Below are 72,089 nucleotides of genomic sequence, written 5' to 3'. Positions count from 1 at the left end.
TGTGTATTACTTCATTTCTAGTGAGACAGATATTTGTAAATGTCTTAAGACTACACAGTTTCATCAAATGGATTTTCAAAGCAAAAAGCTATTTTACATAATATAATTCGGCTTTATATTACTTGGACAGTGTTGAAGACAATACCGGTATATTTCACCACAGGAATTTTAAAATCAGACATTGTGTAATCATATGTGACTGATTTTCTTTTTAAATATACTGGGCGAAAATTGAGAGGGCCAACACCCTACAGAAGATCGATGGTTCCTTTTGATGTGTTATTTGATAGTATCCCTTTGAGATGTAAACTGAATATGCTGATATATTCTTTATTTAATCAGAACAAAACTTATGTGCAATCAATTACACTGTGCTAATAACTAACCAATGGCCAGTCAGAAACCATTTCATTTTATATAAATAAAATGATTAATTTTCCAAGCAAAGGAAAAAAGGTGAAATGGTGACATGGAGATGAAAAGATTGAAAACAATGTAATCTAATACCATTTGCTGGTTTTAGGCCGTAAAAAATGACGGTCTCTGCAACGACTCTATTCAGAGGAATAATAGAAATGATAATAAACAAATAAAAATAAACCTCCTGCTCTGTCAAAAAATGAAAATAAAAGTAATAATTATAATGATGATGAAGAAGATAATGATGCGATGATGATGATGATGCTGATAATAATAATAATTTTAATTCCTCGGTATGCCAAGTTCGGCTCCATTACCGGTTTTGTTGTCTTTTCGTTGTAAATGGCCACAAATAATTGGCAATAAAGGATACATGCCTCTCACCATTTTTTACAATATTCATGACAACTTTCAAAATATTCCATGGTGCACAGTATAGAATAGATAAAGGAAACTTGACATAAGGTATCATTACCTCAGATCCCCTTTCAAAATTCTATTCTATTTTGTTCCGCCCATTGTTTTCTCGTTTAGGGCACACGCATTTTTTTACTTGGGGACCATATGCCGCTTTTCATGGAGTAGCACTTACATGTCACATTGAAGGTTCCATGATAACCGCCATATGAACACATCTGCGGATATTTCAAAATTCTAAATTTTACCAGTTCAAGTTAAATGTTGAATTCTGCTTAAGGTGACAACAGACACTTTCCGTGGTACTTACATAAATGTCATTTAAACAAAGTTATTTTAGTAATAATTGTTATTTATTTAATCTTTGTGCATTAAATGTCGTTGATCATCATAAAAAATAACATATTTGAAAAAAATGCCTTTGTAAATGATTGATTTTGAATAAAAATCCTAAAATTTTAAATCGTCATATCAAAGTCATTTTTTAATTTTTTGTCATCAAACTTTTTGAAAATAACCATACTTATAGTATCTAGGGAACCGTGTCTCAAATTTTTTCTATCTTTTCTCAAAAAAATATTACGTAACGTCAAACATTTTATGCGACTTTTTTCACCGTACATAATACGTAATTAAAGATAATTAAGTCGCCTATTGAGCAAACAAAAATCCCTGACACGGTTCCCTCCGTAAATGAATTTCCTTTCATGTGCTTTAAACCGCATGTTAATTGCTTGATTATTAAAAAAGTTATGCCGATTCAAAGTTAGTCCGACCCGCATCAAACGAAGTGTCATAAATCGGCTGTTCTCTCTCGGACCCCTACGTTTCACGCTAAATAATTGCATAATACACAAATATCGCACCAAAGAGGGTCACAAGTTGCGGTAACATACTCTAACAACATTTTATGACCCAGTGACATCTGACCAATTAAAAAGCTGCTGATTAATATCAGTTTATAGCTGAAATTTCTTCAATTCTTAACGTGATTTACTGATCGTCTGGTATCTGTCTCACATGTCACGTGACTATCGGTAAAATTTGAGGCACTCAGTGGGGGGAAATGGACCGCATTTGCGCACCGCTAGCGGGGTATTTAATTGTTTCCTTTTTGAAGTTTATTATTATTATCATTAGCATTATTATTGTATTATACCAGTATCACTCTGCCTGTGTATTCGTGTATGAAATTCCGTTAAAATATAAAATAAAATAACAAAAAACTAAGCTTCTGACAGTCTTTTAAAGTCCATGGTAGATGTACAAATAAGCACGGGATATTATATATTTTTTCCACCAAATTGATAATGCTTCACATATTTTAAGAGAAATAAAAGGTATTGCTAGATCATTATGATCTGGCCTTCTTGACTTCTATTATGAATATCATCTATGCACGGCATAGAGATCCAGTTTCTACCGGGATAGTCTTTTAGACAATAAATTTCATACTTTGTCCCAGATTTATTAGTACTGTGTCCGATTTACTGGCGAACAATTTATTTTCACTGAAAATATATTTTAATATCTTTTTTTTTATTTAAAGAGAAATAATCATCCTTAGACAATCTAAAATGGTTTAGAAATTTGTCAGGGACACCTTTCCACAAGTCACATAGGCGTTCATATATAAAAATGTTGTCTGTTTTTGTTGTTGTTTTGCTTGACATTGTTAGAAAACGAGGTTGAATGTAAAGTAAGCCCTTGAATCCGTACAAAAGTCTATCAACTCAACGTAATATCTATCAGATTAACGGGACAGACACATTATTTTCACACATTATGGATATTTTAGCAACTACATTTTTAATCAACCCCGAGGTCGTGCGATTTGCCGCTATGCTTAATTATTTATGTTTCATACATTATGTTACGTACATTGGCCGACAATTTCTTAATTTATAAAAAAGGCTAAATGTTGAGATATTCATAAAAGATGTACGTTAGTTGTGCGATACATGTATTACGAGAAGTATGGACCAGTATGGACCTGTAATTCACGGATATATGGAACTACCGATTTCCCTCATTGATGCCTCAACAGGGGGCGGAGCGTTATCGATAATCGACAGGTTACGCGAATAGCAGATACAAATAGTATAGGTTACGTTTTAAAACGTTTAAAAACACATTTTTTGGACTAACTGCTTCCAAAATTAAATCACAAATGTGTTCAGAAAAGGTTGATAAATCTACTTAGCAAAAAATCTCATTTTAGGTATTTTCAGTGATAATTGACTCCGTTGTCACCTTAAGCCAGTGCTAGGGGGCGTGGACGGTAACTTGCACTTTCCAGTACCGTCTATGAACAGGCTCAATCAAACCGAGCCTGCAACATTTTCAATTTTGCCGCGTTGGGCTTTCTTTAGGGGTTCTTATTTCACTCTATTTTACCGACTTTGATATCAGATGAAGAACTTTTTGAACATTCTTTGTTATCATCCTTTTTCAAGCAAATCATGACTAAGATATTAATAGAGGATGGTCATACATGATTAAATTGTAACAAGCTTGATAACGATTCATAGAAATGTTCAATTAGAGAAATTGAAAAATTAAATGAGTCTTACAAAAGCTTGAGGTTTTCTTGTACCACTTTGAAGTCCGCATGAAATATATAACAAAGCATGATATGCCTTCATCACGATTCGTTCTGACTATTCCTTGGTTGAGAACAAAGCTTTTTTAAGCCACGGTTTCCTTTCAGAATTTTATTACACTTATATAATAGCATTACAGCCAGATCTTTACATGATATGTTTTTTTTCTTCAACATTTCTAAAGTGGAACATCCAAGGAAGTGAGATTAAGATTTTTACGTTAGATATGAAATGCAGTTATTTCAGGCGGGTGATTTTAGACTTGTTTGTTGGGCTTTGATATACGGCTTGGTCATAAGTTTAATTGGAGCTAAGTATAAACAATATTATTTCCATATCTACATTCTACCTTCCCCAGTTATTACATTATTTTACGTCTGCACTGATCCGGAATAGAGTATTGAATGTGTTCTCCAGTCTTGGTGTCTTTTTTAAACATGGCCACAAAAAGTACAATGATGGGTCTTTTCTCTCGTTTCATTTTTCTTCTCATAGCAACCAGATAATTCTACATGAGACATCTTTTAATAGTTCAAAATTTAACCATCCAAATCTATTCAAATAATAATTTGATGATATCGCCGAAGTGGTGCAATTAGACCTTTTTTCATGTAAACTTATTAATTGGAAAACGGACGAAGGACAGTGAATACACATAAGAGGAGAATGGGCTCTGAATGAATTAAACAAAGAATAAATGAACTAATTAAACATAAACATACGGTTAATCTGTGTATGTTTATAAACTTAATACGTGTAGTTTAAAGTTTATATCTGAATAAAATTATGAAAATATATTCTTATCCATGCTGACTATGTTAATGTATTTACCTAAAGAAAAATAGTAAAATATCATTAATTTAAAATTTGAATATTAGTTTAAACCTTATGTTTTGATTTTGACAAACCTTTTTTTTATATCTTATTTGAACCGATCTAGAATTGGCCTCATGGAACAAACCAATACTGGTGTCATATGAGGAAACATGGTCGTCACACTAGTATGATTCAAACGCGGTTGAATGGTAGAGAAAAAACAACAAACTTTATTTTTTGTTTTCCACACACACGCATATTTTATTTCCATATTCTAATTATTAAGTAGAGAATCTATATTTCAATATTCCTCGACAAAAAGGTCTATTCTTAATAACTGTTGCTTTATGCTATTAAATAAACTATGAAAAGAAAAAGTGAACTCAAAATTGAAAACTTAAAGATAAAATATTACGATTATAAATGCAATTTCAAGCAACATATATCTTAATATTGTATATGTTCGAAGTATTCTTATGTCATGAATTAAAATTTCTATCATGCCTTTACCTCAATATTAGGATAAAAACCACAACAACAGATATTCTAAAATAGCATAATTGACTACCGATATATATAAAAAAAAACTTGTAGAGTGATTATATGTTGTTGCTTTTTATATGTTGTAAACAATCTTTTCTGATTAATATACAATATGAATTTCAACTAACAAGCATTTACTGTCAACGTAAAGTAACTGCAAATGTCTTACCGAAACTTATTTGTTGTGTAAATTGGAAAAAAATTCTTGTACAAACCAGACCAAACAGAAAGTGTTAGATCCCACTCATTTGTAATCAGATATGATTTATTTCCTGGTTTAAACAAGACCACATATACAGGTAATATAAACAATACAATCAAGAAATGTGAGAAATAAATAGCATGTTTTAATGCATGTCTTTGAATGCAAATTACATGTGTTAATATCCATAATCATTTATCTTCCTACATAAATGTTTGACCGACTGCACGTTTACATGATATTTCAATTTCTATGATTGTAAAGTAAGCTGTAGAAAATAGATAGAAATATTGTCCATTGCATTGAACAAAAGATAACATATATCATGGTAAAAATGCAGATAAAGGCATTCTTCAAATAAATTCAAAACAATTACTTCTCGAATTTAACATTACTTTTGTAATATTTTATCAGGTTTTTGTTTTTACGAACCTAAAATAAATTCACAATACTACAGATAAACAAAATAAAAACCATTCACATATCATTTTAGACGGTACATACTCTTAAAAATGTGCATGTATCATTTGTAGAAAATGGAAGAAAAGTAACCAGCAAATTTAAAAATATAATTTCTTTCTCGTCAAAATCAAATATTATAGACTTTCTTTAAAATAAGAGAGATAATCGAGTCATGTGATCAACAAGATTCCTGATTTATTAGGTTGATGCACAAACAACACAATTAAGACAAGTGCTGATCACAAATCGCCCATACAAAAAAACAACAACAAAAACATTCCAATTTCAATTACTATTCTAACTTAAATCTCCTATTCAATCAAACCAATTTACAACGGAAAGTAATTACTAATGTTATATTATAACAAACTATATTTTAGGCTAGCATTCTAACTAAAGCGCAATTTTACAACCATAAATCAAAAATATACATGTATTATATTGATTTAAATCCAATTTTACAAGCATCAATATGCATGACAACAGTTAATTACAATTAGAAATTAAAATTTGGTAAGTTTTGTCATGTTATAATTGATGCACACACGCATTTTGAAACTTAATTATAATTCTAATAATGTTTACATAATTAAAAAGTAAAGTAATTTCCGTCACTTTTACTTCGTCAATCTATTAATCAATAAGTACTATTAGACAGTATATATGCAGAAATTCATGATATATATATTCAAAGATAATTTGTAACCAATAAAATAACAAAAAAAAAAAAAAAAAAAAAAAAAAAAAAACATAAATGTAACACAAAAGCTAAATCACGCCCGAAAAAACTTACAATCCACTTAAGAAATGTGGTGTCCTGAGAAACAAGTATTTCTAAATTAGAGCGAAAGACCGATTTAATCGGCTAATTGTAGGTAACGTTTATGCTTTTGTCTTTTTATTTATTTAAATTATATTCTCAATAATTCCGTGTAGACTTGTTGAAGGTTTCCAATAATCTTAGCCGTTTCGAAAAGAAAATTAAATTAAACAATGTGATGTTTAGCGTTAGTTTGCCGGCGTGTAAAATTATGTACCATAATTCTTAATATACTTTATACATAAATATTACATTGATTTAACATTTTTTTCTCAGTAGCTTAATAACTATCTCGCGTAAAGGAAAATTGGATGCTAACTTATTAGTATATAAGATAATAATCTAAATAAAATTATTATTTTCAGTCTTCAAATCAAAATGAATACCCCTTTATTCAACAATGCTAATTAAATGCGACGCTTCCTCAAATACTAGTAATATTACTTACAGAAAGTAAAATATAATTATTTTTATGTGTATTGTCTTTGCCAGAAGTTTTTCTATGTTTGTAATTGACCAAATCAAAATATTTTGGTGATTGCAAATAAACTTCAACTTAAAATATTGATCATCTTTATCATAATTAGCATCGCCGACATCACGCCAAATTTGATAAGCTATCAGTATTAATGTAAATGTATAAATTTATTTTACAATTATTGTAATATTTAACGATGAAAAGAAAATTATGATGTTCATCCCATTAATGTGTTTCATTGTCGTATCACGCAAACATATCAATGCACATCAAAGTAAGGTGCCGCATATGAAATGTAATTTCCGTTTAAAAGCTTTTAAATTAGCAATTGTCTGTAGTTTTATGTTTTTTGTGAAAGTCTTGTTTCACTATTTCCGCAGGTCACGTTGAAATGCTAATAGATCATTTTCAAATCAGAAAATGAAACTGATTTATGAGCATATCAGCAAAAAACTAGAGTAAATAGAGGATATTAAATTTTATGAAATACACGATTTATTTTCATCGAGTGGCATGAAAATAAACAATTAAAGAGTGGTGGAAGCTACGAGTGAATTATAATTATTTTCATGCCAAAAGATGAAAATAAATCATGTATTAATAGAAAACCTTGAATTTTCTGTTTATTCTATACATTTTACCCTTTATTACATTACAATTTGAAAGACATTGTGTAGTAGCAGAACTTTTTGTTTTACGAATCTATAGTAAATTCACAATATTACAGATAAACAAAATTAAAACCATCCACATATCATTTTAGAAGGTACATACGCTTAAAAATGTGCATGTATCACTTGTAGAAAAGGGAAGAAAGGTAACCAGCAAATTTAAAAATATAATTTTTTTCTCGTAAAAATCAAATATTATAGACTTTCTTTAAAATAAGAGAGATAATCGAGTCATGTGATCAACAAGATTCCTGATTAATTAGGTTGATTCACAAACAACACACCACAAAAGTGTCAATCACTAATCGCTCATACAAACAGAAGAAAGAACATTTCAATTTAAATCACCATTTAAACTTAAATCAACTGTTCAGTCAAACCAATATAAAACGGAAAATAATGAATAATTCTATATTATAATAAAATACATTCTAGGAAAGCATTCTAATAAAAGTGCAAGTTAACAATCATACATAAAAAATAAACATGTATGATATTGATTTGAACCCAGTTTAACAAACATTAATATGCATGATACCAGTTAATTACAATAAAAAAATAAATTTATTCAAAATTTAAATCCAGTTCCAAAGTCATATATTTATCTATATAAATAATAAAGTTTGCTGTTCTTTGCATAAATAACGTGTCGTTCATATTAAATCTGTTTAAGTACAAAACAATCATCATAATCATTCCAAATGGTTACATAACTTATCGGTATCGGCCGAATTACCGGAATCGACAATAATGTATCTGAATTTCCATAAAACATCATCTTTATTTATATAAAGAAACGTTTGCAGTATTTCTACCATTCGTTAAATACACAGCAACCTCTTTTGCAGATGCAACTTATTCATAATGCACAGTAAAGGTTTGCAAAACAACATACAGAAATGTCACCAAAACCCCACAAAAGGTGTATCGGTCGTTTAAGTATATTAAATAATTATATAGAACAAAACATATACCAGATGAAAAATCCTAGTAGAGGGTAAAATTCTTTAGAAAGTTAGTATATAAATTTGTAAGCCTAATGTTACAGTCATATATTACAGCAGAATATGATATAACCGTAGTAAGCAAAACCTTTAAATAAATGCCAAAGAATTTAATTTGAAACTGAAATCAATTTTATTTATCATACAATTGCTGCTTTCATATAATATATAAATGACATCTACAAAAACTACACAAATTTTAAATCTAAAAAGTAATAGGCCCTGCGTGATCAACAAAAGAAGAAACAAAACACAAAAGAATAAATAACGCAGTAAATAAACTTTCTATTTGACATTCCTTAGGTACAATATTTAGGAAAAATACATGTAGCTTTTGTTGGTGCGTTCTTCTATCAATTTCTCTTGTTAAAAAGTCCATTAAGAAAGTATCATTTAACTCTCCCCTTTCTGTCTCGTCAAATAAAATAATGACCTTTAAAAGTAATCTAACTTGAAAAATAGATTCAAGCAGAATAAATTGTGTCATCTCCATTTTTACCAAGGATCTGGTAACAAATTTCCTCGACAGATGCACAAACTCGTCTAGGGTATTCTATAAAATGTTTTTTTTTTTTAGTTTTTTTTTAATTTTTGTATTAACCACTTCGAATATTTAGAAGAGGCACGCATATCAGACGTTGGTACTACATGCATATCCTTATCAAGAACCCGTCAATTTGCAATTTTTTATGTGTTCTTATCTGCATATTCCGTTTGACAGAATATCTCTCTCTCGCTAAAATAAATGTTAAAACCTAGTCAATGTGACCATACCACGTGACTTTTCGGGTACGGAACACGCCGATTTTTCACCCGATTCAGGTATGTTTTTTCTTCATAACTTATTTATTACTCAACCGATTTTGATCAGATAAGGCGCAGAGTACCCGTAATTATATAAGTTATCCACAGTATATCAAAATTCTGAAAACTCCTGAATGGTTTTTGAGAACATTCGAGTACAGTTTTCTTTTCATAGCCTTGGCCGAGGGGAACGGTACACACTCATTTGGCATAACATGCGATTTCTAGCAAGTCATATGTTTTTTGACACTATTTCATAGAAAGATACATGTTAAATCTGATATATTTACTATGTCCAATGTATCGAGTGAATGCAGTGATGTTTTAGCATATTTTCATAAAGTTATGTTGAAATGATACGGAACACACTGTTATTTCAAAAGATACGGTACACACACAATTTCTGTCTTTGAAACAATTCTAAAATAAAATGTATATAAAAAATAATTTCAATTATAAAGTGAATGATTTTTGGCTGTAAAATGTTAAAATTTTAGGGAGGGATACGGAAGACATTCAAAATTTTGTTTTGTTTTGATTTTCATTTGAAACAATTAGGTATATTCTTTTGGATTATAAAACGAATTATGAAATTCATGGACATCTGTTATGTGCGATTATTATTTTATATAATTTGTTTGTTCGAATATATAAATGACTGTCTAAACGTAGTATGAATATATAAACAAACAAGAAGTTAGGAGTAAGTTGGAAATATATGTTCCTTGCAAAATATTGTTTAATTTGGAGAAAAAACGCGGGTTTTGATGTAAGTGGATTTTTTAAATCACGGAAAGTTTAAAGTTTTTTCGGCCACATGATATTTGGTATGAATCATCTGCCAGGGTCCCAATCTAACTGCATGTATCTAAATTATCAAATTATTTACATATGGACAAATATATTTCGCAGTTACACGTGCAATCAAAATTAATAATTTGAAGAACCCATATGGGAACAAGGCCTGTTATATAACAAGGTAACCTTTACATATACATGTAAGGTATGCATGTTAGGAAATTTGGTAAAATTATGCTTATCTTGGATTTTCATTTCAAGATGCATTTAACACTTGAGTTCTTGGATATGTGTGCTTGCGTGTTTGTGTTAAAAATAAAATGATATTTTAATAATACCCATTTTGTCAATCAAATGCTATTGATTTTGGAGGCTGATTTCTGTTTTATATACTACATGAAGTAGGTACGAGACCACAAGTGACTTCGATGTTTCGATTTTTTATGTGAGAAAGTTTTCTTACTACCGTACAGAATGTCGGTCGTTTTACTCAGGTGCCCGTTCTTTCCTTTATTTAAACCCAAAGGGGCACTTGTAAAACACGAAAGTCGCCACATGATAATGTCAGTTTTATGAGCCGTGAATCCTAACCAAAAATGACCTAATTACATGAATTAAAAGTTATTTTTGAAGCTTCGTGCCTATGAACATTAAAAAATTAAGCAATGGCGACTACATTTTTATTTGTTTGGGTCGTCAGACCAAACAAATAATGGTAGCGAAATTTCAGGCTCTGATATGTTTATTTGCAAAATAAGAAAGTAGTCCGAACCCCTGGAAGCGGTTACTTAAAAAATAAGGGGCGATCACTGTGTAAAGATTGTCAAATGACGGCAGCATTAATTTTCAAGCCTTCTCGGGAAAAGAAAAGGTAGTTCCGATTGGTCAAAGATTTCAAATATTGTGTAATTCTTTACAGACATACATGTAATATTAAGCTCCATGATTATTTACATCAGTGTCAAACGAAATTAATAAGGGTTACAAACCCTAATTTAGAATGATATGGTTTTCTTCAGGCTGTTATCTTATAACTTCCCCGTGGTCGAGGGGTTACATGCTCGTTTATGAAGAGAGATGTCCTGAGTTCAAATCCAAGTTAAGGCAACTCCTGTTTTTTTTGGGGGTTTTTTGGGTTTTTTTTTTTAATTGTTTAAGCCAAATAAACAATGAATTACATATCAGTGTTGCACTAAGCCTTCTAGCCAATTTACTACAGTTATGACAATAGAAACAACATTGGTGGCACTATACAAAAACAAATTGGTTTACAATCTCACAGCCTTCACCTTTCTGACATTCTGAGACCCAAACAAATTCAGCGCCTTCTATGATTTGATTTAATTAAACATGACTATGATATTGCAAAATTGTACCTAATGACTTGCTTATTATTAACAAAATATAAATATATGTAAATTGTTATCAAGTATAATGATACTTTCCAGCGATTTAGGTCATGTCCTTGTTTAATTTTCAGGATGAAGCAAAAAGACATATCACTTAAACTAAAAGAAATAAAAAAAAACAACAATAAAGAACAATAAACAGAGCATTATATAACAACATTTTTTTCTATAGAGCGCAACTACCTGATTTTTTGAAGGTCGAAGTGTTTAACATACCCTAGGTGATTTTAAATACATGTAGGACAATTACATGGAGGTTGTAAATGTTAAGCGTGATCTCTTGAAATATAGAGTACAAATACATATAAACATTAAAAGTAAGCACTATGATACATTGCAAAACAGGTCCCTGGGTTCTCGTTTAGATTAATAAAATGTATAACTGTGAAAAAAATCACTCACATTATAAATGAAATTGAATTTTAATATATTTTATTTTAGAATTATTACATAGACAGAAATTGTGTGTGTACCGTATCTTTTGAAATAACAGTGTGTTCCGTATCATTTCAACATAACTTTATGAAAATATGCTAAATCATCACTGCGTTCACTCGATACATTGGACATAGTTAATATATCAGATTTAACATGTATTTTTCTATTAAAAAGTGTCAAAAAACATATGACTTGCTAGAAATTGCTTGTTATGACAAATGAGTGTGTACCGTTCCCCTCGGCCCAGGCTATGAAAAGAAAACTGTACTCGAATGTTCTCAAAAACCATTCAGGGGTTTTCAGAATTTTGATATACCGTGGATAGCTGATATAATTACGGGTACTCTGCGCCTTATCTGATCAAAATCGGTTGAGTAATAAATAAGTTATGAATAAAAAACATACCTGAATCGGGTGAAAAATCGGCGTGTTCCGTACCCGAAAAGTCACGTGGTATGGCCACATTGCTAGTTAAGATTAAGAATGTTGAAGAATACTTTTAACATTTGGTGGTGTGGACGTTGTTGTTTACTGTAGGATGAAGAAGATTCTTCATGTTTCTGGGTTTTAGCTTATGAATTCGATAGCGTATCCTTTAAAATTATGAGTGATACAGTCGTTTTGCTAGACCATACTATTGTTTGTCTCTTATTTATATGCAAATGCAAGAATATAATTATTGCTCATCAGATCAGCAAAATTTGAGCTGTCATGTTTTTCACCGTCTTTCTTTTTTGTTGTCTTTGATGCTTGGGAACGATCAGATGATTTCATAAAGGACTGGAATTTAATTTATCTATGCATGCTTTGATTTGCGGTTGAAGCTTCGCGTAAGACCGTTTTTTGCATCTCAGGCACGAAATTGTCAACACTTGTAAACAATGTGTTTAGCAAGTTGGATTACTAAATTGTTATTGTCCTAGAACTCAAAAGCCTCTAGCCATTTAAATTACAAATAAAGTAGCTTACTGGTAGCAATCTACCACAAAAAAAACATAAATTCTTAAAATCGTCATTTTCGGTATTAAATCCGCTGAAGAAACGGAAGAAGTAACATAGATTTATTAGTTTTTCAACATATTTTCTTGCATGTTTAAAACGTTAAGCGATATTTTTTTATTCACAATAAAGTAAAGCTTTAAAGTTCCTATATTCTGTAAATGCATATCAGTGACTGAAAATAAATTGGACAGGTACTAATATACCCTTGTATTAAATATCAGGGAAAGGTGATCCCTCGAAAGCATTGAAAACAGAAACATACATGGACATTACAAATTTGGTTTAACTGAGAAATTACATGAGGGATAACGAAAAGGTTCAACATTCCTCACTCCCCTTACCACCTGCTTGAACGGTACTCAATTAATAACGGACTAAATTATCCAAAAATCTAGAAAAAATATAAGAATCTTGAAATAAAGTACGTGCAACTTTTTACAAATTATATTGTCTTGCTCGCGTAAAGATAAGGATAATAGCTCTGCCAAGAAACGATAAAATAACTTTATTATCATGTTCAACTATTTATATTTTGCGTCATAAAATTTATGTAATTTCGTGAGTATTTTCTTTCAAATGCTTTTTTTATAATAGAAGCTATTTATGCAGAATATATTTTATGTAGACTCTCTTTTGCCTCTAATTTCGTTATACTGTTCCATGTTGAGGGGATTCCTTTGATCTTATAATTATAGAGCTTTTTAAGATCTTCTTTGTATGTCACTACAAACCACATCCAATATTTAGATGAATCATGCATATTAGACGTTGGAGCAATGTCCCAATTCGGAAGGTATGTTTTGAAGTCCCTATAAAAATGAGTTTTGCCACATTCTTTTCGTTTTTCATTATTGCAAATATAATTGAAAACAGAGCACGTATGTGTTGTGTTTGATTGAACATCAAACTCACATGATTCCAAGCATGCTATTTTCGAATACCTGTCACGAACCCCCCTGCAGCATGATGGACGATGTTGTATACAGTAGTGTGTAGACCCGTCATGAGCCTGATCCTTAGCACATGGTTCTCCGCAAAAAACACACTTCTCGGTACATCCCCATATCTTTTTTATAATACGTGATATAGGATTAAAACCTACCCATGTTATTGTGTGACTCTTCTGTGATTTAAACTTAGATTTAAGTTTCTTTTCAGAACCTTCCAAATGTTGTAAAATTTTAGTTGTAAAGTGTTCCACATTTTGTTTACCATGTATACCAGATGATGCTTCCTTTTTTATGTTCCGAAAACTTTCAGATGGAATACGAAAATCAGACGATGTCATTGAGTTTTGGAAAGATTCTATCCACGTTTGCATTGATGGCGGTGATGTCCTTTCAAATTTTTTCTTGACATCATTAACACATTTGCGAACACTTATGTACAATTTCTGTAGCAAAGATGACGAAGTACTTTCTAAGACATTAAACTCTGATTCATCTAGATATTGGTTAGCCTTTTTAGTAATCCATAAAGTAGCATACGCATGTGGATCAACTATGTAATTCACAAAATTATCAAAATCGCCTTCCTCTAAAAGGTCTGTGCATATTTCAATAATAACTCTGTTTTTAACTTTCGGAAGGAGAGAATGTAGGCTATCAGTTACATTATTCGGGAGACTTTGTAATGTCCATTCTTCAGCAAAACTTTCTATGATATTTGAAAATAGTTCTGCGACTAAATCTTCAAAAAGTCTGCAACGTAAATGAGACTCAAAACTTATCTTCAGTTGAGCTCTGTATTTTGCAAGAAGAGCAGCAGTGCCATAACTTTCAAAATACTTTTCATTATGACTTTCGAATATTGGATGAGCATGCCTGCTTACATGTACATACACTTTTACATAAAACGGCACTTTAAAAGTGTATTGACAGTCTCCCGATAAAATAGCTCGTACACTACACGACATTTCTGTTACTTCATCATTAATTTGGCAAAGTTCTTTTATTTTTACGTCAACTGATTTGAATATTTGTTTTACTCTGGTTCCGACATATTTCAGTGTATAAGAGAACCCAAACAATGCCTCCCTCCTTTGTATCATGGCAAAGCTTATGTCTGTTTCATTGATTCCCGTTTCACTAAACGAACTGGCTAACTTTTTAACATTTGATAATGGTGTCAAGTAATTGGACTCCTTCAAAGCTTGCTTAAGCAAAGCGTTATTATTTTTCAAAAGGTTCTCAAGGCACGTTGTAAAAATATTTCGCATGCTCCTTCTGTGTTTTTCCATGCTTGTAGAAGAAGTATCAAGCTGGTGAAGGAATTCTTTCCAAATGTCGTCAAAAAGCTGATTTATCTTCTCGTTAGATAGATTATGACCTTTGTGGTCATTTGCAACTGCCAAAGATCTTTCTCTTAGTTCTTCTTCGTGATTCCCTTGACATGCCACGGTTTGAATTTCTAATGATCTTTTCACTTGGCTTTTTTCGACATGTTCGTTGATAATTTGTTGTAGTTTTTCAAATAATAAGTTCACACGGATTGTCTGGGTACTTTTCCATTGAATAATGATATCTTTATATTTATTTCCGTCAAAATATGTTTGAATATTTTCTTCAGTTTTGATTTTTTCACTTGAAAGGAGGTCGTGAAGCCAGCTTGTCAGTTTGTGTGATACATTCCGTAAATCATCCTTTTGATCACACGTAGCAAAGTTGATTTGCGATTCTTGTATTAATTTGTCACGAATGATGCTTTCAAGTCGCCAAAGTTCAGCTTGCACAACACACTCCATTTGCATGTAAGCTTTAATTTCAAGACTATTTCTAAAAGAGAAAACAAAATCTTCATTAAGGACGCCTTTCCATAAATCATGCGCTTGTTCAATCATATCAGTCAATGTTTTGTATGATTTGTCTTTCATATACAAAGCCTTCTTCAATATATTGTATTTTATATCCACTACACTGTCACTGTATTCATTATTCACTCTAGCCATTGGTGGATTCCCTTGCCATAAATTCTTTAGATACCACACTTGAGAATTTATGTCAAATTCAATGACTTGGTTAAATGTTGTGATGTCAAGAATTCCCTCACTTCTCGCGGACTCTTTTGTCATTTTATCTAAAGTCTGCAATAACTTGCTTAAACCACCTATCATTTTTTCACTTGCGGACGTATCAGGTACATTTTGATGAATAAATGCACAACATTTCCTTATATCTAATTTTTCATTTGTCATTTTCAGTCGTAGAAAGGCATGCACAATAACTTGAAGAACATCCCTTATTTAGCTTGTATTTTCTCCCATTATAGTAAGCATTGTTATGTCACCTAAACCAGTTATAATGGTAGCCAATTCATTATCATGCTCATGATGCAGATGACTTAACTGGGGTGACCTCAAACCTTCTGTATCAACTATAAGAACATAGCTAAACGATAAAGTGGTTTCGGCCAAATTGGTACTTTTTATAGGGATCAGCTGGACATGTATTCCCCTAGTACACCTTCCGGTTCTAGAAGGAAATCGGGATCCAAACATGGTATTTAAAAGAGTTGACTTTCCAGAACTCTGCAAACCTAAAACGCCGAGTGTCATAACTTTACTAGATTCAATACATGAATCAACATTGTTGAGGACAGCTTTATTCCATTGGTAAGTCATGTAAAAGCTTTCACCATCAATCAGCTCGAAATGGTGTCCATCAACAACAAGACGGCTGACAATATTCGACATGTGGTGTAAAGTTGGTAATCCTAATTCGGTTGTATCTTCTTTGAGTTCTAAAATTGCTTCATTTATATGACCAATTTCACGAAAGAAATGTTGAATTGTAAATGACTCTTTGTCAAGCTGTTCTTCCAAATCTGAAATGGCAGTTTCTTGTTTTTCTATAATCTCGTCTTTGACCTTTTCTTCAGCGCATTTCAATGATTTTAGTTTTTCCCAAGCAATTCGTATTGCATGCACCAAACAGGGAAATATTTGGCGTTTTTCCCTTTCAATTTGAAAATGTAACCAGCAAAGAAAATAATTAAGAATCAAAGGGTGATCGCGGTTTTTAATAAGAACGTGAATGAAACTTTTAACATACTTGGTTATCGATTTAATTTGTTGTCTTCTAACTGTCATGATTTTTACGTCTATGTTTCCTCCTTCTACAAAATCTCTTTCTCTTTCCCTTTCTTTTAATAACTTTCCTAACTGCTTTGAAAAGTTACTATGAACGGGTGTCAAATGTTGTTTCCAACCACTTGGTTCTCCTTCAGCTTTCATTTGTTCCATAAGTTTCGAAGCTTCTATCTTGCATTGTTGACAGACGTCGTCCTCTTCGTCTGTTTTTATTGTTGCTAAATTTGCTTGCGATAATCGTTCTTCGAGAGACATTGTTTTATTTTTTTCAAGCAGATCTAATATATTTTTAGTTATGCGTGATAGCATATCTACGACATTCTGCTCGACAGTGCGTATATGTGTACTCAAAATTCGTAAACTTATGTTTGGCTTTAATAAAATTACGCCACTATGAAAACTCTTAACTAAATTAACTGCATCTTTGTTTAAATGGTCCGGAATTATCAAAATAACTGAGGAAAATTGAAGAAGAACATCTTCAACAATCTTACTTTGGTTTAAAACTATGTCTAATTCTACGACCATAACAATTGAATCTATGAAATTTGCTATGAAGTACAAAATATCTGGACTAAAGTGTTTGCCAAGATCACCCCTTAAGTTTAAAAATGTCATTGCATGATTAAATATATCTTTACTTTTATCGATGGTTGGTAACCAAAACATCTCAATCTGTCCATTACTTATATGTCTTGAAAACATGCCAGAGGGACAGTCTCTATTAAAAAATGTGTTACAGCCCTGACTTAAGAGAAAACTATTTATCAGTTTCGATTTTGAAAAGCGAGAATGACCTAACCTTCCAAATGCTAATACTTTTGTTGGCAGTTCAAGAACATCACACTCTCTATCCTGTTTTTGATGTATATTAGTAGGTGTTTGCTTATTTTCTATGACCAGGAACCGCAACGGCCAAATAGAGAGTGTTGGAGACTGTTTTGTATTATTTTCCCAATGTTGATATAAGAAGGGTACAGCAAGTTTACACAGATACAATTTTTGGACAATAACCTGCTTCAAAACAGGATCACAACATTGAAAAACAACAGTGAATATATCTAACGGGCTGATGTTTTGATTTTCTCCTGGTACTTCCGAACAAAAGGAGAGTGAATGTTCTAAATCCAAAGCATGTTCATCGCTTTCTGACACTGTTATATCTCTCGATTCGCTATGAACGCACATCAAGCGCTTTAGAAGTAACCAAGGAATATCGGGTAAGTTTATTGTGCTATTTTTCAGGACATTTGATTCATCAAAATCAATTGCTATGACATCCCTCAAAGAAATTTTACCAGGGAATGTTGCTGTTAATTCAAGCCTTTGCAATAGTTGATAAAATTCATCACCTCCAGTTTCAGTTGAGGCTGCAAATAATTAGAGAATCGATGGGTTAATCATTTATTTTTTAGTTTTGAAGCACATTTCTAATTTTAAAAGGATAATAAATTGAGTAGACAAATCAAAGAAATACTATCATAAACATTTACAGAAATTATACCTGACAGTTATCAAAAACAGCACATCAAAATTGATATAAAACAAAATTACTTTTAAAATGCCTTCAAAAAGTAAAAAAGGTACAAGAACCTTTAATGTACGATTTGCTGAGATTCACATCACATTTGTTTTATATTTATTACGATCTAAATATTTGAAATATCGCTCAAACTTTCTGTTGCCTTTAAAAAATCTCTATTCAACAAATAATGCAAGAAATTACTTTATTTTATTAGATGGTGTCCTGTAAATTTTGACCCCTTTGAAAAAATGGCCCTCCCCGTTGTTTTTATGGCCCATTCATGCAAATCAACTATAATAGGCATGCCCTATTTAAACATTGTTAAGTGATCAAATTATTTTTGCGAAATATGCCGATGGTTATACATGTGAAACTGAAGAATTTCTGTTTTCCATTCAGATTTTTCAGAGGACAATCATTATTTTATTCAAGTGGAGCAGAAGCATATAACATTCGTTTGTACATTGGCAATAACTGGTCGGAGTATTAAATGTTATTTATGTAGTAAACTATTATATTATAAGCATATAGTCTTTTCTTTCATACAAAATTTTGCTTTCACAGCGCTTCAGAATTCACGATGGCGTCCGAAATGGCCGCCGTTTTCATGCAAAACGGGTATACATCATATCATGGTAAATTTTACAACAAAGAGTATGCCATTTTGTGTCAATCCACAGACGAAAAAATACCTTTAGATACTCAAACAGATATTTTATATAATAACCATATTCCGTGATTTTCAAGATATTTTACTTGTGATCCATATGGTGACATATACGCCCATTTGAACAAGCGTGTTTGATTTTTTCCAACCAATTTGACTTTCTTTTTTTATACCTTTTAAATCATGTCACTATAATTAATGAATACTTTTTTTACTAAGTTTGTATTATACATTAATACTGTACCTTTCTACTTAATTACACATTTGATATCCTAGATTAAACTTATATATAGTATGATTTCTTAAAACCCACTGAAGGCTTTAAGTTGTGTTCATTGTCAAGGCCAACAACATCATGTGTATATAACTATACATACTCTGTTAATGAAGGGCTTAAAATAACAAATATTATTTTATATTTTATGTTTGAGATATGTGAAGGAGAAAATGTTACCCAGCTATAGATATTATAACATGTCCAGTTTTATTTATCAATCTGCTTCTTTTGATTTATGTAATGCATATTTTAGACTGTTTTTACATGTTGAAACAGAACATTAGCAGTGATAATTTGTCAGTATCAGGCCAATGAGTTTAATGGTCATTTGTCTGACACCGCTAAATAAAAAAAATAGCATCCGGTCATTTTCGGTCATCAATGGTTAGAATTCTAGGAAAACATTTTACTTGGATCGAGATATGACCACCGGCATTGTACTGTTACCAACATACTGTCATGTTTTTAGCTGATCATTCTCAGAGGAAACGCGCTGGCCATAACGAAAAAACCGTAGTTGTCAGACAAATTTGTGTCGTTCTGCCTTAAAGTACTTTACCCTTTAAACTGGACGAAAATATGTATATATCTCAGCAATGCAATGCATATAACCAACGTTGTCGCTGTACTTACTAAAGGTTAAATCGTAAAGGTCACATCTGAAGGTCAGATATTAGACAATTTTGTGTGTGCTTTGACAATAATGTAACCCCTTTTAGGATAAGTTCAATCATAGCTCAAATGTTAACATCAATAAGATGATGTAGCACCTCTGCCACCACAGTACTGCCTTAAGGTCAAGTGCACTCTTGAAGGTCAAATATCAGACAATTTGATGTCAAACCCTAATCCTGGTAAGAGTTTCTTCAAATATGGCTCAAATATTCTTCCGCTGTGCCGCTCATTTATTTTGTTTTCTTAAACCGGGCTTAAAAGTTATAAATGCATTGATATCATATCGTACGTGAAAGATACATGGTATACAGCTTTAGTTAGTCAAAAAATTACTGATTTATGCTCTGCATGTTTTTGGAACATGATTTTATCAAATGTTATGTGTGTCATTAATCTATTCATGTGTTTGGAATATTGAAATTTGTCTATCTAAAAGTTTTAGCTTGTGACAGTGATATATAATGTTTGACCTTCACATTTCTCTATCTGATACTATTTTTTTGTTATCACTTCAGCTTTATACCATTCATATGATATTTTTTACTCGGATTTGAATATGCTTATAAGAACGAATACTGGCCTTAGACTGTAGGCTTGTTTCAATTACCGTTTGCTTATGTTATCGTACAACATTATAAAAAAATATATCTGTTTACCGTTAACTAATGCACCATTCAACCAAAATAAATTGGATATAATTAGGAAGATTATATCAAAGTTATTGCAATATTATGGACCAACTGCTATTATTTGTCTTTAAATATTGTCTGTCCATAAAAATATTACAGTTCATGCTTTCATGCAGTTGTGTCATCAATGGCATCATATATAAGGCTGCTCAAGGTTGTTAAAATAAAGGAAAGTTAAACTTTTTCTGTACGAGTATGATGTGTTTTTGCATTTTAACTTTCTTTAAAACTGCTTTATTTAGTGCTTTACCTTTTAAAGATTGCTTCAGTTGTCATTCCCCAACTAAACAAGTGCGGTTAATAGGGTCGTTTGTCTGTACATATGTCTGAACGTCCCATACGTTTATCTTCAATCTTGTTCTAGCAAAAAGTTGATAAATGAATATGCCAAGCCGTGGTTAGATCCGAAGATGACATTTTCAAATCTTGGGGTCAGAAGTAAAGGCACAAAAATACTCGAAAATTTCGAGGTTGGGTGGAGGCTTAGTTCATTGAGCGCTGCCTTTCCTTGTTGATCTTGTTTATCATATTTTACATTATATTTACTTATATATTCCTATTTTTACGACAACATAATAAAGTTTGGGTTAAAAATTGGTATTTCTTGTTAGCTTTAAGTATTTCGATACACATATTCTTTTCTGTCTTTTAATTTTATCCAGAACACCATACTCGAAATACTCGAGAACAATAAAGTGCATATAAATGAAAATTAATGCGTAAACACATTTTCTGCAATTTGATTGGATTATAAACAATAAAAACACATGCATGCATGCATACATGTTGAAAAAAATAATCTGGAAACAAAGTGATCCTTCGGAAGCACCAATCACAACAAAATTACAAGAGAATTGCAGACTCGGTTTGATTGAGTCTGCACATGAGGATTATGAATACGTGCAACATCCCTCATGCCCCCTAGCACCGGCTTGAGTGGTACTCAATTCTCAACACTTTATAGTGCTGACATCAATGCTCCCGAAGGACCAGAAAATAAAACAACACTGAAGTGAAGTATGAGGCAACTTTTTCCAGCTGCCACACAGCACTTGACACTTGCTGTTGTGAAGTATAAAAATCTGGAAACAAAGTGATCCCTCGGAAAAATCAATCACAACAATATTACAAGAGAATTGCAGACTCGGTTTGATCGAGTCTGTACATAAGGGATAATAAATACGTTCAACATCCAAAAACCAAGTTTGAAAAAAGAGCTTATCCGGAAATATATATTTTAACGTAACAAAATATACCTTTATTTAAAAAAAGTTAATATCATTTCCATTGCTATGAACAACTTATACATTTTTATTATAACAACTTAAGAGAATTTAAGTATATTTCAATACTTCCAGTAGCTTTCGATAATTCGATACACCTAACTGTGGGTCACAATATGCGCATTTTTTCTATTTAACCCCACCCACCGAAACATAATAAAAAAATACTTGAAAACAATAAAAATACATGAAAATAGATAATCATTGCATGAAATTATAAATAAAGTAAAATAAAATTTTGTTTTTCTCTTATTTTGGGGTGAAGTTACCCCACTTTAACAAAGTATATAACTTATAAAGTATGCAAATACGTATACTTGTATTCATTTATTATAACATCTTAAAACACACATAGTATGTATGAAAAACAAAACAATTTAAGAATTTTAGTAGCTACTTGGAATATTGTTGTTATTTTTAGTTAACCTTATCAGAAACATTTAAGACATAATCCTAAAAAGTAATATATTTCATTGTTATTTAATTTTAACATGATCATTCCTAAACTGTTTGTTCACCTTTTTTTTAATTGAAAACGGCATAATCTTTGCTGTAAAACTTACCACAATCACATATACAATAAGGTATACCCATTTTGCATAAAAGCAGCGTCCATATTGGACGCCATCTTGGATTCTGAAGCGTTGTGAATGTAAACTTGTGTACGATTTGGCTTTTTGAAAAAAAGAGACTAGATACTTGCTCTGGTGTAAGTTTCAGATTTGGACAAATCATTTGATTAAATTTGGACCTTGGCGTTTACGCAATATGTTTTTGCCGCTATCACAGGGCATTGTCTCATCGTATCAAAGTTACTGTCACCTACTGTCATTAATATTTTAAAGATATGACACTAGTAGAACTCAATCTACCCCTCTTGGAAAGCATATTAGTTTAGGAAACTACTACAGCTGTGTTATATTTCAATTTCTTTGCAGAACTGACTGAGTTGTTCATTCAAATGATTTCATACGATTTATGTAGCATCTTGACACGGGGTCACTCGTGGAGTGGACTTCAAAAACGGTTGTATATACGGTCTCTTACGATCTTGTACAGTCGCTTATATGATCATAATAGGGCTTGCATCCGTATCAGTTTTTTAAGTTTAAAAAAATCATACACTGCTTACACAGATACACTCAAATGGCACGAGCATAACTCAGATAATGCCACAGTTGGTTCGGTTGTATGTACCATTTGCAGGGTAAGCCATGTGTTTTGTGTTAGGAGGGCTTAAACCAATGCTAAAAAATTTTACCAACCAGTTGTAAAATACGGATCCAGAAAGAAGGACGGACATGCAGTGCTTTTTTAATCAAGCCCTTCAAATTTAAAGTTTAAATATAGATTTTCATTTCTCAGTATTTATTTAAACAATTCAAATGATGCTTTTCCGAGTAATTTTAACTGTATGTTTTGATAAAGTACAATGAATTTCAATACGATAAATGAACAGTGAAGATAGTGCAGTTCAATACGATAAATGAACAGTGAAGATAGTGGAGTTCATTATGATAAATGAACAGTGAAGATAGTGCAGTTCAATACGATAAATGAACAGTGAAGATAGTGCAGTTCAATACGATAAATGAACAGTGAAGATAGTACAGAAATACAAAAAAACTTCGACGATATACACAATTAGAATTGGAACTGATCATTCCTGTAAAGTTTTGAAAAAACAGAGACTGTAGATTTTTGAGGACTGGTTTGCACACGTTTTGAAACGAACGGAAAATGACCAGACGGATGGGCAATGGGAATGTGATCCGTATATAGCCGTTTCTTTCCGCTAGGCAATATAAAAGCGTGATAGTTTTTAACTCCTGTTACATGAAAAAAAAATGTGAAAGTCATTTGAGTTCCGAAAACTTCCTTGATGATTCTGTGGACTCGACAAGGCAGAATTTTATGTAAATCTTTAGGTTTTTATTCAAAAATGGCAACACCATGTCATTTTTATTTTGCTGGATGTAAATGTGACAGGTTGTTTTACTTAAGAATATAATTAAGTTTGTAAGTAATATCATGCTCCAAGGTTCAGGTAAAGTCGTTTAAATCAATTTTACTTCAAAATTTGTCAAAGGCTGAGTTTCAGGAAACAATTAGGATGAGGGATTTAAGAAAGCAAAAGACAGATCATAATTGTAAAATGTAAGAAGTAAAATTGGAAGCTGGTGAATATGATAATGAAATGATCAGTATGTTAAATATCTAGACCTTAAGATTTCAAGCCCCAATCACTCAAATTGTGAAATGATTTTCGCCATAGCTAATTATTTTTAAAGCTCTTAATTCATAATTAGTTCTGAAAGCTGTATCAAATAATAATATTTGGATTTAAAACAAGTTCAAGTGATTTGTTTTTCTTTGTATTTCTCCTAATGAAACAAACTTCAAATAACTAACCTGCTTGTCGTGAAGAATCGGATTCTTTTGTATTATTTTTCGCGGGATTCTTTCTTGTAACTTTACTTGTGACTGTCTCTGTTCAGAAAATAAAAAGAGATTATTGGTATATTTAACAAGATGCAAAGTGTTTTTTACTCTTGCTAATAGCAAAATAGAGCCTTAACCCCGGTTCTTAGAAGCTATGTGTTTTGAACGGACAAGACTCTGGAGGCAAACACCGTATCGTGTGTTTAATCGCCGATTTTTTTCCTCTCAAATTTGCGAAAGTAATAATTCGCGAAACCTAAAATCGAGCAAATGAAGTAAATACAGTTTTCGACATTTTCCTTTATTTTGGTTGAAATAGTCTGCTAAAGGATATGCTTGTGATAAAATCAAGTGCTAGAATATCAGTAGTCTTGTTCTCTGACATACCAAAATTGCTTCGGTCGAATTAAAAAAGTTTCATAAATCATCGAACATTTATCCTAAACCAAGCAATTTAAAATATTTAAGTACGTCCAGTCAATTTTTACTTGGAATTAATAGGTTAACAGTTTTTTATACACTCGGCATATATGAACATAGGTTTGGGCTTCCTGAGATCAACATTTGCACAACCCAGTGGACTACATGATTTTTATAGACTAACATAGGAAAACAAATTTAAGTTTCATTAGGTTCAGGTGTCAGTTAGTAAATAAAGTTTTGTATTGGAAAACCATTGAAGTCCAATAATAGTGAAACTAGAATGTCTAGTGTTTAGAAATTTGGCATGTCGAATAGCTTTGTTGACCTGTACAAGATTGGTATTAATTATATTCATTATGTCGTAATTGTTCGCTCTAGTGGCCACTTTAATATAGTCTTTTACACTTTAAAGTCATATTTTGTGAATCTTCAATGCTGAGAGCTGATATGTATAACATAAATCATTACATTTTAAACCTCATCTGATATTAATGATGCCCCTGTGGTTAATAGTGGTGCGCCTCAGCGTCACTTGACATATATGAATCAGTTAAAAAATGTCCAATGCCACCCTTATGTAGGCAAATGTATAGGAAAAACATCTTTTTATGGATAAATATAATGCCTCTATATTTGGCATATAACGTTGCCTTGTAGATCTCTAAAAATGGTTTGATTCGAATGATACAATGGCTAAGATAAATTAAAAAAAAACTTTAAACACAAAATAATGTTGTACTTATAACAGCAAGTGTCAGATTTGTACTCTATTTTAGTGTTGTATGATGTGTATAATATAGTGTTGTGTTGTATGATATAATGGCTAAGATAAATTTAAAAAACTTACAACAAAAAAAAATATTTTTGTTACTTATCATTCCGCTTCAACCAAGTACTAATTTGTTAGCTTAATTGACATCACTTTAACAGTTGTTTATTTTATATATGGAAATGAATATGGTGTGAGTCATGATGAACACTATTTATCAGTAGTTATATATCTATTCATTGAATACAAGTGAGCATTTTAGGATATTAATAAAATCCTTTTTTATGCGTTTATTTTTGCAATGCTCTATAACTGCTTATTATCTTGTATCTGTGGATGAAAGCGATTTGATATAAGTTCTTAGTATGATGATGTTTGTGTTGTTAGAGCTTAGGATGAAATAATGGTGATAAAAGCTGATTCGGTTGATCTAGCTGCTAATGTTGACACTCCTGTTGATATTATTGCTCATGATGACCATGATATTGAAGTTAAAGCGTAACAACAATTATGTTGACATAAGAGCTGTGGCTGACAATACTACTAATAACATTGTTTAGGATGACAATGTTGGTTAAATGAGACTGGTGGTGTTGTAAGTGCTAAATATGACAATGTTGGTATATGAAGGCTAATGCTGACATAACTTTTGATATATGTTTTGAAAATGACAAAACTGGTGAAAATGTGCTTAAATTGATAACTAATTCTAAAGTCATACACATCGGAGGAAGAATTTTGTAGTAGAAAATACTCCTAAAAATGAAATATTTTAAGTAAAAAAAACATTCATATTTGATCTTGATGGACCAGTTCATTTAAAAGTCAAGGAAACATTTGAATGAATCATCAAGTCCAGTAATAAGTGTTTTTTCTTGATATGAATAAACTTCAAATGAAATTCATAGCAAAGATATGAAATTTTATGCACTTCTCAATAATTTGACATTTACGCTTGAAGTCAATAATTTGTCAATGTCATATTGTTTTTTGTCCAATAAATAAATAATTATTTACAATCCAAACTAAATTCAACAATTTTACCTGAAAAAGTCAAGGTCATGTTTAAATTACATTTAATACGAGTTTTGTTATCAGTGTTCTTAAGTCATAGTATAAATCAAATCCATTAATAAATTAGAAAGTGACGGCCAATTTACCAAATTCACACACTTGACAAGTGTCATTGTAAAATTAAGGTCAATATCAAGTTCTTTTTAATCAACTTTAATGTCCTGTATCACAATTTTTTATACGTGCCCAAGTATGAAAACAATCAAATTATTACTTACAAAGCTATAGCTAATAATGGGGGAAAAACTGTGATATTACAACAAATTGACATTCTTAATAATGGTCATTTTTGAGTCAAATTTCAAATTGTGTTCAATCTCCTTTCAAATATTATCTCTAGTAGTAGCCAGGTCTAAAGAGAACTCATATATAAATAGCAAAATTTATGTATAGCGAATTATAGCAAATACATGTATTAAATACTGTTCAATAATTTGATGTTAATTGTCAGGGTCATTGATTAGTGAAAGTCATAGTCAATATGATCTACTTTGATATATTGTTCTAAGGACTGTTGTATTCAAGCATTTAGACAATCGACATATTAATAAAAATAGTACAGCAAACATATTCAAACATTAAGGTCAAAGTCATTTATGAGTGAAGATCAGATTCAGTCTGATCAGTATGAAGGTTTTGTCGGAAAAGTTGGCAAGTAGGGCAATTCAATCAAATTTAAAACATATGACCATTAGCAACACGTCTGTAGAAAAAGCTATTTCTTTCTTCGAAAATAACTTGTAAAAAAACAACAGAAAAACGCTCTAACGATTTTTAAGTGACAGAGTAATTATTGTGATGTTAGAGCTTTGATAAAATTGTTGATTTAAGTGTTGAATTTGACAATACTGGCAAATAATTGGATACAATAATACAGTTAATTGTAATCCTTAAACGTTTGTGTCGTTCCATGAAAAAAGCATGTGTTCTTAACAAGAAATTAGCGTTTTAAACCATGCATAGTACAACATTAAGATTAAGACACTGGTTCGTTAAGTTCATTTGGACAGACATATAGTGAATGCTGGAAAAAGAGATTCCATTTTTAGCCTTTGTTATATAACAAAACTTCTATTTGTATATATTTATTCAGAAGTGGTAGTCAAGTCTTGATTTGCTTAATATATAAATAATATAAAACTTGAAATGATTTGCGGGGTGTTACTATTTTTATTAATTTAGAAGCAGTAATTTGATCAGCATGACAGGAAACTTGTATAAAAGCAAACTTTTGCCTGGCTAGAATTTTCAATAGTTCAATCTAAGATGTTTATTACTGGTAATGAACTATCCTGGTATATATTTTCCATAGTCGTTCGACATAACTGATTATACTCAAATATTTGCGGTTAAAATCTTATACACAAAATAGGGATTTATTGATGATTAAAATAAATTAAGGAGAATATAGCTCAAATCGTTTAAAGTAGGTTCACAGCGTGAAAGAGTGTACATTTGCTTAAAAATGGACGATAATTTGCAGAAACCATATTATATTAAAAGCCTTTTTCATGCACCTAACATAATCGCACAAAATAGCCAAATGAAGTAATGCATTTATAATTAAAAACTATTACTCTGAATAACCACCATCGCTAGAGCTAACAAATAAATTATATTAACCTGAAACTAGCTTCTTTGCTGAAGAAAAGAATGACGCAAGACGTTTTCTTACTCCCCCTTCTGTAGTTTTACGTTCAGTCTGTGATGTTGCTCCAGCTGAAATAAAATAGAATATATATTAAATTTCGACAAGATATGACGACCGACACGAAACCTAACTTTATTGTTTTTGTTAGTTATCAGGATATTTGCATTAAATAAAAATGATTTAAAGTAGTTCTGCAAAATGTATTTAAGGAAATAATACAAAATTCTTCTTAAAAATTAAGCAAGCAAAGCCATGAACACTTCATGAACAACAAACCAGTTTCTGATTCATTTGCATATTCAAAATCGGAGCCACAACGTTGATCGATGGTTTCATCTCCGAGGCTTTCACCATCATTACCGATTTGTGGACTTTCATTGTCATTTTGAGAGGCTTCAGCGACTGAAATTTTAATTAACATGCAAATCATACACAGAGTATAAGTTGTTTAAAAAAATATACGAGGGGCATATTTTAAGTGGCAACTACTCTATTTAACATTTCGCATGATTTGTTTGTGCAAAAACTAGCAGATCATTAAGACATGCGTTCCTTTATACTGGTTGTAAACATGGCTGAGTTACATTTTGATTTGAGAGAGGAGCAAAGAGCTGATTACAAAATTCATGGGATATTGGATAAACGCGCGGCAGAAATCAAAACGGGTCTAGATTAAGTTTATTGGGAAAATGCCCTTCCATATCGTACAATTGTCAGGTGTGAGAAGGTAAAACTAGTGATATGATGATCCCGCCCTTGGCGGCCAATTTCCGCTACTTCTGAAAAAGACATCAGCACTATCAAAGCATTAAATGATGAAGATGCAAGATATACCGTGGAGGGGATAAATAACATATTGGGCCTTAGTATGTTATATATGCCTTCCATCTTGAAAGAAAAGTTAAAGTTAAGGAAAGTGTGCATCCGTTTTACCGCTCGCAAAAAAGTGCATTTTCTTAAAATAGGTAATAAATTACAGAAAGCACATGCAATAAAGCGCATTTCTATATCAAACATATGTTTTTTATTTATCATAAAATCTTACGTGTCACGTGCGGGCTACTTTCCATGAAACTATTAACAAAACTTTACAAGTTAGAAAAGTTATATCAAACTACCAAGAATACATTATTCCCACAATGATAATGCCAAAACGCCTTTATAAAGTCCAAACAGTATCAGTACTATTCATAATACAAACATATTTTCATGAAAAAAAAATGTTTGATTTTTAACATTGGGCCATGTTGATATACGTCATAGATGTGTTGCTAAATATATGACCTTTTTCAAGTCTCTCATATCTGTGCAATAACTGATTCATAAGTGCACAATCAAATGCATTTAACTTTGATTATAGAAAGTAACTATTTTGCTTCAATATCATATTTTCCATGAAAATCAGGTTGTATAAATAGTATCTGCTGTCAAATCAAGCATTTAAGCTTGTTTTTAGATTTTGCCAGAAGCTGCATTCTCTATTACAGAACAAAAAGTTGTTCCTTTATTTAAAACATGCTAGGTTTTTAAAAGGCACAGTATATTCAAATAGTATGCAGAATTTAAAACAACATATCAATTTTATGTGAAGTTAAAGCACGCTTTTTTCATATTTACAAAGACACTGTGTAACAATTATAATTTTTTTCTTATTTTGCGCATATTATATTTTTAAATAAAATCCATGAAATTATAAATAATCATACCAGCGCTTAAAAGCTTCGCATGTTCATCGTCATAATCAAACTGTTGATCGGTTGTTTCATCTCCTTGGGCATCGTACGCATAATCGATTTGTGCACCTATACTGTCATGTACTTTTTCAAATAAAATGTTAATCAACATTTCATTCATACAATGGGTATCAAGTGATAAAATGGTATACATCTTATGATTTTCTTTTAGATTGAATATAAGAAACTTTAATTGTTTTCTTTGAAAGTTAACGTATATTAACAATAACCTTAACAAAGTATAAATACAGTCAATTACACCAGAAAATAATCTATGCAAGCCTATAAATGCCCTCTCCTTATTAAAACATTTGTTTTATTACTTTTTTATCCGTTAATATGAATTTTACAAAACATAAAAGTTTAACAGATTTAAATAAAAGAGGAAGACAAAGAGTTGTGATCAATTCTAAATATCCATGTTGCTTATAATATAAATTACGATGAATTCTTTTGAAAAGCAGATTTGGTATCCGTCAGCAGTTAGTTATACAATGTATTTATCTTATTTCCTACGTAAAACATTTTGCCGTTTTAAAAGAAACACTGACGAAATGTAAATTAAAAGTAATTGCATTTGTTTCATCTAATAGAGTTAGAGAATACTGAATTTGTGTAAACATATATTAATATATCATTAAATAATCGTGTTCTAAGACGAGAATACCCCTGACATGTACGTTAGTAGTTGTGAATTGTTTCTACGTCAACACAGTTACAATTTTTCGAGTACAAAGCATAAAAAAGAAATATAAATTTAGCGGAAATTCTTGCTTGAAATATTTATATTCTTGTCCATGTTAGAAGTTGAGTGGCTACATTGAAACATCATTATTTACTCGCCGCTAAAACATAGTATGAAAGAAAAAAGGAAGGTATAATATGGATTGTCGCTGCTACATACTATCGTCAGCTATGTCAAATGTCTTGTAGTATAATATCTTTTTCAGCTTTAATATTTCGTTAATTTGTATGATCAATTTCCAAAGAAAAAGGCCTATCACTTTTTGAATGTTTAGTAAAGATGTCGTCAACAATGAACTTTGAACAATATTTTTCTCTTTACAACAACCTTTTAAAACTCACCAAGGTTATCTACTTCAACTTCTATTCCATCAATTTTTAACGGTTTGTTGTCCAATATTCTATTTACAGCTGAAAAGAAAATTATGCATCAATGCAACAAGTATAAAGTAAAGGACATGTTATTTAAAAACAACAAATCGAATACGGCAATAATAATTTTGTCATTTACTTTACAAGTCATTAATTAAAACGCAAAATTTATTTATACAACGACTTCATCACTTAGTTCTTCAAATATTTACACTAGTTAGAGGTGTGAGGTTTATGGGTCAAACATTTGTTTAGTAAAATCGTTCTGGAACAACAAATTAGAAAACATGAAGAACAACACTTTATCGATGCGAATGTATATGCATTTTGAAACTATGTAGGCAAGATAATTGATAATATTTCCTATTGACAAGCACGAAATTTGAAAATGTCAACGTGTGTATGAATATAGGGAGACTGGCAGGGGAAACAACCGTTGTCACAACAAGCTTTCTAAACACTAGGCATTTTTTCACTAGGCATAAAGTGAAAATGTATTAAAATGTGTGATACTATAGAACAATATATTAAAAAAACAAATTGTGCAATTATGTTCATGTGAAACAGAAGTGGGACAGCTACTGACCTATTATCAGAAAATTGTGGGTCACTATGTAACTGCTCTTATCCTATGGAAATTCGAGATGATAATTGGAGCTCAGATAAAGTTTATTAATTAAAATAGCACTTGGAGCAAACTAGAAATTTTTATTTATTTCTTCCTTTCTTGTATTGTTGACACCAGGAGCATGATTAATCTTAATTTTTCAGACATTTAAAAGGTAATGCTTCATGCTGATTATCTAAGCTATAAATAATTGGCACTTATAATAATAAGTGATCCCAGGGGTGAGCCAACATTTACCCAAGGGGCATGACTTATACCAGTTTTTGATGAGGCCAACGAGGCAATGCTATTTGTCAAATATCTAGTTTCACAAAAATAAGGCTTAAATGTGTTTTCCTACACACAACTATATTAACAAAGTGACCCCCTCCCCGGGTGGTGTCAATTTGATCGAAGCGGTTTGACTTATACCAGTTATTTTGTGATGGACTAAGTGATGTTACATTGCAATTACCTATTTAAGCTGAGAATTTTAATTTTATTGGTTTCAGAAGTGTTTTTTTTTCTATACATGTCTACATAAATTAAGAGACCCTGGGATGTAGTCAATATAGAACCAAAGGGCATGATTCATATCAGTTTTGTAAAGGTCTAATTGCTAAATATCTAAGACATTGTAGTTTTACACAGTGACACTTATATGTGATTATCTATATAAGTCAGTATAAATTAAGCAATCCCGGGGTCGGGCTTATTTCATCTCAGGAAGCCCGAACGTCTGTTCTGCACACTGTTTCATTATATATAATAATTCTGGCAAACAAATTTTGATTTCTTTCTTTCTTAAGGTACAGAACTGAAACAACAATTTTGAAATTAATACACAAGTGGGACACTGACCTGCAAAAGGTCAAACCTGTGCTCTGAACTTCTTAACATGTTAACCATGGTTAACATTTCCGCAATGTAGTTTTTATTTCATTTCACTGGTTCAAAAAATGTAGACCGGACATTACAACTGATAAAAGACGGACGGACAACCAGTTGCATAACAATATACACCAAAGAATATGCAATGCTTGAATTTATTTGACAATCGGTTATACGTTGAAGAAAAGCTTATAGGTAAAAAATCTCAGCTATCGTCTCTTACAGAAATATCAAGTTTTTTTATGTCATTTCTTATTCCTATTGGTACCTGCATTAGAATATAACAATTATAGCAAATTTGTACATATGTTTAGGACAAATTTTGAATTGTTAGATTTACTATTTACCTTTTTTTAATTTATCAGTATCTCAGATCAGCAACCTGTTTAACTACCAATAATATAACCAAGTAAATGGTCATTTGAATGATATCATATTAAATTATACTAAATGATTCTCACCTGAATTGTTTTCAAACTCGATGATGGCACTTTGGGTTTTGTTGTCAAATTTAATATTTTTAACTTGTCCGCCGCAATTCTGTTCGTTTTCGAAAAATGATTTAAGCACCTCTTTATTGATAGTTTTCTTTAACTGAGAAATTTTAATACGTGATGTCTTTGCGGAAGTAACATTTATTCTTTCTGAAAAATCAATAAATATATGGTAGTTATTATAAATTTTCAAACAATTTTTTGCATTCGTAAAACCAGACTTACTTATATATTGATGAGCAAGTAACGAAGTTATTAACGAAACACATGGGTTTACAATAGCATAACAATATCAAGCACTTATTGTACAAATGATATGTCTTGATTATTATTATTATTATTAAATAAATCAGACATAACAACATAAGGAAGTCATATGTATCCATTCATGTACTCATTATTAATTCACAATTAAAAATTCCACTAGATTTTACAAAGTACGCTAGATTTGAGCAACTAAGTTTCACACATGGTGTTTTTGTATATATTTAGTATGTTAAATGAAAGACTCTAAAGCTAACTATGATACATGATTTGAATTGGCTATTCACATTTTGTAAAAGATAGCGTAAAAATAAGTTTTAAGTGTTGAAAATTGAGTACCGCTCAAGCCGATGCTAGGGGGAGTGAGAGATGTTGCACTTATCTATTATCCCTCATGTACAGACTCAATCAAACCGAGTCTGCAATTCTTATGTAATTTTGTTGTGATTTATGCTTCCGAGGGATCACTTTCTTTCCAGATTTTTATACTTCACAACAGCAGGTGTCAAGTGTGGTGTGGCAGCTGTAAAAAGTTGCCCCGTACTTCACTTCAGTGTTGTTATATTTTTCTGGTTCTTCGGGATCATTGATGCCAGCACTATTAAGTGTTGAGAATTGAGTACCGCTCAAGCCGGTGCTAGGGGGCGTGAGGGATGTTGCACTTATTCATTATCCCTCATGTACAGACTCAATCAAACCGAGTCTGCAATTCTTATGTAATTTTGTTGTGATTAATGCTTCCGAGGGATCACTTTCTTTCCAGATTTTTATACTTCACAACAGCAGGTGTCAAGTGTTGTGTGGCAGCTGTAAAAAGTTGCCCCGTACTTCACTTCAGTGTTGTTATATTTTTCTGGTTCTTCGGGATCATTGATGCATGCCAGCACTATTAAGTGTTGAGAATTGAGTACCGCTCAAGCATGTGCTGGGGGCGTAAGGGATGTTACACTTATTCATTATCCCTCATGTACAGACTCAATCAAACCGAGTCTGCAATATTTATGGTATTTTGTTGTGATTAATGCTTCCGAGGGATCACTTTCATTCCAGATTTTTATACTTCACAACAGCAGGTGTCAAGTGCTGTGTAGCAGCTGTAAAAAGTGTCCCCGTACTTCACTTAAGTGTTGTTATATTTTTCTGGTTCTTCGGGATCATTGATGCCAGAACTATTAAGTGTTGAGAATTGAGTACAGCTCAAGCCGGTGCTAGGGGGCGTGAGGGATGTTGCACTTATCTATTATCCCTCATGTACAGACTCAATCAAACCGGGTCTGCACTTCTTATGTAATTTTGTTGTGATTAATGCTTCCGAGGGATTACTTTGTCTCCAGATTTTTATACTTCACAACAGCAGGTGTTAAGTGTTGTGTGGCAGCTGTAAAATGTTGCGCCGTACTTCACTTCAGTGTTTTTATATTTTTTCTGGTCCTTCGGGATCATTGATGCCAGAACTATTAAGTGTTGAGAATTTAGTACAGCTCAATCTGGTGCTAGGGGGCGTGAGGGATGTTGCACTTATTCATTATCATTAATGCTTCCGAGGGATTAATGCTTCCGAGGGATCACTTTGTTTACAGATTTTTATATGGGCAAATCCGGCATTATTACAGAAAGAGATGTTGGTTGTTAAAGACACTTTGGATACATTTATGACAGTAATTCTGTTCAAATAAATTGTAACGTTTCCAGGTTTTGGATTTTGAATGAAAGAAAAATAAATTCAACAGAAAACGATTGTTAAACAGGTATTTTACTTACACTTGGATTTGAATGAATGAATACTGTAATTTTTATATTCTTGTTGTTTTAACATTGCGTGATATGACAAGTAGTTTTTTTTTTGGTATAATCATGTTTGTAGTATCAAATAGACGTCCATAGCATTGGCTGCACGTCTTCTGAGTACTTTTAAGCGGCATGAACGCTCATGCAGCGTTCTTATGGATGGTTTATTAAATGGAATTTTACACAATTATTCCAAGCAATTGTTATTAAGTTCAAATCAACATAATTTTAAACAGAGACAGAATAAAACAGAGCCTGCAATTTTCATATAACTTGACATAATAAAGATTTAACGATTTAAACGGTAGATATAGTGGATCTTCATATATGTCAAGTTGTCGAAACTCTGTTACGTATCTTTAAGTGTATTGCATTTAAATGAATGATTCAAACTATCTTTGCCACATAATAGAATGATACATTACGTAACTTGCAGACATTCTTAACCATTTGAAAAATGCCCATTGATGCAGTTAAATAAACAATACAAGTTAATGTCAGATAGTTTGTACTTTCGGTTTCATTAAGTATTGAAATTATGTACTATTTTTCTTTATAGCTCTTAATTTACTTATTTTTGGTTGATTTTACTATATATTGGAACAAAAATAGTAAACAAAACTGCAAGCATTAAGTCATCTATTTATATAATGTTTATTTTCTTAGCGTCGGTTAGACCGAAATTCCATATCTTAACCTTGAAGATTGACGGAAAGGACCGAAAAGTTGCGATTGCATTAAACATCTACTTTAAAAATCTTTGAATCTTCATATATGTGTAGTTGGCTAAACGGTGCAACGTATCCTTAAATGAACTGCAGATGATTTCTACAATTGAATCCAGTAAAATTTACATTGTCCATCAAAGCATCGTATGGTTTTAATTGTACTTGATTGATATTTTTTACATTTTGATGCATCAATTGACCGTGATTATAGATGATTTAATATGTGCATTTAAGTAATACAGTTATCTGGACATTTCATTTTGACTAAATATATTTAGACAATAGAAAAAGAACAAAAACTATATTGAGTATAATTTCCGGCTCATGGTACAAAAATAAAACAGATTTGTAAAATACTTTAAATAAAATAGATAATAAAGTTGTCATTCTTCAAGGTATTAACAGAACGGTCATTACGGGAAGACTCTTAGAAATTGACCGTTTAAAATATTGAATAAATCATTTGTAAAAACACAAATCTTAAAGTGTTAATTTGTTTGTTTATCGACAACTACATAAAATGTATCAAAATTACGTTCACATGGCAGACGTTATCACATATTTATCTAACATCAATTACACGCCCGGCAAACTGTCGCTCCACTTCAAAATTGTGGTGTACGGTAAAACGAGCGAGCGGAATTTCCGAGATAGAGCGGAAGGCCGAAGTAAACGGAAAATTGTTTATGTTTTTGTCTTGTTATTCATTTAAGTTGTATTTTTTCGAAAAACGGAAAATGTAGTTCCGTGTAGGACTGATTTAGGCTTCCAATGATCTAAGCTGTAACAAAAAGAAAATTATATCAAAGCATGGGGGAACTTTTCCGTTATATATACACATGAATATATATTCGTTTTTCGAAAAAATACAACTTATTATCAAGACAAAAACATAAACAACACTTACAATTATCCGTTTAAATCGGCCTTCCGCTCTATTTCGGAAATGCCGTACGCTCGTTTTACCGTACACGACAATTTTGAAGTGGAGCGACAGTTTGCCGGTCGTGATTTACGGTCCTATAAGTTAAGCAAATACCTTCCTCCTTCGGCCCTGGATTTAGTTCAATTCCAGCAATCATTAAAAGGATTCCGATGAATAACACACATCCTACAGTTTTCAATTCATCACTTATGTTGGGAACGGTTGTTACATCACTGCCACGGAAATGACTGTAAGTACCAATTCTTGCCCGATACGTTTGTATATCGACACCCATATTTTCTAGATAATAAAAATATTGATCAATAATTTACTTTGTCTCGAAGACAAGTGAATGAGAGGCTATTAAATGAAGTCGATATTAAAAAGATGACTTTTTTATATATATTTATATAGCCCACTTTGCAAACTCACTTGTGCAATCGACTGATAATGACTGTTACCCATTACATTGATGCTTTACATAGCATTATATATACATGAATATATTCCTCTGATTAAGATTATTTTATCATACAATCTGGCTCAAAAAACGATTACAAATAAGATTTTTACTTTACATAAACGTGAGCCAGCTCAATTAAAATTTACACGTTTAGGCCAACTGACTGATATCGATTTCTATCTAAAGAGCTCATAGCTGAAACCAATTTAATGCTATCTGTTATGAACTGGCAAATGGCGCTGATAAAGCCTTGACGAGATTCCTAGATGCAATCTCTCATGAATTTCTAACATTATCTGTTGAGACATCTTTTTGGCAGTTGCTGTTACTGCATTTGAATCAATTTTTGGACAGTTATCTAATATTCTTGTATTTGATTTTAACAACAATACTAAACAGATTCACATGAGAGGATACCACCCCCTAGCATTGTATAAATCTCATTTAATATCACCTTTCTGTCCATTATAATCCTTGATTAAAACAGATTTATGAAAATTATTTTCAATTTTTTTCACCCCTTCTTTGTTAAGTCCTTCTGATGTACCCTCCTGTTTGTCGGTTGCCCCGCTGTGTGTCTGTGTTGTAAAAAAATATTTGGGGATGCGTTAAGTAAATGTCCTCTCCCTTGTTGACCGCGCATTTAACCTTTCTTTTCAAGTATAACACTTACATGCACTGCAATACGCTTAAAACTTAGATGTTTAATATTTTACAAATGCTGAGTGTTAACCTCCTCCCTACTCACAAATCAGTAAGTAAATTTTATAGTGCAGCACAAAAAACATGTATATAAAACAGAATAGTTGTTGTAAAAAAATGACCATATTGTTAAGATTGAACAGTTACTTTGAGCATAAAAATACACTTGAAATATATAGACGCAAAGATAAGCATTCCATTCAACGTTGTAAATGCTTATCTATAATATCCTTCACATAAGTCTTTTTTTCTTCTTTTTTTTACCAAGGCTTAAAGGACGTGTATAATTAATGATGCCGATGTCTGTACCTAATATGCGATTAATTTAAGTTAGTTGATATACGCATATATATTTTTTACTCACACACATCAGGGGAACGTTTTACTTTCGTTCTGACACTTAATATTTGCTTAGTTTTAACTAAAGTCATTTAAACACGTTTTACCAAACATTTGCTCACATATGAATTTCCTAAGTATTTACGTATAGTTACTGTTTCTGTTCTAATATTTGCTGAATTAAAACTTACGTAACGCATGTAACTTATTACATTTTCTAGCGAACATTTTCTGACATAAAAACTTATTGAGTTTCTTTTACACAAGAACTAAATGAGGTATAAATGCTGTCCAAAATAACGAGATCACGAATAACTTAAAATCTGTGATGTAACAAATGTACATTATAATTCATTTGAGAAAAAAAAACTCCAGGATATAAATTTAAAGAAATATTCTCTAAACCAATTTTGCAATGATGTCATTTACCATTACGGCTGTTTTATTTACTAATAGAACAACTGCAGATCTAATAATCATTTAACTTTAAAATTTTAACACAGGTCATATTTCCATATTTGATATGGGAAACAAAGTGTAAATATCTACATATAACTTTTAAAAACAAATATTTTGAACGAATAACGCATAAAACACATAACACATTGTAGGCACAAGGCAAACATAACATTTCTATCGAATATATTTAGAATATAAGACGGTTAAAGAAGAGACATAAAACACCGCAGATAAAGGCTACATGGAACAAAATAAACTAAATGAAACGACAGGAATAAGAACATAAAGAATAAAAATTATAGGTCGAAATCAGACTGATTAAAACGGTCAATGTAACTGCCCAGCGAAAAATTGGTCGTACGGAGTATCAAATGCAAACACTGTTCCAACTTTAACAGTTTTAACAATGTTAGGCTATTCAGAACATGGGGTTGTAATTGATGCGATTCTTTTTTTGTCAATACTTTTTTTATTTAGAAAATCGTAACCTGGCAGAAAAACTGCTAAATCATAAATGTATACATTTTGAAATTAAAACAAAAAGTTACTCAGCCATGGCAAACTAAGTTGAAACATGAGATATCATATTAAGTAAGTTTTCAATTGTGTCAGAACAAGATGTTATTCATTAATACAAGGTCAACATAAATAAAACCTGAAGCTTTTTCGCAATTTTGACAATGAACATGTTATATAATTATGAAATGTCAACATGTTACTTACAGGATATCGATTGTATTACACTGCTTATAACAATTATCAAAGGTTCACATTCTGCATCGACACTGCAGTAATTACGTCTATTCGATATTTTACAATACAATACGTGAGTTAAAATTTCAGAAACGATTATCCTGGCGATTTTCGAGATTTGGATTATGTGGTTTTCATTGACAATATTAGGTTCGACTTATCAACATATGATAAGCGTACTCGAGTTTGGAGACGACCAGACGAAAGATGCGCGGTCTGTCGCTATTTGATAGACAGCGATTTATCTCAGTTTAAATTATAACAGGATTTGTCACGAGGGTATGTGGTCTCTATGTGCTTGATGAAGGACTTGTTATGAAGTAGGCCCCTTAAAAGAGCCAATCAAATTACTATATGAACAATTGTGAGAGCAGACCTTCTGCGAATGCTAAAAACAAAGTTTGGAGATCATCCATGAATTAGGTCAAAAGAAGAAGATGTTTAAAGGTTATTCATACTTTAAGCTAAGCAGCCTGTAAAATGGCTAATCATATTAATATGAGAACATTTGATAAAAGAGTATCGAAGAATAGTTCAGACAATTTTTGTGATCATCCATCAATTAGTTCAATAAAAGAAGACATTTTATGTTTTTGTTGTAATGTTAGCTTTAGCGGGCCCTAAAAGTGATCAATCATATTAATTTGATAAAATACTACCCAAGAATGCCACAGACATTTTTCATTGATCATCCATCAATTAGTTCAGTAAAAGATGTTTGAAGTAGGAGAAGATGTTTGAAGTTCTATTTTTAGCTCCAGAGGCCCCTTAATTGGGCAAATCAAATAAATCTGAATAAATTTGGTAACATACCATCTCAGAATGCAACAGACAAAATGAGGTGATAATACATCAATAAGCGTTTTTTTCAACTTTTAGCTTTAGGGGCCACTTAAAAGGGCCAATCAAATTGATGTGAGCAAAGCAGATAAAAGACAACCTCAGAATGCTACAAACAAAGTTTGGTGATATTCAGTTAATTAGTTCAGTAGAAGAAGATGTTTAAACAATCTTTATTTAGCTCAAGAAGCTCCAAAGAGGACCAATCAAATTTATTTGAAGAAATTTGATAACATACTATAAGAAAACTTTACACAAAGTTCGGTGATCATTCATTTATGCATAAATTAGTTCATTAGAAAAAGAAGTTTGAGGGTTTTTCCATTTTAGCTCTGTTGTCCCTTAAAAGGGGCCAATTGTATTGATATGAGCAAATGTAAGTACGACTGTCAAAAGGGTACACGAGATTAGATCTGAAGTAAATTTGCCAAGAATATGAATGTTGTTGCATGACGATGGGCGCCGGACGCCGGAGCATCCCCTTTGATACTAATAGCTCACCCTGAACCTTAGATTCTGGTGATCTGAACATTTATGCCGCGTTTTAACTCTTTTCCATGAAATTGCAAAACATAAGTTAATAATTGAATAAGACAGCACAAACAATGCAATTTATTTTCTTCTGTTCTTAGTTAGAAAAGGAACACAAAATAGTTTCTCTCAGTTATAGAACGGACTTTACCCCCGAAACATGGTTGTCAAAGATATGTGAGTCAATACTTTTCATTTATGCCAGTTTTAATGTTAGGAAGCTTTTAAATTACATTTATATTTCTTGAAACTTACCCGGGACATTGAGAGTAAGAAGGTATAATATAAACCAGTGGTACTTATAGAAATATTATTGTGCCTAACGAAATCCTCTAATTTCCATTTAAAATCTTTATAAATAACAAACTAAACATCGTTATTTTCTATCTCTAAAACATACATTTGATTATATACTGGCAAGCATTATTGAAATTTAATTTCATCAATTTTCTTATTTATGATATATAAAAATATACACGTAAACCCCGTGGAATAACTGTAACGGATCATTGGACTTCAACTAATCAATAAAAGATAAAAATAATGAAAAATACGCAAGGAAAAATGACTAATTGAATCAAAATTGAGAAATACTTTGTTATGGAATCTTTGTAAAACTTTTATTTCTTGCATTTCACCTAATTTAGTTTTGGCATTGTACTTACACAATATGTCTTCTTTAAATAGCTTTTCGTAAACTCTGTCCTATCCATAATACTGATTGTCAAAAGAAAGGAGAAAAAAATAGTATATTACAAATATACCATGATACTCTTCTTCATCGAAGTAAGAAAAACAATACCAGTTTGACAATTTGTATCACAATATTTATAAGAATTATTCCTTACAGATAATCATATGAACATATATATTCATGTCATTCCTCTCTACCTCAAAGCTTTTTTCGTCTAATAATCATGTATCTACGTTCTTATTGCCTCAGACTTTTTCAAATATACCTACCTGTTTCACCAGTCTATAATTGAAAAATAATAAAACAACTGTTGTATAATTAGGCACATACTTATTGTAGTAATATTCTAGAATATATATTTTTTTGCTAAAAAAAACAACAACAACAGCAACCAAAACACAAGACACAATTGATGTCCCGGGCATCTGTTAATTGACTGATTAATCAGTAATTTAACATAATGTATGCTTTAACATTAATTTTACAATAAATCGTTTACATACAAACATTTTGGTAATGACTGCTTTTCTAACACAAATGTATACTAATATCTGTTTCAATGCAAGGGAAATAACATATTATGTTATCAAATAATAGTTGCGAAAGTGTAACTTTCTTTTGTAAAAAAAAACAACAAAAAAAAACCTGAAAGATTATCATGCTCTGTGGAATTAGTACATACTTGAGGTGTGCCTTAGACAAACATGCTATTTAATTGTCAGAGATGTTATCATTATACATTTCAGTAAACTTAACACATTTAAATTAAATTATCTATCTAATGCGCACAATGGTAGACGCGTATATACCTTGAAAACTTCCATTATTTAAAAAAGTTCTACTACATAGTTATTAGACTGGAAAAGACCATATGTATCATAAGTATTTGTAGGAAATTACAAATACTTCTATTATCTATTTTCAATGATATTTTTCTCATTTTTGTGGAAAAGAAATTCATTTCATTGCATTATATCTGATTTCGTTTTGAAATTCACAATTAGCCTTAATAACAAATTGAAGGATTTTCTTAGACATTTCGCTGATTTTCTTTATTACGATTAATTCTTTATCGAAAGTATTTTCATCCATAATCTATCAAGATTATTAGCTCTTAAGCATTCACGTTACGGAATGCATACATGCACAAATATTGCATGAAATCTAGTTACGAAATACTTGTGGACTGTACTTTAACTACTTAAACTACACACAAATAAGCACAAAAATAAATCATTACCGGTTTATATAACATAAATACTTTTATATGGCAATTCCTTTTACGTCTGATGTAAACTTGAGAAAGACAAGTTGTGAATTCAAAACGACTCGTAAAAGAATGTTTCATTTGATGGAATTCCGATGATTTTACTAATTTCACCTTCTTGGCATTTATCATTCATTAGTAAATCTACTGTTGTATGTCGAGATCTTTTAAGACCCGTTTTACCTTTTTCAACGACATTTTCCTAACTTAAGCGTACACTAAATCCAACGTCACTGTTACATTATTAAAGACAAACTGGAAATTTGTGTACAGCCACTATTGCCATATTATTGTCCCCCGCCTTTTCGGAGAAAAAAGGGGGATATAGAAATAGGTTCCGTCCATCTGTCCATCCGTCCGTCCATCCGTTCGTCACACTTTCGTGTCCGGTCCATAACTTATCTAACGTATGTCATTTATCAAAGGATTTTGAAATAATTTGGCACAAATATTTGTTATAATAAGACAATGTGTCATGCACAACAACCAGACCCCTACCTCCAGGGTCAAGGTCGCACTTGCTCATTCAAGGTCAACATTGTCTATTTGAGGGTATATGTCGTGTCCGGTCCATAACATTCTTATCTTTGAAGGTCAAATCCACACTTGGAGGTCAAAGATTAACATAGTATGTTACAGGGTATATTTTGTGTCCGGTCCATAACTTTTTCAAAGATCAAAGGATTTTGAAAATACTTGGCACAAATAGTCACTATATTAAGACAAAATGTCAAGTGCAATACCTGCGTCCCTACCTCCAAGGTCAAGGTCACACTCAGAGGTCAAAAATTAACATAGTCTGTTATAGGGTATATTTTCTTACTTCTTCATAGTTCAAAGGAATTTTAAAAGAACTTAGGACAAAAAAGTCACAGTAATAAGATGATATGTCAAGTACAACACTTGCAGCCCTACCTCCAAGGTCAAGGTCACACTTAGAGGTCAAAAGTTACCAGAGTCTGTTATATGGTATATTTTGTGTCCGTCTATAACTTCTTTATTGATCAAGGGATTTTAAAAATACTTGGCACAAAAAGTCACAATGATAAGATGATATGTCATGCGTAACACCTGTGTCCCTACCTCCAAGGTCAAGGTCACACTTAGAGATCAAAGATTTACAATCTGTTATAGGGTATATTTTGTGTCCAGTCCATAGCTTTTTCATAGATTAAGGGATTTCAAAAATACTTTGCACAAATAATCACAATAATAAAACGATATATCAGGCACAAAACATGGGTCCCTACCTCCAGATCACACTTAGAGGTCAAAGATTAACATAGTTTGAAATAGGGTATATTTTGTGTCCGATCTATAACTTCTTCATAGTTCAAGGGATTTTAAAAATACTTGACACTAAAAATTACAATAATATAATAATATGCCATGCACAACACCTGCACCCCTACATCCAAGGTCAAGGTCAACATTAAAGGTCAAAATTTATTTTTTAAATTCCGTGTTTAATTTTATTTCTTTAATAAATTTATTGTTGCAATTGCAGATCTAGCATTGATCATAATTTTGGACTGAAAGTCTTGAGATCCATACCTCAATCTTTTGAAATAACACAATTTTATGCTGCATATAAAACTTCCCGAGGCGGGGAACGTTGGAAACTCTGTTACAAATTCTTGTTGGAAGTAAATATAGGAATCATGTTGTTACAAATCCTATATATTGCCAAAATGAAAATTTATTGCAACATACATTTTTGAAGGTCGTAAAAATTTTATTTGTTATACCTATAAGATACAATAATTTGTTGACGATATTTCTTCAGCATAGCGGATTATGATTTAAAAAGAGTTATGCAATATTCTCAATCAATTTATTAGTCATGGTCGGATGTGTCACTAGACACCCTCAATACACCAATATTTATTGGTCGATCAAATTTATAAAGTGTGCTTAATATAAGGAGCATAATGTCCAGTAGAGTTCTTTTACATTTTATAATCAAATCGTCAAATGTTAAAAGGCCAAACAATTTATTGACGAGAAGATATGTTATCTTTATTCGATCCTTGAAGCTTAATTACATATTACTTATATATTAATATTTAATATATTATTTCACTTAATGTTTACTATTTGTGTAATTATTTGAAATATTAAGGATGCAACGTGAAAGCTCTCTGGTATGAATAAAAGACTAAATAATTATAATAATACTAATGATAATAATAATAATAATAATAATAATAATAATAATAATAATAATAATAATAATAATAATAATAATGATGATGATGATAATAAAACAAGACATAATTGATGTCGCATGCATCTGTTAATTGACTGATTAATCAGTAATTTAACATAATAAGTCTTTTTAACTAAAAATAAGCAATAATACACAACCATAACGGTCATAAAAATATAAAGAAAGTAATCGTCAGTGTTATTTCCACTCGTCAAAAATATGCAGACTGGTAACGTTCTTATACCGTGTTTTATTATTAAGTCAAGGTTATAATGAAATGTGGGTATATTCTACATTCATTTATCAAATTACAACATGTCATTAATAAAACAGATGGTTCATATCTCTATAAATACAACTTCTACATGATATTTCGTCATTTTGCACAATACTTACAAGTAAGTCAAAAGCGATAATGCAGTTTCTGCATTGACAATCTTCAATAATATTCCTTACAATGGCATAGATACATATATAATTTTGTATTTCTGTATATGATGGACAAATCTTATGTGCATGAATAAGAATATGATCAACATACATGGATTAGGAACATTCAGATTTAAACATACCATAAAGATACTAATACTTCGGGCGGGTAATTCCCTCCATATGTAAGTTTGTAACCTAAAATATTTGTTTTTCAAACATTTTATCGTCAGACAAATAAAACTACTACTACTACTAATAATAATAATACTACTACTACTAATAATAATGATAATAATAATAATAATAATAATAATAATAATTACAATTAAATGAAATAAAAAAAATGCAAAACTGTAATGTACAATTCCTATTTTTTAGTGTATCTATATTTGCAAGTTTAATATATATTTTTTTCTAATGTAGAGACGCTCTTATGACATTGAGCATTATTGACTTCTCTACCACTTTTATCACTCGTCTAAAATTCAACCTTGAAGGTTAAGACTGAATAAAACAAACGCGTTCTTAAAACGTAAATGATCCGGAATAGTATGAGCAAAAAGAGTAAATGCAAAATGTGATAAGAATGATTTAAAAAGAATCACATACCTTAAATTATTTGTACCTAATTACGTGTGTTTTTATCTGGATATTCAAATAATCCAAAATTGACTTGCATCACAAGTTACTAGTATTGTGTAGGTACAGGTCTTGATTATTGTCGCACTGTTTCTGGTGTACAAATTCAACAACGATTAAGCTAGACTGTATTCATTACATGAATCCTAAATAATAACCAATCGGATGTCTGCAGATCGTTTAGCGTAACTACATATCTCCAATCTTTATCTTAACTATTTCCTTTCTAAAAATTGGGCCATTGTGATGTCTTTAGGGCTTCTTTATTTTATCTCCTGTTTGTGTTTGCCGTGTCGAGGCCTAAAAAAGTCGCCTCGTTCATTCAGTTAGGGACCTTGAAAATCCTTCAGTATTTCAACATCATTGTTGTGTTTAAGGTACTTTTAATTCTTTCTGTTCCCTTTTTCCTAGCTAAGTGGTCCAGTATACCTCAAATTAATACTATTGAACCACCCTTAGGATACGTAGGATACGTTGCCTGTTTTTTACATTTAGTCTTTTGACAGCTTATCTGCGATTTGCAGGCTTCATAACATCTGATCCTCTTTCAAAATTCCATTTTATTTAGTTTCGCCTATTGTTTTCTCATTTAATGCCACGCATGTTATTATTTTTTGGACCACACGCCGCTGTTCATGGAATGGCACTGACGTTTGACATTAAATGTTCTATGATGACCGCCGTATGAACACATAAGCTCATGTTTTTAAATTCATAATTTTATCTTTCACTTACTTTTCATTTAAAAGTGTTTAATTCTGCTTCAAAAGGTTTAAACGGGCGTAAACGGCGTAAACGGAGTCTTGCACTTTCCATTACCGTCCATGAACAGGTTCAATTAAACCGAACCTGCCACATTTACATGTTTGCCGTTTTTGACGTTTTTGTTTGATATTTGTTTGATGTCATTATGTAACTAAAAACTTGAACAGAAAATATAAATCCTTACCATTTCACATTTACATAAGTTATAATAATAATAATGTCAAAAAATTTATGTTTGCCTTTTATGATTTTTGTTATAGGTATTTATCATTCGAACAACTTTAAATCTGTTGGACAGTTAGTAAATCAAATTGTATGTACATTTTATACGGGTATTTGAAAAGGAAACATAACTATTAGAAAATATATAATTGAATACATAAAGAAAACTACATGGATACGTTATTATGAATGATTGCATATATTCTTTGTCGTAACATAGAAACAAAGTTTTATTATGTTGACAAGAGCATTAAGATACGAATTTGTAAATATGCTTTAAAACGTCTGGTTTCGACATACTTAGTTCGCAAAACATGTTTTGACAAAAGCGTCTGTTTGACCGTGTTTTAAAATTGGTCTTTAGAACATGTGAGTGGTTTCAGATAACAAAACTACAGACAAAGAATCAGGTCATGGCGTTCAATTGCACAGATAAGCTGATATCGCATCCGGTGCATTTGGCAGTATATTTGAAGGACAAAACTTGCAACGATTGATCAAAATAGCTTTAAAATAGTAAATTATACACTTCATTTGGTGACTGAATGGGAGAGAAATAAACATATTTAAATGGTTAAAAGTATCTTTATCTTATAGCTACGTATTTGCATTTATTTAGGCGTGCAGAGAAATCAGCAAGTCAGTGACGAACAGACTGTAGAAAAAACACCTCTCATCCACTAGCAAATCTTGCAAATGCTATTTCCTATATAATAAAAGGCTTTTCTGAAAAATGCGTTCTACACTTTTATTCAAGTGATGTGTGAAACATAAATAAATAGATAGATAAATAAATAAATAAAAATTTTTGTAAAGAAATAAAAAGATAAATAAATAAGAGCTCAAAAACAATGTATTTCATTTTCTCTATTCTCATTTGGAAAAGGAACAAGAATAACGAGTAGAGTCACCAAATAATTGCATTTGCATTGTATACCTAAACCAATGCAGTTATTTGTTCAAGTAGAAATTTCAGTATATGTTACTTACTAACCCTAATTGAAATGTGTTATCTGGTTATAATAAATGTGGAAAATTGATGCTTTGTATTGGTTATTATATGTGTATAGGATAAATGATTGGTAAACATATATCTTTATAAATATCTTGCAGATATTGGTTAATCAAAATAATTTCGCAGGACGTACAGAAGATAATGTAATCATGTGTATTGCCTTTATTACAGCTAATGGTAATGAAACGACCACCATATATTTTGCAGAATATATAAGAGAAATATCTGAACTGTAATATTTTTTAATGAGTATTTCACAGATGGATAACAAGGTAACAATGTTAATTTCTAAAAGTTTAAAATAACTGTAAGTTACTATTTTTGCAAATTCTTATAGACGTTAATGTATTTTTTCCTCAATATTTCAGTCATTTCTGAATAAACATGCCAGAGTTGTAAGTTATCTTCATCGAGCATCAACAGAAAATATACTGTTTAAACAATTTTTTTAAACTTACTTTTTGTTCGTGAAACTCTTGAACATACATGATAAATATAAAATCGTGCTTTAATACATAATACGGCTTTGAGCTTTTTTCTAAGAATACCGACCAGGATAGTATCAAACTAAGCTTGCAATTGGGTGTGTCGGATGCATAGCAAGTTGTTTTAAAATGCTGTATTTTTTTAGAAATACTTTTAAAATCGTAAAATTAAAAGCTTATGTTTCTGAACTATGGTAATTGATTTGTGCCATTTGTGTTTTCGCCACGCGACCACACCAAGCAAAACGTCGAGTTTAAATGGCGAGGGCGCGGAGCGAAAAAAAAGTTATAAGTGGGTGGCGTGGGCGAAATTTAGTAAGGAAAACTTCGCCCGCGTGGTCGCTGAACGAGATTTAAGAAATAAATCGGCGTGGGCGCGGAGCCCCGACTGTTTTAACTTGTTAATTCTCGACTTATCGCTTGGTGGGAACGCGGGGCGAACATACTCATTTGAGGGGGCGCACGGCGAAGTTTCATCTATTGAACTTCGTCCCGCACCCCTCTAATAAACTTGTTTTCGCTCCGCGACCCCGCCGTTTCAACTCTTAAATTTTGCTCCGCGCCCCCGCAGGGCGACCTTTTGGTTACTAATCTTCACCTCACGCCCCGCTAATAAGCGTATTTTTGCTTCGCGTCCCGCCATTCTTACTTCTTAATTTTCAACTTTTCGCTTCACGGGGTCGTGGGCGAAAACACGCTAATAAGCGAACGCTTGGGGCGAAGTTTAATCTATTAAACGTCGAACCGCACCCCCGCTAATACGCGTGTTTTCGCTCCGCGCCCCTGCAGGGCGAATATCTATTTAAAAAACCTCGCCCCGCGTTCCCGCTAATTGGCATGCTTTCGCTCTGCGCCCCCCCCCACCATTTTAAGCTGTTAATTTTCGACTTTTCACTTGGCGGGGTTGCGGGATGGAAACACGAATCAGCTACAATACTGAACTGCATTATTTCTTTTCAATAATTTATTTATTTCTCTATTATGAAACACTTAATTTCAAATGTAGGCTATTAGATAAGAATCCGTACAAAACGTCGCATTCAATAAATAATCAAGGGGTCGATTGTTCTCTCCTAGAGTGACGCGAATTTTGACAATTGATTACGGTCATGTCTAACGGGCATTTGTCTCAGGATTTACATTAGATTATTAGTCGGTCACTTGCGAAGACATTAGAAGAAATTAAGTTATCAAGGAAAGTCAGTTGGGTGGACTTACCGCCTAGATAAAACCAGTTTGCAAACATCGGCGAATGGACCAGAAAAAACAACATACCAACTGAAGTCGAACTTTCAAACAAGTTAATATCAGAAAAAAAAGAATATAAAGTAATGCTACTATTATAATCGATAACAATTCTTATCACATGGAAGTGATTACAACACTGCACATTTCACTAAGTAAATTTACTTGTTAGAGAGTATTTTATCATATAAACAGTATATATAAAGTCATGTAGATATACAACAATTACCATAATTTATTTGTTGTTCCGCACTCATCTTTAAGCTACAGCTAAAATGTTCAGAATCTCTTTTCATATAGCAATATAAAATGTTAAAGTATGCTTAAAAAGTAAAAGTCAGTGACCATCTGCCACATCATTGTAACCGTTGTCAGCATTAAATTTTGGTAACTGTAATCCATTTTTGTATCGGATTTCTATGCAGTCTTTATCGAGATATTCTCTCCGTCTTGGGTTTTCTATATCACCCAGTGATCTCATAGAATATCTAAGATATGAAGCTGAGATACATTTAGAAAATTTTGACCTGAGAATCCTGCCTTCGAAGCCAAACTCAATATACATTTCATTAAAGGATGTGTTTGAATGCTTAGGATCGTCTGGTGGTAAGATTTTGTAAAAAAATTTGAGTCCGTTTAGCGCATTTTCTTCATACGCATTGCATGTTTTGGAGACACAATAACCAACAACGGAATGAATACCTCGACGGAGATTGCATCAAAATCTAGTCAGAACAAAAATGGGTAAATATAGAGGAAAGCCAAAAGGGGTAGAATCACATTTCGATTTTTCTTAAACAAAACCTTTTCTGGCACATTTGTCTAGCCAATAATAGTCAAATTATCATAAAAGAATTTCACCTTGATAATCAAGAGCGAAATAACTATTCAGCACCCATTTACTATTCTATATAATATAAATACATGGTGTATAACTCGCCAAAGCGTTTTATCATTTCATTATATAAAGTAAACTAGTGCTTGAAAGTATTTTTGTTATTGGTGATCAAGGGGATTTTTTGATAATATTGTTTCAGCACTGAAGGCTTGAACAGGTTATATGGGGAATGAATCTCTATTTGCGGCACGGCTATTGACGTACCGGCATTTAGCACATCCTTTTTCCTTTCGCCATTTGTATAGGGGAAGGTTCAATCTCGGACGGTGTAGATTTTGTAAAATATTCATGTTCATGTTTTATAAGCATTTTGAATTTATTAACAGTGATTTGGAATAGGATTGATGCAGATTTCTTTCCAGTTTTTCTTTTGATATTTCTTGTCAATACTGTATAACCTATGTTAACCGTATATACTTTTAAAACTTACGAATGCATATTGCTTGGCAATTTTTCATTTGTTGTTCTACCAGGTTTGAGCATTATAATTTTGATGGTATTATTTATGCATGAAGCTCATTCAGATGAATTATAAAAAAAGGATAAAGATTGCATGGTGCTAAATTTGACTAGTGCCAGTAGTGGTATAAACAACTAAATTTCGTTAGGTAAAGTAAGTGGTTGCATATAAATACACGACCAAATCAAATGTCTCATTTGGAACAGTGAGTTAGGTAAACAATGTATACATTAATGTTTACAATAATGTTGTTATATGTATTTGAATGTTATGCTGTTGACAACAGTTAACATTCTTATGGTAATTTATTTCATTTGAAGTCACAGTTCTACATCCTTGATTTTTTCACAAGGAGCTAGAGGTGAAGAGGGTAAAAGGTGGTATAATTTTCTTTATTTTCCTTTCCAATGAAAACAAATAGGCATTGGAATGTTCTTTGTTGAGTAAAAGGGGGCATTTGTGAAGAAATGCCCTGACAGATAATTGACAATTTTTGTAGAATCAAATGTGCATTGTGACTTTGAAAAATATTTTGTTTATTTGCAAGATTATTGCAATTCAATGTTTATTTTAAACTGAACGAATAAAACATGAAAATAAATATATATTGTAATAATAATAATAATAATAGTTATGAAAATACATTAATAACAATTATGTATATATTAAGTTATAATAGAATGCATATTGTGCCTTAGTCTGCAATTCTTATGTTATTTTGTTGTAATTAATGCTTCCGAGGGATCACTTTGTTTCCAGAATTTTGTACTTCACAACAACAGGTGTCAAGTGCCGTGTGGCAGCCGTAAAAAGTTGCCCCGTACTTCACTTCAGTGTTGTTATATTTTCTGGTCCTTCGGGATCATTGATGCCAACACTATAAAGTGTTGAGAATTGAGTACCGCTCAAGCCGGTGCTAGGGGGCGTGAGGGATGTTGCACTTATTCATTATCCCTCATGTACAGACTTAATCAAACCGAGTCTGCAATTTTTATGTTATTTTGTTGTAATTAATGCTTCCGAGGGATCGATTTGTTTCCAGGATTTTGTACTTCACAACAGCAGGTGTCAAGTACCGTGTGGCAGCCGTAAAAAGTTGCCCGTACTTCACTTCAGTGTTGTTATATTTTCTGGTCCTTCGGGATCATTGATGCCAACACTATAAAGTGTTGAGAATTGAGTACCGCTCAAGCCGGTGCTAGAGGGCGTGAGGGATGTTGCACTTATTCATTATCCCTCATGTACAGACTCAATCAAACCGAGTCTGCAATTTTTATGTTATTTTGTTGTAATTAATGCTTCCGAGGGATCACTTTGTTTCCAGAATTAACATGGCTATTTCCAGTATATATGCACATACATTAATATACAATTCTGTATTTTGCTTTTTATTGTTTATTTTCTTCAATGATGCAGGCGTGTTTGTTTTCTTTGGATTTTAATTTGTTAATTGGGTGCTAGGCTAATTTGTCTGTAGTTTGTAAGCTTGTTAAAGTTGTTGGCTATTTTAAAGTGTTATTAAATAACTTCACTCGTATTATTTTTATTTTTTGCAGTTCCTCTTGGTAATTTTAACTAGCATGGCATCAATTTAGTTGGTGATTGTGAAAAGGAAATATTACTGTATGTGATGTTTACAAGGGCTCTAGGCATAATTATGCTATTTCAACATATTTGTTTTGATTTCAGAACTTAAACAATTTATAGTACTTGCTTGGCCAGAAAAGTGTTCTTTATAACTATCAGTATTCTATTATAAAGTAAGTGTTGTTGTTAAATTGTTATTCATGGAAGTGATATAATTTATATTTGCTCTCTGAATGATGACACTGCCTGTTGTGCTACCCGGCATATTTAAACTTGTCATTTACTGTGTCTATTCCAGTTCTCAAACATATCTTAGTATGTGTTTGCTCATAAATATTTGCTTATGTTGCTTCTATTGGAAAACATTTTGATCAAATGTTTTGCCTCTTTGTATGATTTGGTTGGTTTTTGTTTTTGTCACATTATGACATACACATTGAATTTATTGATTGCCTGTAAACAGTTGCATGCAAAGCTTCTGTTTGCAACATTGTTTTCATGAAAATGGTTTGTTTGTTTTGAAATATTTGGGATGATATTTGATACATTGAATTATATGATTGCCCATGAACAGTTGCTAAATTAGTCATTTGCCTTCTGTTGGTAAGATAAGATAATCTTTATTTATAGTCCGTTACATATCAACATTAGCTGTTGGTAAGATAAAATAAAATGATCTTTATTTATAGTCGGTTACATAAAACATATAAACATTAGCTATTATTTGATTGCTTATAGGAGGTGCTTATTTGGCTCCGTTAGTAATCTATTTGATGGAAATGTTTGGCCTGATTGATTGTATATTTGGGATGATAGTTGACATATTTACTAATTTGATTGCTCATGAAACAGGTGCTAATTTGGCTCTGTTGGTAAGATAAGATAACAAGTTTAACAAGTTTATTTATCTTTTCCCAGAAGGTCATAGACCCATGTGGTACAATATGCAAAACATATAATATGGCAAACGTGCAAAACTGACATGATCTCATACATGCATTGCAATAGCACATTTTACATAGGAAATGAAAACATATACAATGTATTTACCTATTAAATGATTTACATGCTTATAGTAATTCACATTTTCGTCGTATGTGTCAAAAGTATATATGCAACATTCGTTTTACGTGTGACAAAAAAATCAAATTGTACTGACTTTACATATTAGATTGGATCTATCACTAGTAAAGAAGATAATTTGAAAGATTAAAATCTTTCTCAATTGAATATTGAATTAAATCATGTTGATAACGAAAGTGTGAATTTTACATACATTTTATATACTGCCTATACACCATTGTTGTCAAAGCATTTATTGTGCACGGGAGATAATTGCTATGGTCTTATCGCTAGACCTGTACATCGAGTTATGTAACATCCACCGCACTATAGCTTTAACAATATATTGATATACCATATAATTTCTTAGCATAATTAACTGCAGTTATCTAATAAAATGGAACAAATTTGTATATAAATGTGTACTGTCCAGACATTTTTCTAATAAATTACTTTGTATGAAGAAAAGATTGAAAAATTTAAGGGGGATAATCTTGTCAAAAGCGAAATACAAGATTAGTCACCCGGTAAGTTGCTCTTTAGTCTTAAGATGTATGTTTACTTATGTGTTTCCTCATTCCCAGATCTTGCCATCAATGACAAGATTTGAGGAGGAACAATTAGATAACAGCAGTTTCGCTTGTAAAATATACATATATTTGAGCTATGAAACTATATTATATAGGATGAATCACACATTTATATGACTGACATAGAAGAAATATTACATATTCATATGACTAGCCTATATTGACCAACATGTCGATTGGGACAATAATATAATAAGAGAAACATACAATGTAGTACTATAAGTCTAGTTTTAACAAAAGTATAGACATAGTTGTAGATATGAAAATCATTAACATACTAATCAGCTCCATATAAAATATCTGAGCGCATCACGAATGCTTTTGAAATATATATACTCAGTTTTCTGATTAACAATTGATTTTCAGTATTCATTAATTCTATAAATTTAAACATATTTGGAGATCTCCAGTAACAAATTGGTATATATTGTGTTCTTAATTGAGAGTACATTCTACTTTGTAATACAAAATGGAATTCATCTTCTAACACATTGCAGAATGTGCATTTGCGTTCATTTATAGGTACACTGACAGATAAGATAAGATAATCTTTATTTATAGTCAGTTACATAAAACATATAAACATTAGCTGTTGGTAAGATAAGATAAGATAATCTTTATTTATAGTCGGTTACATAAAACATATAAACATTAGCTATTATTTGATTGCTTATAGGAGGTGCTTATTTGGCTCTGTTAGTAATCTATTTGATGAAAATGTTTTGCCTGATTGATTGCATATTTGGGATGATAGTTGACATATTTACTAATTTGATTGCTCATGAAACAGGTGCTAATGTGGCTCTGTTGCTAATCTTTATATATTGATACAAATGTTCTGTCTGATTGATTGCATGTTTAGGATGGTATTTGTCATAATCTATTATTTGATTGCTCATAGGAGGGTCTTATTTGGCTCTGTTGGTAATCCATTTGATGCAAATATTTTGCCTGATTGATTGTATTTGACATATTGAATTATTTGATTGCCCATAAACAGGTGCTTATTTGGCCCTGTTGGTAATCTATTTGATGCAAATGTATTGCCTGATTTATTGAGTTTTTGGGATGATATTTGACATATTGAATTATTTGATTGCCCATAACAGGTGCTTATTTGGCCCCTTTGGTAATCTTTTTTGATGCAAATGTTTTGCTTGATTGATTGCATATTTGGGATGATATTTGACATATTGAACAATTTGATTGCCCATGAAACAGGTGCTAATTTTGCCCTGTTGGGTATCTATATATATTTGATGCAACTGTTCTTCCTGATTGATTGCATATTTTGGATGATATTTGTCATATTGAATTATTTGATTGCCCATTACAGGTGCTCATTTTGTCATTTTGCCTTGTTGATAATCTATTTGATGCAAATGTTTTGCCTGATTGATTGCATATTTAGGATGATAATTGACATAATGAATTATTTTATTGCTCACAGGAGGTGCTTATTTGGCTCTGTTGGTAATCTATTTGATGCAAATGTTTTACTTGTTTGATTGAATATTTGGGATGATTTTTGACATATTGAATTTTTGATTGCCCATAAACTGGTGCTTATTTTGCGTTTTGGTCATATATATTTGATTTCCATGCAAATGCATGCATGGTTTGGTGGTTGGGATTAATTTTGAACATGTGCATTGATTAATGATCAGAAACACTGTTATTTGGCTTATATTTGTAACTTTTTTGATACAGGTGGTTTTACTTTGATGCAGATGTTTTACTTGCTTGCATATTTGTGACCGTTTTAGTGAAAGGAATGTGTTCATGCTTGTGATTCATCTTGTTGTGGATATTGGTTGGTAATACAAATGGGTGGTAACAGTTTAATGCTCTATAAATACTTGACATAATATATTTTTCTTATTCAATTTATATAATTATTTACAGTCATAAAGATGTTTTTACAGTTGAAGTGACAGGTCTTCATCTATAGCCACATCACATAGGATTGGAACCGGTATAGGTAAAAGGTGGTAAATTTTTTAGTTATTCACTTTCTTTAACAAGCTACATATTAAGCTGTGTGGCCAATTTGGGAACACTCTGAGGTAACATTTATTTTGCACAGTTCTACAGCGTTTTCCTTTGTAGTATGTCTCAAACATATTCAAGTGGTAATGTTTAAACTCAATTATATTTTACTTTTATATGTAAGTGAAAATAAATGTGTAGTTAGGAAAAGACAGGATTTTTAACAGGCTGATGATAGATGGAAAGCTTTATTTGAATATTGATATTATTTCAATGTCTAAGAAATACCTCATAAGTATAACAGTAGAATTGCACTTGAGATGCTTCTACATAATGTAGAAAGTTGTTTTGAAATGTTTTCATTTGATTAAATAAAATTGTTAATATTAATACAATATTTTTGTTTTTTAGATACCTAAAGTTCTGTATTTCTCTATTTTAAAGGGAGGTGATTTCATGTGATTAAGCATAATTCATGCCAATGTCAACATTGTATGATCTGATCTGTTAGACGGTGGCTGTTCTACAGCAAATGTGCTTCATCATATGGCCATGGCCTGAGTAGGGCTCGAACCTTGGATTCCTGGGTTGAGAGGAGGACACCTTTACCACTAGGCTACTACTTTCCTTAGGAATAAAGAATACAAGTCATGAATACAGAATTCTAAGGTAATTCATACATCTTTTGACCACATTAAATTTGACTGTAGATTATTGTTTTTCATGTTAAATAATCTACGGGTATCTTGAAAAGAGCTGTAATTTTATGTCCTGTCATGCAAAAGTCGTCATGAACGTCATGGGCATCCGCAGTTTATATTTAGATTGGAAGCAGTTCTTTGGCTGAGTTTGCCAATCGGTAAAAAATGTAGTCAGGCCTAAAATAGTTACCTTGATTTTAATATGTTCAGAAATTGTAGTGTATGCTTAGGGTCGTCTGGTGGTAAGATTTTGTATAAAAATTTGAGTCCGCTTAGCGCATTTTCTTCATACGCATTGCATGTTTTGGAGACACAATAACCAACAACGGAATGAATACCTCGACGGAGATTGCATCAAAATCTAGTCAGAACAAAAAATGGGTAAATATAGAGGAAAGCCAAGAGGGGTAGAATCACATTTCGATTTTTCTTAAACAAAACCTTTTCTGGCACATTTGTCTAGCCAATAATGGTCAAATTATCATAAAAGAATTTCACCTTGATAATCAAGAGCGAAATATTTATTCAGCACCCGTTTACTATTATATATAATATAAATACATGGTGTATAACTCGCCGAAGCGTTTTATCATTTCATTATATATAGTAAACTAGTGCTTGAAAGTATTTTTGTTATTGGTGATCAAGGGGATTTTTTGATAATATTGTTTCAGCACTAAAGGCTTGAACAGGTTACATGGGGAATGAATCTCTATTTGCGGCACGGCTATTGACGTACCGGCATTTAGCACATCCTTTTCCTTTCGCCATTTGTATAGGGGAAGGTTCAATTTCGGACGGTGTAGATTTTGTAAAATATTCATGTTCATGTATGTTTTATAAGCATTTTGAATTTATTAACAGTGATTTGGAATAGGATTGATGCAGATTTCTTTTCAGTTTTTCTTTTGATATTTCTTGTCAATACTGTATAACCTATGTTAACCGTATACTTTTAAAACTTACGAATGCATACGAATAGCTTGGCAATTTTTCATTTGTTGTTCTACCAAGATTGAGCAATATAAGATAAAGTTCTTTTTTATGGTATCATTTATGCATGAAGCTGATTCAGATGAATTATTAAAAGGGTAAAGGTTGCATGGTGCTAAATTTGACTAGTGCCAGTAGTGGTATAAACAACTAAATTTCGTTAGGTAAAGTAAGTGGTTGCATATAAATACACGACAAAATCAAATGTTTCATTGGAAACAGTGAGTTAGGTTAGCTATGTATACATTAATGTTTACAATAATGTTGTTATATGTATTTTGAATGTTATGTTGTTGACAACTGTTAACATTCTTGTAGTAATTTATTTCATTTGAAGTCACAGTTCTACATCCTTGATTTTTTCACAAGGAGCTAGAGGTGAAGACGGTAAAAGGTGGTATAATTTTCTTTATTTTCCTTTCCAATGAAAACAAATAGGCATTGGAATGTTCTTTGTTGAGTAAAAGGGGGCATTTTTGAAGAAATGCCCTGACAGATAATTTACAATTTTTGTAGAATCAAATGTGCATTGTGACTTTGAAAAATATTTTGTTTATTTGCAAGATTATTGCAATTCAATGTTTATTTTAAACTGAACGAATAAAACATGAAAATAAATATATATTGTAATAATAATAATAATAATAATAATAGTTATAAAAATACATTAATAACAATTATGTATATATTAAGTTATAATAGCATGCATATTGTGCCTTAGTCTGCAATTCTTATGTTATTTTGTTGTAATTAATGCTTCCGAGGGATCACTTTGTTTCCAGAATTTTGTACTTCACAACAGCAGGTGTCAAGTGCTGTGTGGCAACCGTAAAAAGTTGCCCCGTACTTCACTTCAGTGTTGTTATATTTTACTGGTCCTTCGGGATCATTGAGTCGTTGAGAATTTAGTACCGCTCGAGCCGGTGCTAAGGGGGCCTGAGAGATGTTGCACTTATTCATTATCCCTCATGTACAGACTTAATCAAACCGAGTCTGCAATTTTTATGTTATTTTGTTGTAATTAATGCTTCCGAGGGATCGCTTTGTTTCCAGAATTTTGTACTTCACAACAGCAGGTGTCAAGTGCCGTGTGGCAGCCGTAAAAAGTTGCCCCGTACTTCACTTCAGTGTTGTTATATTTTCTGGTCCTTCGGGATCATTGATGCCAACACTGTAAAGTGTTGAGAATTGAGTACCGCTCAAGCCGGTGCTAGAGAGCGTGAGGGATGTTGCACTTATTCATTATCCCTCATGTACAGACTTAATCAAACCGAGTCTGCAATTTTTATGTTATTTTGTTGTAATTAATGCTTCCGATGGATCACTTTGTTTCCAGAATTAACATGGCTATTTACAGTATATAGGCACATACATTAATATACAATTCTGTATTTTGCTTTTTATTGTTTATTTCTTCAATGATGCAGGCGTGTTTGTTTTCTTTGGATTTTAATTTGTTAATTGGGTGCTAGGCTAATTTGTCTGTAGTTTGTAAGCTTGTTAAAGTTGTTGGCTATTTTAAAGTGTTATTAAATAACTTCATTCGTATTATTTTTATTTTTTGCAGTTCCTCTTGGTAATTTTAACTAGCATGGCATCAATTTAGTTGGTGATTGTGAAAAGGAAATATAACTGTATGTGATGTTTACAAGGGCTCTAGGCATAATTATGCTATTTCAACATATTTGTTTTGATTTCAGAACTTAAACAATTTATAGTACTTGCTTGGCCAGAAAAGTGTTCTTTATAACTATCAGTATTCTATTATAAAGTAAGTGTTGTTGTAAAATTGTTATTCACGGAACTGACATATTTGCTCTCTGAATGATGACACTGTCTGCTGTGCTAACTTGTCATTTACTGTGTCTATTCAAGTTCTCAAACATATCTTAGTATGTGTTTGCTCATAAATATTTGCTTATGTTGCTTCTATTGGAAAACATTTTGATCAAATGTTTTGCCTCTTTGTATGATTTGGTTGGTTTTTGTTTTTGTCACATTATGATGTATACACATTGAATTTATTGATTGCCTGTAAACAGTTGCATGCAAAGCTTCTGTTTGCAACATTGTTTTCATGAAAATGGTTTGTTTGTTTTGAAATATTTGGGATGATATTTGATACATTGAATTATATGATTGCCCATGAACAGTTGCTAAATTAGTCAATTGCCTTCTGTTGGTAAGATAAGATAATCTTTATTTATAGTCCGTTACATATCAACATTAGCTGTTGGTAAGATAAAATAAAATGATCTATATTTATAGTCGGTTACATAAAACATATAAACATTAGCTATTATTTGATTGCTTATAGGAGGTGCTTATTTGGCTCCGTTAGTAATCTATTTGATGGAAATGTTTGGCCTGATTGATTGTATATTTGGGATAATAGTTGACATATTTACTAATTTGATTGCTCATGAAACAGGTGCTAATTTGGCTCTGTTGGTAAGATAAGATAAGATAATCTTTATTTATAGTCGGTTACATAAAACATATAAACATTAGCTGTTGGTAAGATAAGATAAGATAAGATAATCTTTATTTATAGTCGGTTACATAAAACATATAAACATTAGCTATTATTTGATTGCTTATAGGAGGTGCTTATTTGACTCTGTTAGTAATCTATTTGATGAAAAATGTTTTGCCTGATTGATTGCATATTTGGGATGATAGTTGACATATTTACTAATTTGATTGCTCATGAAACAGGTGCTAATTTGGCTCTGTTGCTTATCTATATATTTGATGCAAATGTTCTGTCTGATTGATTGCATATTTAGGATGATATTTGACATAATTAATTATTTGATTGCTCATAGGAGGGTCCTATTTGGCTCTGCTGGTAATCTATTTGATGCAAATATTTTGCCTGATTGATTGCATATTTGGGATGATATTTGACATATTGAATTATTTGATTGCCCATAAACAGGTGCTTATTTGGCCCTGTTGGTAATCTATTTGATGCAAATGTATTGCCTGATTTATTGAGATTTTGGGATGATATTTGACATATTGATTTATTTGATAGCCCATAACAGGTGCTTATTTGGCCCTGTTGGTAATCTTTTTTGATGCAATTGTTTTGCCTGATTGATTGCATATTTGGGATGACATTTGACATATTGAACAATTTGATTGCCCATGAAACAGGTGCTAATTTTGCCCTGTTGGGTATCTATATATATTTGATGCAACTGTTCTTCCTGATTGATTGCATATTTGGGATGATATTTGTCATATTGAATTATTTGATTGCCCATTACAGGTGCTCATTTTGTCATTTTGCCTTGTTGATAATCTATTTGATGCAAATGTTTTGCCTGATTGATTGCATATTTAGGATGATAATTGACATAATGAATTATTTTATTGCTCACAGGAGGTGCTTATTTGGCTCTGTTGGTAATCTATTTGATGCAAATGTTTTACTTGTTTGATTGAATATTTGGGATGATTTTTGACATATTGAATTTTTGATTGCCCATAAACTGGTGCTTATTTTGCGTTTTGGTCATATATATTTGATTTTCATGCAAATGCATGCATTGTTTGTTGGTTGGGATTAATTTTGAACATGTGCATTGATTTATGATAAGAAACACTGTTATTTGGCTTATATTTGTAACTTTTTTGATACAGGTGGTTTTACTTTGATGCAGATGTTTTACTTGCTTGCATATTTGTGACCGTTTTAGTGAAAGGAATGTGTTCATGCTTGTGATTCATCTTGTTGTGGATATTGGTTGGTAATACAAATGGGTGGTAACAGTTTAATGCTCTATAAATACTTGACATAATAGATATTTCTTATTCAATTTATATAATTATTTACAGTCATAAAGATGGTTTTTACAGTTGATGTGACAGGTCTTCATTTATAGCCATATCACATAGAATTGGAACTGGTATAGGTAAAAGGTGGTCAAATTGTTTAGTTATTCACTTTCTTTAACAAGCTACATATTTAGCTGTGTGGCCAATTTGGGAACACTCTCCGAGGTAACATTTATTTTGCACAGTTCTCCAGCGTTTTCCTTTGTAGTATGTCACAAACAAATTCAAGTGGTAATGTTAAACTCAATTATTTTTTAATTTTAAGTGAAAATAAATGTGTAGTTAGTAAATGACAGGATTTTTAACAGGCTTTATTTGAATAATAATATTATTTCAATGTCTAAGAAATACCTCATAAGTATAGCAGTAGAATTGCACTTGAGATGCTTCTACATAATGTAGACTTTTTTTTGAAAAGTGTTCATTTGATTAAATTAATTTGTTAATATAAATACAATATTTTTGTTTTTTAGATACCTTAAGTTCTGTATTTCTCTATTTTAAAGGGAGGTGATATCATGTGATTTAGCATAATTCATGCCAATGTCAACATTGTATGATCTGATCTGTTAGACGGTGGCTGTTCTACAGCAAATGTGCTTCATCATATGGCCATGACCTGAGTAGGGCTCGAACTTTGGATTCTGGGTTGAGAGGAGGACACCTTTACCACTAGGCTACTACTTTCCTTAGGAATAAAGAATACAAGACTAGTCATGAATACAGAATTCTAAGGTAATTCATACATCTTTTGACCACATCAAATTTGACTGTAGATTATTGTTTTTCATGTTAAATAATCTACGGGTATCTTGGAAAGAGCTGTAATTTTATGTCCTGTCATGCAAAAGTCGTCATGAACGTCATGGACATCCGCAGTTTATATTTAGATTGGAAGCAGTTCTTTGGCTGAGTTTGCCAATCGGTAAAAAATGTAGTCAGGCCTTAAATAGTTACCTTGATTTTAATATGTTCAGAAATTGTAGTGTATATTTACAATAGTCACGGCTCTCTGTGGGTCAAGATATGGTTTTAATTTTTAAGGTCCTTGTTATGAAATTGGTTGCAATAATTTTAATCTGAGTGTGGTAACATGGCAATAAAGAAAACTAATTCAGGTGCCTTATTGGCAGACATTGACACCAATTTAGTTTAAGTTTAAAATGAAGAGAGTATCCATAATGGATTGGTTATAAATGATTTTTCAGGATAGTTTCATCATGACCCTCTTGGTTATTTGCTTACCCAGAGTCAAGTTATCTGATAAGTACTGATAATCGAGCCTCATTTATCAATTTATTTTATTATGAAGAAGTTGAAGCTGGACTAATAGTCAGTTCAAATTACATGGTGCGTGGTGCTTGTGATTATTTATTTTTTCAGACATTCTAACATGTTTCTTATGTATACACAATTCTCTTGTCAGACATGCAAAGCTTGATTTCGTGCAATATTGTATTGTGGCAGCAGTAAAACAATTTCATTTAGTCTATCCACTTTCTTATTTTTTTACTGATATTATTCATTTGTTTGAGTATCACATAATCAAGAAAACATGCAAACCAATCACTGGTCATAAACATATAGCCAGTAAAGTTATGGCAAAATACTTAACACTGTTACAATTACTGGAACGTTTGATGAAAATTTGTTGATTTATCTTATGTTATACATTTTGTAACTGTTCATTCAAGCATTCTAGGAAACACTAAAGCTTTATTTTAGAGGGAGAAAATGGTACATGGCTCAAAACATAAATGTAAATGACATTTTTTATGGTGGCGATATGGCTGAATTCCATTGCATTACATTCCAGCCATGTGGCGTTTTCCAGTATTCGCCACAAGCCTTTTTGTTGTTACTGTAATTTCAAAGGAACCAAGTCAGCATTTGTTCCGAGGGCTTTCTTCTTTCTATTTCATTATTACATAAATTACAATATAATTTATAAATTATTCTTAAAGTTATGTGAGCAATGGCCATTACTCCCATTCTAAATAAATATGAATCTTTAATATACGTTTTTTGTGACTTAATTCCCCTTGTAATATTGTTTGAGCACTAAAGGCTTGAACAGGTTACATGGGGAATGAATCTCTATTAGCGGTACGGCTATTGACGTACCGGCATTTAGCACATCCTTTTCCTTTCGCCATTTGTATAGGGGAAGTGGAATGCTGAACAGATTTGATTGTATTACAGAAAACAAATGGATGTTGTAGGACCAATAGTAAAATGACATTTTTGTGATGAAATAGTATGACAACAAACATTTGTGTTTGATAACAATATTTAATTACATATTATGGTACTGTTTATCTGAATGTGGCGTTTTTTAGTATTCGCCACCAGCCTTTTTTGTTGTTACTGTAAATTCAAAGGAACCAAGTCAGCATCTGTTCCCAGGGCTTTCTTCTTTCTATTTCATTATTAGATAAATTACAATATAATTTATAAATTGTTCTTCAAGCTATATGAGCCATGGCCATTACTCCCATTCTAAATAAATATGAATCTTTAATATACATCATTGTTTTTGTGATTTAGTTCCTCTTGTAATTTAACAATTATTGGCAAGACAAATGTGCCGAACAGCAGATTTGTTTCCCTTTGCTTTTATATGGAGTATTTTCATTGGGCCAAGGTTTTCATGTGACCAATGAAAATAGTCCATTTGAAAACAATCTGCTGCGCCATTTTACTTTCATTTTGGAGTGAGAATTTGACATATCGGAAAAAGGTGCGTTATAGTTTCATATGATGCTTTGATTGAACAATTATTACAAATAATAATTTAATTTTATCATATATAAATACGCAATACAAAGAAATATTCATTCACTGTGAATTTAGTGTGTTTCACTCGAGAGAGTTATATCAGATCTCTTTCGAGTTTCATTTGTTGACAGTTCCGGCTTGAATATTACTTGCTACGTATAATCCGCGAAGGTGTCAGTGTTGTTTCCTTAAAAAGTATTTATTTATCTAAGATTAGACACCAGGATGGTCAAGATCGGTGAAAAATTGATGAATATATGCGCTGATATTTCTATGCAAAATGAAAGTAGGTTGAAATACCTTTATAATTTTCTAGAGTCATATTTATTTTTTCATAAAATTAATCTTTGTCAATACTTTTGATGTTTGGATGATGTTTAAGGGTTTTGGGTTTTAAAGGGGGAACGGGGGTATAGTGTAAGTCATGGCCACGCGACGTTCACCTGTGGTTTCAAAGGCTGGATATTTGGCAACGAATAGCCTCCATAAGTTTGAAATATATTTCACAGAGTGAAGAACAAATAGAATATTTTAACCATTATTTGATGGTTCTTTTGTCGCATTTTATTTTATAAATAGGCGTATAAAAAGAAAATGTAAAACAAGACTGGTGCAATCTTCTGTCAAAATCGCAAACTTATGTCTACATATCTTGAAAAGAGTGAGATGTGAATCGGAAAAAGGATAATGCCATAGCAATACATGGACAACGCGGTTACCAGTCTTTATAATGCAAACAAGTGCCATGTCAACATGACCACCACTCGCCGAATGTGTTTGCTCATTGGGAGAATGTATATGTAGAAGAGCAGAATATTTCAATTTTAAGAGGTCTTTTGGTATTGAAAACTGATGGCTAAAGTGATTACAGTTTTAAAACCTATGTGAATACTTATGGCTGAAAATAACAAAGGGATATAACTGAAAAAATGATGCAGGGTAGGTTATCATTCTTGTGTGTTGCATTCCTCGTCAATGACATCAATCCTCCTATGAAGTTTCAAGTTGATACCTCTCGCACTTTTGAGATAAGCTCCGGACAAAAAGTATGAAAAATAAAAAAAGGGCAATAACTCAAAAATTATAAATGGCAGTGTTATCATTCATGTGCAAGGCATTCCTGCTTAATAAGATCTATCCACCTATGAAGTTTCATGTTGACATCTCAAAGATTGTTTTAGTTATGCTCCACTCAGGAAAAACATAAGTATGAAAAATAACAAAGGGCAATAGCTCAAAAATAATAATGCAGGGTAGAGTTATCATTCTTGTGCGCTGCAGTCCTCTTCAATGAGATCTATTTACCTATGAAGTTTCAAGTTGATACCTCTTACACTTTTGAGATAAGCTCCGGTCAAAAAAGTATGAAAAATAACAAAGGGCAATAACTCAAAAAATATAAATGGAAGAGTTACCATTCTTACGTACAGCATTCTTCCTCAATAAGATATATCCACTTATGATGTTTCAATGTTGACATCTTAAAGATTTTTTGAGTTATGCTCCACTCAGGTGAAAAATGAAGTATGAAATAAAACAAAAAAACAAAGGGCAATAACGCAAAAATTTAAAGGTAGAGTTATCATTCTTGTGTACTACACATCTCCTGAGTGAGTTCTATCCACCTATGAAGTTTCATGTTGATATCTCAAAGGCTTTTTGAGTTATGCTCTAGACAAAAATTAATTTTGAAAAACAACAAAGGGCAATAACTCAAAATTATGCAGAGTAATGTTATTATTATTGTGCATTGCACTCCTTTTCAATGAGATCTATCCACTTATGAAGTTTCAAGTTGATACCTCAAATAATATTTTTTAGATATGATCCGGACAAAATGTCGGACGGACGGAAGGACTAACGGACGAAGACTATTTCGGCGGGGGATAATTAGCCAGTAGGGCAATATTTGTCAAGTTCTTTAATGTTCGGGTTCATCTTCATGAATTCACAATTTCAACATCATGATTCACGATTTCAGCATTCAAATTTTATAAACTCACGATTTCAAAATCAAGAATTCAAGATTTCATCTTCATGAATTTTTTGAGTTATGCTCCACTCAGGTGAAAAAAGAAGTATGAAATAAAACAAAAAAAACAAAGGGCAATAACGCAAAAATTTAAAGGTAGAGTTATCATTCTTGTGTACTACACATCTCCTGAGTGAGTTCTATCCACCTATGAAGTTTCATGTTGATATCTCAAAGGCTTTTTGAGTTATGCTCTAGACAAAAATTAATTTTGAAAAACAACAAAGGGCAATAACTCAAAATTATGCAGAGTAATGTTATTATTATTGTGCATTGCACTCCTTTTCAATGAGATCTATCCACTCATGAAGTTTCAAGTTGATACCTCAAATATTCTTTTTTAGATATGATCCGGACAAAATGTCGGACGGACGGAAGGACGAACGGACGAAGATTATTTCGGCGGGGGATAATTAGCCAGTAGGGCAATATTTGTCAAGTTCTTTAATGTTCGGGTTCATCTTCATGAATTCACAATTTCAACATCATGATTCACGATTTCAGCATTCAAATTTTATAAACTCACGATTTCAAAATCAAGAATTCAAGATTTCATCTTCATGAATTTACAAATTCACTTCACAAATCCATTACTTAATCTTTACAAATTCACAACCATAACTTCACGTATTAAATTTCTTGAATTAACGTTTTGAGCTTCGCAATTTCAACTTCGTGGAGATAAAAGTCTTGTTTAATTTTTGAAAGTTGAATCTCATGAAGTCAAAAAAATATGAATTCATGAAGTTGAAATTGTGAATTCACGAAGCGAAAATCTTGAAGTTTAAAACCTAAATTCGCGAAAATGAATTCGTGAGCTTGAAAGATTCATGAAGCTGAAATCGTAAATAAGTGAATTTGAAATCGTGAATTCATTAAAATAAAATTGTGAATCCGTGATGTCTGTATGTTGAAAACGTGCATTCACAAACTTAAAATTGTGCATTTACGAAGAAGAAGTCGGGAATGAATGAAGTTGAAATGTCCCCACCGGTCGTACCTTAGAAAAGGATTGGAACGTTTTATAAATGGTTATTCTGACACCAGTAAACATGCAGACCCTTCGGTGATATAGGATATTAAGTTGGTAGTTTGCGGTGTTGACAGCATGAATTTTCTTCTTAAATCAACTTCAATCCTATTTGGCAATCATTTATCGTTTACTATTATCATCTGCACACTGTTTAAGTGTCTACTTACAATGTTTTTCATTCTGTTATCACTGAATTGAAAAAAAAACAAAAACATTGTCTTACACAAACACACACTTTATTTAGTATAATAAACACATTATTCCGTTACAAACTTCTTATTTTGATAATAATAATATAAAGCTGATATTAATCAATGTATATAAATATTATTTCAAACGATTAGGAGCAAATTACCATATCAAAAATTAAAAAAATGACTCCTGTATAACAATCATATACCATCTTTTAACATATCGTGATTAGATTTTATACACTATCTCTAAACTTAACTTGATATTATACCATTGTTAATGTAAGAGCTTGTGCAACTTTTCAAAAGCAAGACATTTTATCTCTCAAAAGGTATGCAGATCCTGTTATTAACAAAACTTTTAAAAATTAAATGACTACAGGAAATTAGAAAAACATGAAAAATAAACGAATGGAGAAAATTAGAATAAAAAGTGAAGGAAATAAGAATCTCAGTAAGTTAATAGAAAACAAAATGCAGAATGAATTAGAAAACATGAAGGATATATCAATCATGATGGAAATTAGAAATGTTTACAGAACAAACGAATAATCTTGATTGTATAAAACAAGTCTGAATAAGGTAAAGAGAAAAATATATGTGCTTGATAACTGCGGTAAGCAAAAGTGGTTATACAGTTAGACAAACCTAGCTTTTTTTGGTAATACGCATCTAATAGTTTTATATAATCAGTACTACCTACTGTCTAAACTATTAAAATGTAAAATCAGTTTAAAATTATACATATTATTTTCTACTGATATTCTTTGTAAAGTTTTCGTTTTTGTCGGTATTTTCGTTTCTGTATCTATAACATTAACCAATCAATGGGCGAATATTTTTTAATATTATCTGGCTCAGGTTAAATTTGTACCAGTTTGGAACTGGCCATTTTGTAAGTTATGATTTTGTAGTAAAGCTATTCTTATAGCTTTACATTTACTAATACATGTATTTTGAAATTGAGATTTTTGATGAATGAATGAAAATAGTTTAAATGAATTTAAAGTATATTTAAAACCCTTATTTTTACTAAAATAATGAAGTGCCACCAGCATATATGATGCACAAAATGATTGCTATAAATTTCCAAACAAGAGCAAATATATGTACAGCCCAATTAACTTTCACTTCATAAAAAACCAAGATCTTTGCAGAAATTTCATGATTCACAAAATCCAAAAAAATGCCCATTTTTAATTAACTTTGTTTTTAAAAATTGAGTTGCTATTTCAGATCCTGAACTTCGTAAAGTCATAAGAAACTTTTATAACGAATCTCTTTACTTGGAATTGTCTTGGCTTACAGATAAACTGCTCAGATGTAATTTTAATGATGCTTTATGATAACAAATTCAAAAACAAAAACAACCATAATGGCAAACACACTATATTCAAACGAAAGTTTATGGTAAAACTTAATAATCACACTATTATTATTTACATTTTATTGCTAAGGCTAACACTTTCTTAGAAACAGATTGTCAAAAAGAAATAAACAAATCAAAACTTGTGTAGTTATTAAATTTTCAATTACAAGGCATGTACATTTTCTACATTACATTTACACATATCTTTTTTCTAAACAAAGCCATAGCCAAAAATCAACATAAATAACCTTTAATTATTTCAACATAAACCAGAGTAAAAAGATAATCAATGAATAACTGTAAAATGTTTCCCTCCGATATGTAACGTTCCTAATTTTTGTAGAAAATAAAAAGTCAATATCATAGTTAATTTAAAAGAATATTGTATGACAAAATTGACTTTGATTTTATAAAAGGTAAAGGACAAGCTTAAAATAACAATATCAAACATAAGTGCTCTCCAAAGATGCAAATAAAATCTTTTCTTTAACATGATTTTCATTAAATAAAAATTTTTTTTTGAACATAAACAATAGAACAAAGCTGATAAAATAGTTAATGTAACTATAAACAAAGTCAAAAAAGTCCTGGAAGTTCAATTTTAAGTCAAATTAATGTTAATAATAGAAAAGTAAATGGCCGAATAAAAAGTTTCATTTTCAAACCATGTACCTTAACATTTCTTTGCAGATTGTACGCAAAAAGTTTAAATACATAATTTACGAAAAGAAAAAATCTACACGGCCACCACCGGAAAACTTCCAACGAAAAAATAAAAATGACTGTGAATGATAAGTTGGTCATGTTAAAATGATACGCACGCATTTTGACAAAAATTATAATTTCAAACATTTTTAGCTCACCTGTCACAAAAGTGACAGGGTGAGCTTTTGTGATCGCTTTTCGTCTGGCGTCCGTCCGTCGTCCGTCCGTCCGTCGTCCGTAAACTTTTACTTTAAATGACATCTCCTCATAAACCACTAAAGCCAATTTCATTCAAAACTTCACAGGAATGTTTTCCTGTGGTGGTCACCTTTGAAAATTGTTCAAAGAATTTAATTCCATTTGCAGAACTTAAATATCTTCTTTCTAAAAAAAAAAACCCAAAGAGCTAAAGCTTAGATATTTGGCATGAAACATCTTCTAGTGAGTGTCTACCAAGTTTGTTCAAATAAAAGCCCTGGGGTCAAAATTGGCCCCGCCCCAGGGGGTCATTGATTTTCCCTATATGCATTTAGTAAAAACTTTAAAAAATCTTCTTTTAAAGAACCCAAAGAGCTAGAGTTAAGATATTTCGCATGAAACATGTTCTAATGGTTGTCTACCAAGTTTGTTCAAATAAAAGCCCTTGGGGTCAAAATTGGCCCCGCCCCAAGGTGTCATTGATTTTCCCTATATGCATATAGTAAAAACTTAAAAAAACTTTTTGAAAAAAAACACAAAAAACAAATAGCTAGAGTTTAAATACTAAGCACGAAGCATCTTGTAGTGAGTGTCTACAAAGTTTGTTCAAATAAAAGCCCTGGGGTCAAAATTGGCCGGCCCCGGGGGACATTGATTTTCCTTATATGTGTATTGCAGAAAGTTAAAAATCTTCTTTGAAAAAACCCGAATAGCTAGAGTTTAGATATTAAGCATGAGACATTTATAGTAAGTGTCTACAAAGATTGTTCAAATAAAAGCCCTGGGGTCAAAACTGGTCCTGCGCCAGGTGTGTCATTGTTTTTAACTATATGTGTAAAGAAAAAACTTGAAAAAAATCTTCTTTTAAAAAACCCAAGGAGCTAGACCTTAGATGTTTAGCATGAAACATATTCTAATGGGTGTCTACCAAGTTTGTTCAAATAAAAGCCCTGGGGTTAAAACTTGCCCCTTTCCGGGGGCCTATATACAGGTGAGCGACTTCAGGGCCATCATGGCCCTCTTGTTTATAATTATGATTATTAATTAAAGCCATTTCAGTCACTAGTACATCGTTTATCTATTAAGCAATCAGTATTATCATTTGACATAACGGCATATGCAAAATATGATATAGTTATCAAAGGTAAATTTGTTAATACATCATTTTTCTAATTCAATGAGACAACAAAACACATAAAGGTAACTCTAAAACTCAATACAAACCCGGCAAACTTACGCTCAATTTCAAAATTCTGGTGTACTGAGAAACGCAAGAATGGTATTTCTAAGATAGAGCCGAATGCCGATTTAAAGGGCTAATTTGAAGTAATGATAATGTTTTTGTCTTGTAATTCATTTACATGTTAGTTATTTAAAAAGTGGAGCGTAAATGAACGGGAATAAAAAATATACAATGCATTTTAAAACACAGTTACAAACATAAATTGTATCATAGTTTGGAGACCTTTCTGTTGAAAATGTGTCAGGGTTAAATCGGTTAGATATGCAAGCATAGTGCGTTAACTGGAGTGCAGGTATTAATTAACCGCACTCCGGAGAATGCCAATTGATTAGCTCAATTTTGCTGGGGTCTACTTATTG

At 31.6% G+C, this 72,089-nt stretch overlaps 2 protein-coding genes across 2 annotated transcripts; both read right to left on the bottom strand.

Annotated features, from left to right (window-relative positions):
• Positions 1–13,488: 13,488 nt before the first annotated feature.
• LOC132731494 (interferon-induced very large GTPase 1-like) lies at positions 13,489–16,080 on the bottom strand. The gene is made up of 2 exons (XM_060717693.1): positions 15,471–16,080; positions 13,489–15,272 (listed from the first exon to the last, which is right to left on the bottom strand). Exons 1-2 carry the CDS (start codon positions 16,078–16,080, stop codon positions 13,489–13,491), a joined length of 2,394 nt encoding a protein of 797 aa, XP_060573676.1.
• Positions 14,804–46,456, bottom strand: LOC132731505 (interferon-induced very large GTPase 1-like). The gene is made up of 9 exons (XM_060717702.1): positions 46,294–46,456; positions 37,110–37,295; positions 33,258–33,440; positions 31,269–31,337; positions 30,156–30,266; positions 28,726–28,851; positions 28,422–28,517; positions 24,503–24,580; positions 14,804–18,344 (listed from the first exon to the last, which is right to left on the bottom strand). Exons 2-9 carry the CDS (start codon positions 37,288–37,290, stop codon positions 16,129–16,131), a joined length of 3,060 nt encoding a protein of 1,019 aa, XP_060573685.1. The 5' UTR covers positions 37,291–37,295; positions 46,294–46,456; the 3' UTR covers positions 14,804–16,128.
• Positions 46,457–72,089: the final 25,633 nt, after the last annotated feature.

Source organism: Ruditapes philippinarum, unplaced genomic scaffold (genome assembly GCF_026571515.1).
Source record: "Ruditapes philippinarum isolate M1 unplaced genomic scaffold, ASM2657151v2 ctg4930_1_1_1_1, whole genome shotgun sequence".
Classification (NCBI taxonomy): Eukaryota; Metazoa; Mollusca; class Bivalvia; order Venerida; family Veneridae; genus Ruditapes; species Ruditapes philippinarum.
The sequence above is the reverse complement of the archived record's forward strand: the minus strand, read 5'-3'. Positions and strand labels throughout refer to the sequence as shown.

Bases quoted from the DNA above. Each gene is read 5' to 3' on its own strand.
- LOC132731494 (XM_060717693.1), bottom strand. From the start codon at position 16,080: ATGACAAATGAAAAATTAGATATAAGGAAATGTTGTGCATTTATTCAT. The intron at 15,273-15,470 runs GTGAAAAAATCA...TGGCATGTCAAG, and splicing joins GCTTCACGACCTCCTTTCAA to GGAATCACGAAGAAGAACTA.
- LOC132731505 (XM_060717702.1), bottom strand. From the start codon at position 37,290: ATGGGTGTCGATATACAAACGTATCGGGCAAGAATTGGTACTTACAGT. The intron at 24,581-28,421 runs GTTAATATAATT...TTTTCTGAACAG, and splicing joins AGCAAAGAAGCTAGTTTCAG to AGACAGTCACAAGTAAAGTT. The intron at 18,345-24,502 runs GTTAGTTATTTG...AATTATTTGCAG, and splicing joins CGATTCTTCACGACAAGCAG to CCTCAACTGAAACTGGAGGT.